At 38.6% G+C, this 54,692-nt stretch overlaps 1 protein-coding gene across 1 annotated transcript; it reads left to right on the plus strand.

The window, feature by feature from the left end:
* The first annotated feature begins 8,538 nt into the window (after positions 1 to 8,538).
* Positions 8,539 to 30,953, plus strand: LOC139734686 (sulfite oxidase, mitochondrial-like). The gene is made up of 11 exons (XM_071645480.1): positions 8,539 to 8,725; positions 13,726 to 13,822; positions 15,204 to 15,251; positions 17,141 to 17,230; positions 17,617 to 17,717; positions 18,807 to 18,840; positions 20,761 to 20,834; positions 23,478 to 23,568; positions 24,057 to 24,214; positions 25,855 to 26,024; positions 28,525 to 30,953. The coding sequence occupies exons 1-11, from the start codon at positions 8,550 to 8,552 to the stop codon at positions 28,635 to 28,637; spliced, it is 1,152 nt and encodes a 383-aa protein (XP_071501581.1). The 5' UTR covers positions 8,539 to 8,549; the 3' UTR covers positions 28,638 to 30,953.
* The last annotated feature ends 23,739 nt before the right edge of the window (positions 30,954 to 54,692 follow it).

Below are 54,692 nucleotides of genomic sequence, written 5' to 3' on the forward strand. Positions count from 1 at the left end.
TTAATAACAGGGTTAGGTATGTATGGGGTGGGGGGGGGGGGGGGGGGTAGGGAGGAGGTGGGGTGGTATTCTACTACTACTATTTATAATACTACAAGACTCCAAGGCCCGAATACACAAAGGTGGTACAAATGAAACCATGGTTTAAACCATGGACAAAAACCATTGAGCGCCAAGTGTCGCATGGAATATTTCGTTACGAAATCAGTCATTTCGTTGAAGAAATGATTATTTTGTAACTAAATGAACATTTCGTTAACGAAACGGTCATTTGGTCGACAAAATAACCAATTTTGTAAGGAAATATTTCGTGCGACACTTGGCGCACCATGATTTTTGTCCATGGTTTAAACCATGGTTTCATTTGTACCGTCTTGGTGAATTCGGGCCTAGATGTGTAGTAGACTGCTGACAAATCAAGCATCTCAATTCAGTAGAAGACGTAGCCTGACCAGACTCCATGCGGAGCACACGTTTTTACAGCGACCGTGACTGGGCTGTGTATGGTTATTTTCGACGGTTCTCCAACAAGACAGAAGCCTTGATAGACACCGCTGTGGGTCGACCGAAAGATCAGTCTGTAAATTTACCTTGTTGTCAGGGATATGTTTCGCATGGACTATGCCTAGCTTCACAGAATTCTATACAGACTGAAGGCTGTCCTGTTTTACTCATTACTGGCTCGATCCTGTGGAGCTGCTCTGCCTGCTGTTGCACACAAACCAAACGTTACTTTCACCCCAGTTTCATGCAACTTTTTTACACTCGAACAAGTTTGACATGACGTGACACAATATGCAACAATATTTGCGGTATCTTTCCCACTTTGTGCAATTGAAATACTCACAGCAACTAGGTTATATTACAGAATAGCAAATTCGTATCCACATCGGTAATATCACAACATCTCCGTTCACTACTTAAACTGTAAGTCGCCATTCTGCCCATTTACTTTAGCAATGCGTACATGCATAAGTTGTGCTCTAACTGGCCGAAGAGACCATTTCTGTTGCATGTACATTGCATTTGATCGGCTAACAGATTCATATATTGAAGAGCTGTTATGATCATATCGACGGGCTGGTACAGTAGTTGTGTATTTTCCCATGAAAATTTCACCCAAATCTTGTATATTTCAAACAGCTAGTGAGTGCATTATTTTATGAGATGTTGATTTTACTTTATGAGTGTAAATTTGCCAATCTAGGACTGTGAATGAGGTACAGTAGAGAAGGTAGCCCAACTTACAACTAGATGCCACGCCGTGCGAAGCACAACACTCATGTACAGCAACAGGGCTGTGTGTATGGTTGTTGAGAAGGGTGAGGTACACTGTACCTCACCCAATTCTCCATAGGGACAGTGGTTTTAGAGTCTCTTTACAGCGACATTTATACATTGTAACATGCTTCCATCTGTCTACGGAGGAGAGCCATATTACATAGCAAAGACTTTTTTTTTTTTTTTAAAACTCCGGAGGACAAACAGATTTTTTTTTTGTCTACGCTATGTGATGCTTTACCACTGTTCCTATGGATGTGCTGGGTGAGGAACCTTCCTTGATTACCTCTAAATCACAGCCCAATTCTTTTAGTTCGAATTAACATCTGATAAAGCACAGTGTGCTCACCAGCTGTTTGAAATATCAACCATTTGGCCTGGTTCTGGTGGAATTGTCATGGAAAAAGACACAGCTACCAGCTCGTCGCTGTGCTAATACTTATAGCGCGCTGATGACTGATCATCGGCGGATGCATGTGTTAGCCAATCACATTGATTTCCATGGATAGAGCATCCCCTACAGCATCTGGTGATGATATGAGAGGATGAGAACCTTCAGTCTGTACGTGAGAAGGATTCTGTGAAGCCAAACATTGTCTCTGCGGATCATATTCCCATTGATAAAAGACTCTAAATCTTTCAGTCTTGTCCTCTGGTTGCAGCGGTTGTGCCCATACCTGTACACCACTACAGTGTAGGTGATGTGAGACATTTTATCAGTTAAATCGTCATTGCCAAATCCATTGGAGGGGACTCAAAAGTCAAAGCTGTAACATACTCCAAAGATGTCTAAGATGACACCTTACATTTCTAGTGACACAGTCCTGTATTCCTCAAGATTAAGACTTGTGTCAAATGTATTTCCAACCAAAACACTGTCTTAGATTTAAGTGCTGATGTTCTGATTGATTAAACTGTCTTAAGTAATTTCATAGTGTGCTCAAGTTTTCATTGACATGTAGGTCTGACCTACTACTTTTAACTACTTTTAACAGCTTGATCGCTTTTTTTGTTGACTTTTACTGAGCTAAGAGTAACAATGTATAACAACAAGTTCATTGCCACTGAAATCTAGGGTTTTTAGTCATACCGTTTTTCCACATGACATTTTTGCATGAAAAGACTGATTTCAATGGCAAACCTTAGTAATGTTTGTGTGAGGAATCCTCTTTGTCGATTAAAAAGAAGAGATATGGAGTCTTCTATGTAGTAACATCATTTTCCTCATTTACAAGTGGCAGAGCAAGGAGAAGTGATGACAGTTCACACTCATATTGGTGAGGAGTATTACTCTCATGATGTTAGAGTCACATTAATGGCAGTCACACTGGCCAAAGATCGTGAAGTTTAAGATCGTGAAGTTTGCTTCTCAATTCTTGGTGTTGGGTCACTGGTGCGCTTGCTCAAGAAAGAAGGAAGAGCGCACCGTCTGACAGCTAGTGATTGTGATGTAACAATGCACACACATGCATTACAATTACAGCAAACAGATGATGGACTGGTCACGTGACAAACTTTATGAAGTATCAGTTGCTAGCGTTCACATTGCCCAAAGATTGAGAAGACTGGAGGGGGTACTGGAAATATCCCATTTGAGTGGGAAAGTACTGTATTTAAAAGTGGATATTTTTGAGCGACAAATTTTTCGCACTCGACTGGGTAAGGAGAGTTTTGCTCGTTTTTAATGTCGCGGAATCAAAACATCTACTACCAGAACATATAGCAAGCAAAAATATTCGCGTGCTTTTATTTTCGCTATAGTTTCTGGTTGCAGGAAGCGCGCGAAAATTTCAACACAGAGAAAATTTCTGCTTTTACAGTACGTGAGAAGATTCGCGATGTGTTTGCGGTCACACTGGCAAAACTTTGATATCTTTAATTCATGATCTTTTACTAGTGTGACAGCGGCTATAGTAACCACTGCTCCACATTATAGAAGTGCTGAGCTGATGTTGTGTCTCTGATATGATGCAGTGCAATTCAAACATCATTTTAATCTCTTTGTATGGCCATATTTTCATAGTATTTTTAAAAATCAGAGCACTTGGGGCTGAAGTCTGCCACGAGAACATTAGATGACTAATATTTCACATGCAAAAGTATTTACAGGAGTACATGAGTGATGTCACAGTCATGCACCCTAAATACATTGTACACCCCACTGCAGTGTATCAACTCGGCAGTATTCAATTACTGTACACGCCATATATTTCGCGTGTCTAAATTTTCGCGAATCGGGACTTCCCGGCAGTTTCGCAAGTGGTTAAATTCGCGATCGTGGAGTCCTGTACTGAACTGTCAAATGATACATACGTCACAATCATATCAGCATTAGAGTTAATATTTTCGCATGTTGTTAATTTCGCGAATAGCAGCTGACTCGCGAAATTCGCAAAAATAAAAACCTCGTGAAATATTCGGCATATACAGTACTACATAGCTTGTAATGTGTTTGCCTCATCCCTGCTCAGAATTGAACTGATCTGTTCTCTTTTGTTCCTGTTCGCATTTGCAGTGCATCAGCTTAATTAGTCAGATACACCTTAAATGACCATTTGATTTGGCTCAGATAATACCCAAGGTGTTTTTATTCAATTGATTTTTCCTTTGAAAGAGAAGATTAAGCAAGACAATGAGCGTGTTTCTACTGAGCGATGAAAATTCGAGGTGATACCAGGCGATGCGAGGTGATTCGTGGTGATACGTGGTGATGCGCGGTGATGCGTGGTGACACCTCAAATTTTTCCTCAGTAGAAAGAGATCGGGTAGTGGCCAATGCGCGGTGATGTGAGGTGCTCCGTCGTCCACCTTCTGAGGTGGTCGATGCGCGGTGATGCGAGGGACGATTCTCAGTAGAAACACACCAGGTAGCGATATTCTTGGTGTACCGGAAGTCTTGAATTATTGGGAGCTTTTGCCCGCGCTTTTCAAATCGGTTCATCGCACACTCCCGACACTTGTACGAAATCCTACTAAATACATGAGGTGGTGGTACATGTGTGCATTCATCATTTATTGTTTGCGTGCCCAACAGCGTACTGAAATACTCTGATTTTTACACTACGTTCATTTTCCCAAAATATCATGTCGTCTCGAAGTTGTAGATTCCCTAATTCGTTTTCGCTGGAATACTAACGTGAGTATGCCGGAGCCTCTAACATTAGACAGCATTAACTGGACCCTAGACCTGCGATGATTCCTAATAACCAAGTGGCAGGAAATCTTGGTGAGAGGTATTTTGAATGGAAAAACTAAACAAAATTCAGTGGTCTACCACAAAGTGGCAGTCGAGGCAGCGTTACCCGATCTGTGACCTGAAAATGCATGACTTCCGGATTCACCGCATTTTGCACGTCACCTTCGTCACCGCGTATTTTATCGCTCAGTAGAAACAGCTCGTGTGGTCGTAAAATACGACGTGACGCGGGAGACAAAATTCGCGGAGATGCGAAGTGATGCGAGGTGATGCGAGGTGCTCTTAGTAGAAACACGCTCAATGATAATGTCAGTGCCCGTGTTTTTGACTTGCTCTTCAAATATTGTCTCTCTCTCTCTCTCTCTCTGTTGAATGGCAGTTGTGTGTTTTCTGTCCTTGTCTTGTTTGCACAGGCTCCTTTTAAGTCAGACCAGATATTACTTCAAGGGGTGTAATCTCTGTTGTCTCTCAGATTAAGCCACATGTGTACCAATAAAGGTTGTCTAGAAGACACACTGCACATGAACTTCATACTTACTGTAGCACAGATGTGCTGGCTACCTACATGTACAAACTCATGTACTAGAAAAATGCACATCTGGGTATGATAGACTTTTAATACTGACATGTGTGCGCATTCACATGAATCAAGTGTTTACAGAGGAGATGCAATGCAATAGAAGATGTGAGCAGGTATCCAAACTGTGTTTCTCTGTTAAAACAGTCGTTCTTGGCATGAGATGTGATAAGTTTATTACATACGTCACAAAAGATAGTCACCACAGTTTTAGATTAAATGATTCATGATATGGAGAAACAAAATACTGAATAAAAACCAGTTTGTCAATAAAAATGAAGAGATCATATTCTTTGTCTGATTCATTAAACCATGCTACAAAGAGTGCAGCAAGGTCTATTGCACCATTGAAGCTACAAATGTAGATTCAAGTCTTTGCTGACTTCCACACCCCATCCCTTGCCCAAGAGCATTATAAATAGGAACATTACCATCTGTTTACTGCCAACCTTCAGGTTTAATGATGAATGGCCACCGTGTCGCATGAAGCCAATAACCTGTGAGGATCATGTGACAGTTGTTTGTAGACAATTTCTGTTCTTTTGCCAAAAGCGGAGCGGCAGTATCTGCAAAAGCAGTATATTATTGTCACTTTGTCCCAGAAAATCTCAATCCTTGGCAGAGCACCAAGATGACATTCTTGGGCTATTTGAGCGTCAAGTTTGTAGAAGCAAGTTCTGCGTTAAAGGGACTATTATACAGTACTGGCTGAGGTAGGGATTCATGTTCTGAACATTCCGAAGTGAGATAATGAAAAGTCTCATATGAAATATGAAAGAGCATGTAGTCTTAAGAAGGATTCAACGTTTATTTGATGAAAATTGGTTTTCAAATGTCTGAGATATCCAAAAAAGTACTACTAATAAAAGGTGATATGCCACAACTTTATTAGGATCTCTTTGTTTCACCTTGTTTTTGGATATCTCAGCCATTTCAAAACCGATTTCCATTGAATAAACTTTTGATACCCCTTAGAACTACATGCTCTTTAACATCTCATAGAGTGGTTTCTGAATATCTCGCAAAACGTTACAGGCTGAATCTTCGCCTCGACCAGAACTGTACACACCCTTTAAACGTTTAACTTACCACTTACAGGTTGTTCATTGCAGTATGGCTCTTTTTTTTTTTTTTTTTTATTGTAGTCAGTGGAATAGCAGTGCTGGATCTGAAATTAACTGTCATTTGCAATGTAAAGGCATTCCTATCTCGTGTAAAGTCACACAGGGGGGATTCAGACATCAGTTTAGGGTGGTTCTCTAACCGCAGTAAGCCATGTCCAATCTATGACGGAAACAGAACCAGGTATGAGTGCAGTATCAATGTGTTGTGAAAACAGCATAATTTACCATTTGCAGATGAAACAAAAACCCTGCATTAGTGCTTTAAAATAGTTCCAAAATTTGAGTTTCGGATAGAAACAACCACAGTAAAAGTTTGAATCCATACAATCAGTGTTAAATATTGTTAGATATATATACACATAACGTGAACAATAGTTATAATAAAACTGTTTCCAGACTAAACCGTCTACAGTTATGGTTTAATGAGAAAAATACTGATATCTCCTTATATTTTAGGCTTTATTGCAACAATTTTACATGGTAGAATGTTTTGTGATACAACAGACCTATCATAGATGCCAAGTTCAAAAAAATTTTTATGAGTGAGATTTCCATGACTCAGCATCTCTAGTGCGCGCATGTGTGTGAGTGGGGGAGCGAAGCGACTGAGCGAGGGGAGGGTGTGGGAGGGCGTGTCCACCCTCCCACGGTAGGGAGCTTTTTCAATTTTTTTTGCTCTTAATGGTGCAAGCTGGTGCATACTTACGTGACTATTTTTTACTTATTTTGAAAGACAAAAGGGAAATATGCCTTCAATTGCAACTCTCACTTTAATCCTTTAAGCCCTTCTTCCAATGCGTGAGAAAAGTGGGTGTCATGCGTGAGATCGTGAGACAGACCCTAAATGCTTGAGTCTCACTCACAATGCGTGAGACTTGGACCTTCACATATTCATCAAATGTGGTATCTTGAACATCTTTTAAATCACTTTCCCCAAAGGTAAACAGGGCACAGTAATGCGAAATCCGGTGAGTAGGCCCACCGTGAATATTCTCATGTGTATTTAGGTAGCCAGCACATCTGGCAAGTATGAAGTTCACATGCAGTGGGTTTAGACAATTCGACAACCTTGCATCCAAGCTGAAATGCAGTCAATAAAGTCACTGACTTGTATTGACTCAACATCGCTGTGAATCAAGAAGACGATGAGAAAATATGGGTTACAACTGCGTCTTTCACCCCTGGAAATGTGGCATACACAGTAATAATGCTAGCTAAGACTGGCATGTCCGTGCTTGTAGTACACTGTATAGAAGTAAGAAGAACAAGAATGACAGTCAGAAATTGCTTGTGCTGTCGCAAGAGGAAGCTGTAGAAGAAGATGCCTTTGGGTCTGATGTGACTAGTGAGGAAGAGGAGGGACTGACAATTCCTCTTTCCTCTTCTGGTTAATAGGAGTAGCAGATTCGTCTTTTTCATTCTGTGGTCAAGGTATAGATGTGTGGAGCATGAGTGGCTTTTGCACTGCTGGAAGTTTTGCTGCCCCTTCTCCCTCTCTTGGGCAACATTCCTATTGGTCTCAAGAGTGTTCAGCAGGCTGTACAGTGTTGTAGCAGGTTTCAAACATCCCAAATTGTCAACGTTTTGTATCAGTGTTACTCGCTCATTTGCCTTCATCACTTTTACTCTAGTATACACACAGCTCCAGCTCTCTATATGCATGCTTTTTAATCTGAAGCCAACTTTAGTTGCTACATTTTTTCTCCAAGGCTCAGTTTGATTGAATACAAATCTTCTTTATTAATATTTCATTTTTGGCCAACGTCATGGCCCACCAGTTGAGAAGCACTGCTCTGATACGTTCATGCTCTGCATCAACTGCAGTGCCACTGTGTCGCTCCGTGATGGGTCTGTAAGGAAACTCGATGGGTCTGTAAGGAAACTTCAGTACCTTGGTATGTGAGCGGTAGACAAGGGTAAACATTGTGAACAGCATTGCAAACATGAAGGAACACTATATTAAACTTCCAAGATCACCATGAAAAATTAAAGATTTAAAAAAAAAAAATCTTTTCACCTCAGTCCTTATGAATTGATGAGGATGAGTGGCAACTACCTTGGGATTGAATATGGTATTGATACTGTACATTCCCCTGTGGATTATGGGGGATTGCTGAACAGCCATGAACCGTCATCTGAACAGCCAGTGTGTGGAAGTGCTGTTCATCCTAAGCATTTGTTTAAACAGAATGCAGTTATCATAGTTCACATCAGCATTATGTGCAGCAGCACTGTACCAGGGTGTATTTTCTTTTCTTTGCAATGGCATGTTCTTAGAAAGATGGAGATTTCTGCATTCTTTTTTATTCCATTATTTCCGTATATTCTGCTTTAATATGTGCACTCAGCTAGCCTCTGACACTTGACAAGAATGGCCAGCTACAGCAACGAGCCTCTTCGGAATCCAAACTTAACCATCAACAGCAAGGAGCCCTTCAACGCAGAGCCACCAACGGATGTTTTGCGCGAGCATTTTGTGACTCCCAATGACCAGTTCTACGTGAGGAACCATGCCCCCGTGCCAAATCTCGATGGTAGAACACACAGGTGTGTACTCGTACATGTTCAACATAGACCCGTGTCATTTGATGTGTCCCTTTAAATTCTCAGACTACTCTCAACTACCATGGGTACTCGCCATTCCATCCCACTCTCTCCTTTCAGTAGCTAAAAATCTTTCCAAATTCTTGTAGCATGCCCCAGCAGAGATATTTCATGTTTAAACAATATGCTCTTCTCATGTTTCTTCTCTGCATGATGACCTGACCAATGCTCTTCTCAACCTTTGCCAAGGTGCTCTCCCTCTATTGACAAATCAATGAAGAGATTAACTATACTATTGGCTTGTACTTGTATGGAAAGGGATGAAAAAGGGGAAACAATTTACCATTCACATTTACCTAAATTACTGTGAATTTTAACATTTACCTAAATTACTGTGAATTTTCAGAGTGTTTGTCATGGTATTTTTCACATAAACACAAGCTCACAATTATCAAGTATTGTGAGTGTGAATCTGAAAGTATTGACATCTTGCAAGCGTTACGTTTTGTCGTCCGTTAGTTCCAGTTGGCTTGTGAGGGATACATGCTGCACATACACTGTACATGTGAGCACAGGAGTCCATTGTAATATGCCATCAGAGGAGTGAAATTTTGCTGTATGATAATGATATTGAGAAAAAAGAAGTCTCATGGGATGCTTAAACGGGGTGCTACATATTTTTTTTACCACTTGCCCAGTAGGGCAAGCAAATTTTCAAATTGTTACAGAACACTTGCCCAGACATGAATTTTATTTGCCCAAAAAGAAAGTCCAAAGATATAAGAAAATGATATAGAAAATCACTTAAAAAGTCAAAGGCTTGATAAAACAAAATTATTTGAAAAAAACAGGACATGTGCAAAGTAACAAACTTGGTTCAGCAGAGTGTTGGTGTTGGATTGCGTTGAGACTTCTTCCGGTATGTGTCAGGAAGTAAAGGTGGCTTCAAAACATTTTGCTTGCCCAGTTCGGGCAAGCATTCTTTCTCATTGTTCCAAAACACTTGCCCGACTTTGATTTTTAACTTGCCCCGAGCAATCGAGCAAGTGCTTATGTAGCAACCCTGTTAAAGACTTACAGTACCTACAGTGCATACTGTTGTAGTGACTTTAGTCATGAGAAGAAACAAGCTGTTAAGGTAGCAAGGAATAGAGGCGATGACTGTTTAATGATGACGACAGGAGCATGAACTTGGCACTGTACCATGTGATAGTAAATATGACCTTGGCACATTGACAGGGGCAAGCAAACGTGGCTATGGCCTCATTAAGGCTTAATTACCTCCATGTATTTGTACATTGTAAACTGCCCTCCTGACATGTTCTACATTGTGTTTAAACGTACAGGTACGAAACAAATATTAAGTGATCTTTGTCCTTGAAGTTGATTTTATGAATTTCTACAACTAATCTGGACTCATCTTCCAAACTTCCTTTACTGATGAACTCTGAGCTCTCAGATTTAGAGATGAAATGTTTAATGTGAGAAAATATTGACATAATTGATGTAAAATTTCTGTACAAAAACAAAGACAGGCACACCACTTATGGCATGAAAGTCACAAGATCAATGAAAGTCTTTCACAAGGCCGGCGGAATGGGTGGGGGGGGGGGGGGGGGGGGGCAGTGGGGCTCGGGCCCCCCCCCCCCCCCCCCCACCTTTTTTTAAACCCGGAAGTACATGTACATAAGTGGCACTAAAAAGAAATAGAGATCTTGAGGTGTGAGCGCGGTAAGGTTATGTTTTTTTTTTTTTTTTCACTGAAGAAAAGAAGAAAGATGAGCTGAAGACCTTTTTTTTTGTTTTTTGTTTTCTTGCTTTTTTTTTTTGGTTGCTTGTGAGCTGAAGAAACCCAGAAGTGGAAGGAGAAAGAGCTGAAGACCGTTTTTTTTTTTTTTGCTTGTCAGCTCATGAAACCCGGAAGTGCCCCCCCCCCCCCCCCCCCCCCCCACTTTTGAAAACTCTCCACTGGCCCTGGGTCATGCACTCAAAGGTGCCATGTCAGAGTAAATGCATTTGGTTTAGTTTTGTTGAAAGTCAGCTTTTGATTCGCTGCCCTTATTCTGAATAATTTTCTCTTGCAGAACATAATGACATTCATGACACAGATTGCCTTTGAGAGAAAATTGACCTTAGAATCAAGATTTAACACACATTTTGTAGCAACTTACAAAGTATGCGATGGATCACTCACACATAACACGTATGGTAATATTTTCTGCTTTCAGGATAACATTTCTTGTTTGGCTTATATTGAAAACATTCTGACTTTTTTCCTTCATTGTTAACTATTTTGAAACTTCTAGGAGCATCAAAGACATCTTACACTAACACTGGGCAAGTCCGAGATAATGTGCATTCGTATGTATGGGACACTACAGATGCTTATACGGCCTGAAAAAAAGTGTAAAGGGCGTTTGATTACTGTAAAAGTGGATATCTTTGTGGGACTAATTTTTCGCGCTTGGCCAGGTAAGAAGAGTTTTGCATGTTTTTAATTCCGCGGAATCAAGACATCAGCTACTGGAACATATGGCAAGGAAAAATATTAGCATGCTTTTATTCTCATCCTAGCTTCTGGTTGCATGAAATGCGCAAAAATTTCCACATCGCGAAAATTTCCACTTTTACAGTATGGCGATACTTATCTGGGAGAAGAATAATCATGTAAAAAATGGCGACAGATGGCCTTGATAATCCTATTTTAGTAGAGAAAATATGTGCTGTTACATATGGGACAACAACAAAAACACATTATATTTCGAACATTTTTGTTTTTGTGGAGCCCACCAGAGGTGACGGGAGACTAAGAGATCGCCTACGGCGTCTGTCCATCCGTCATGTATCCGTAACACTACAAAGACTTGAGTAACTCTCCACTGAGGACTTCAATTTCAATCAAACTTGGAGGGAAGAGTGGTTATTAGATAGTGTACACATTTTTGCCAAACATGAAGGTCACCTGCAAGTAAAAGGTCACAAGCAGTGGTCAATGAACTTTAGAGCCCAATGTTAAATTTTTACGGCGTGTTTTGATTATGGCTCAAAACTTTTGATCCCTATGTCTGTTTGTGACCAAACTTGGATGGTAGATGTCCCCTGGGCAGATGAAGGTCACCACAAGGTGAAAGGTCACAGACAGGGGTCAACAAACTTTTAGGGCCCAATGTTAAATTTTTATGCCTCGTTTCGTTATGGCTACTAACTTTTGATCCCTATGTCCGTTTGTGACCAAACGTGGATGGTAGATGTCCCTTGGTGAGTTGAAGTTCATCACAAGGTCAAAAGTAACAGATAGGGGTCAACAACCTTTCAAATATCCTCATTTCTCCTTGACCACTGAAGCAAATCAGACAGGGTTTTCTGTAAGATGTGTTTAATAAGTTATAGTTCATTGGAATTATATTTGGATTCATTCACTATTTTTAAAGTGCTTGTTTTTGGACATACCATCATCTGGAGCTATAGGTATCTTCCATGGTATCCTTGGTCCCTGTTGTATGGCAATTGTTGACAGTTTGTACGATAGCAGACCCAGAGAAAAGACGCCAATACGTTCCTCTATAGATGTTTGAACTGTAGCTGGCCTTGAAGAGGACTTTAGATAACCTGTGTATGATCAACAATGTGAGTGTGTTGCAGAAACACAATTGAAATCATTCAAAGCATGAAGAGTTCTCCAATCCTTTTGCCTAACTTCACATTATGCAATCATTGAAAGCAAATCCTCCCCCGCCCCCGTACACCTAGATAACTATCTAAACATGAAGTCACCCTACATTATATAAGTCAATTGTCTTTGTTAAAGGGATCATATGTTTTGGTTGAGATGGGAGATTCAGATTTTAACTGTTTGCTAAAAAATTAGACTCCAGTTATGAAATAATTTAATATCTTGCAATCTTAAGAGGGATTCAAAGTTTATTCAATGAAAAATAGTTTTTAGATGGCTTAGATATCCAAAACCAAAGTGAAACAAAGTGGTCCTAATAAAAGTTTGGTCCCACCTTTATTAGGGTCTCTTTCCTTTTGGATACTGTAAAACATGATATATTCGCGGCATGAAACTTTCGCGAATTGGAGCCGACAGCCCTTTTCATGGCATGAAATTTTCACGAATTGCCACTGGTGTCCAATGCATGTAGTGTAGACAAAAACTTTCGCGTGCATTTTAATTTCGCGAATTTTGGCGCTTGCGAAATTCGCGAAATTAAAATGCACGCGAAAATTTCTCGTTTTACAGTACCTCAGCCCTTTCAAAACCAATTTTCATCAAATAAACGTTGGATTCCTCATGAAATTGTATTTTTTTTCAAATCTCATTAGAGGTTTCTTGTTATCTCACAAAAAAGGTTGAAAGCTGAAACCCCACCTCAACCAATGCTATGCCATCTGAAATGTTTGTTAAAATAGTCATGATGTGTTTATAATCATGGAATGTAAGTAGAATTGAACTATAATAGCCATGGGCAAATCAAGTCAAACTCTCATGATTGGGCAAGTTTTGTGACAAGAAACTAGCTGTTAGACAAAACCGGTGTCATGTTTACATTCTAAAAAAGAAAAAAAAAAGCAAAGAGGAAAAACAGCAACAACACTAGACCTGTTTGTACTTAACTGTCTATCATGCACCTTCAGTGACACACACACACACACACTGAGGGAGGCACTTTGTAATTCATTTTATTTTGACCTTCAGACGTCTATTTCTTGGCCAGAAATTGTGTCATTTTGAAAGTCTGCCCATGGATGCAGTAGATACAAAGTAGCCTTTGAGCATGTAATAGTAATTGAGAAAATAACAGCTTTTACAGTATTCAAACAGTTGCAAACACACATGCATACACACACACATACACACAGAAACACAAATATTGCCAAATGTTTATTGTTCATAACTTTAATGATTAACTTATCACTATTTGCCTTTTTTCTTTGTTTGTTGGTCTCTCAGGCAATATTTACAATTGTATTTCTTGGCCATTAATGAATTTTATGTGCAGAGTGCAGGTGGCAGGGCTTGTGCCACACCCCCTTGAGTTGACTGCAGAGCAGCTGAGGTCTCAATATGAACAGGTCACTGTTATGGCAACTCTCATGGTAAGAAACATGGCCATCCTTTTTACGTCTGGCACACAAGGTGCTCATACAGTATCAGTGGCGGATCGGGGGGGGGGGGGGGCACATGGGCTTGCTCCCCCTTTTATTTTTTGTTAAAACAATGGAGATAAGAAAAAAATGGGGGACATGTGCACCCCCTTTTAATTTTGCAAAGGCACCCCCCCCCCTTTACCGAATTCCTGGATCCGCCCCTGAGTATGTATGTACAGTTTTTGAAGAACAATGCCCATTTACTTTGGGAAGAACAGAATGATATTGAACAAGGAATTAATTAGTGACAAGATGCATATCATATGCACACACAACCACAAAAGGATAAGTTTTGAGAATACAAATGTGTTGAGTGATTCTTTGATCTTATATCTCTGCAATACTGTATAAAAAGTAGAGATCCATCTTTTAATCTTGCTTCATATTTTAGATAAATTGTGCAAATAAGAAGACTGCAAGGATGTGTTCAGTGGCAGTCAAATTAACGAATTGAAATAAAGTTGAAGTGACCTTTTGATAACTTAGTCTTCCTGTTGATTCTCAAGTTTGCTTTAGAAATGAGCCCTTATTTCCATGAGGTTAACATTGTTAATATAAACAGGTATAATGATTCTCAATGATTCTCAATATACATGAGCCTGCCAGTATTTTTGATAGTTGATAAAAATTTTGACCTGTAGGCCCAAGAACGTTGCCAGAGAGATCATGGTAAATGTGTCTTTTAGTTTGAATTATATTCTGCTGTTTTCTAAGTTGAATAAATTGCGAGAGATTGTGCAATGATTATATGTTTTAAAGGGAAATGGAACCCAAATATCTATGTAGACTGAGAGAATGCACCAATATTTGTAAATTACATCACAGAAGTTTGAGAAAAATGGGACAACTGTTGAAAAGTTACGAACTTTGAAAATTCAGATGCTGCCATGACTGGATGAGAAGACTGCTACAGTTCTTGATGTCACTGCAGAACAATTATTTAAAGAAAATTCCAAAGAATTAATTCTTTACCAAAAAGTGTGCATTCCCTCGGCTTGTTACTGACATATGTCAAGGTATATAATAAACCTGCTTTTTGAAGAGGTAAGTCAAGGGTCATTACTTATGCAGAAAAAAAAAATGAAAATATGTTCCATTTTCTTGATAAAATATCTTCCTTATATCATTCATGTGTGATGTCACAAAATACTGTAGTCTTCTCATCCAGCGATTGCAACACAAATTCATAACTTTGAACAGATTGATTTTCTGCAAACTGTCCTGTAATGTGTATCAACAAAATTGCTGTTTTCCCTCAATCCACCTTATGTATTTGGGTTTCTCAGTGTTGTGTAACTATTTGAAAGTTTCATCTTCCTTTTCCATGCAGTGTGCTGGGAACCGGAGAACAGAAATGGCGAGCATCAAAAAAGTCAGGGTGAGTGATTGACACAGGAGCTGCTTTTAGCAAGATTGTCCTATCATGTCAACAAAAGTGATTGATTGATCATATTTGTATGGAGTCAACATCTGTGGGATGTTTTAGTCAATACACTGACATTGTATCATGTTACACTGTTGCATTTGTGACTTGTTCTTGTTCAAACTGTCTCTGGTGTGCTCTGCTGTCAGCTGAGAGTTGTGAGTCAAGACTAGTCTCGGCTCTGACATCGTACACCAAACCAATATCAACCTGACTGTTGGTTTTGTACCAGCAACAGTATGTGGTGTTTCTAGTGAAAAAACAAAAATAATAAACAAAAGATGCCAATTTTGGGCAATATAGGCCAGAAAAGTCTGTATATTTATTTTCCCACAGGTTACACTTCTCTCGAAATATTAACGCCAGGTGATTAGTAGTTTCTTTGTGTCATGTTATAATGAACTGGACTAAATCTTTTACTCTCCCTCTCTCTCTTTCTCTCTATGTGAGATCCTACATACAAAAGTTGTGCAACCACATTTACATTATTTGGTTTGTATTTTTTAATACAATGTCTGTGTTTCATACGAGGGAAGGAGAAAAAAAAAGGCTTTGCTATGAGGGAGAGAAAAAATGTTTTTCACCTGTGCCTTTTTTTTTCATATATGTTTATTTGTTATAGTTGGAGAATTTTCAAAAGTCTAAAAATTTACTAGATTTACAGCTGATTCTTGATTTTGTTGTTGTTGCAAATTTGTGATACCAATGTTATTTCTACAGCAAAATTTCCCCAGAAATTCATTGATAATGGGAGATAAATCACTCATAACTGGATTTCTGACTAAACTCAGCTATTAAACTTGCCGTATGCGCAGTAGATTGTGGCTGTGGTTGTGAAAGATAAAAAACGAAATAAAAAACATGGACCCTCCAACCATGACTTAATTTCTACTATTGCTACCACAGCATCAGCTAGTCACATGTTAGAGTTAATATCTCTTACCATGGCATTGACTTTCACTTAAATATGTGACCGTGCACCTCAAAACGAACATAAAGTCGCACACACTGATTTTGCGTGAGGACTGAAAATAAGTGAAATGGGTCAACTTAGCCGAACTCGACTTTCTCATATTTTCTGAAAGAACGGGTCTTCTTTTACATTATGCTAAAATTTGGTATCATAAAACGGCCAGGAAAGTGTGTTTTTTTAGTAGTTTATCTTGAACATTTTTGGTAGAACAGTGTCATTAGGTGTGTTTTTAGAATCCCTGTTTCATTTCTGAAAAACCCTGTCCACACTCTTTGCTTTCAACTCTAATATCTTTTGAAAAGATAGTGCTACTGCTTTGAAAGTTGGCATTGATTATGGACAGAATGTGTTAATGAGGCATGCTTAATTTCAGTTTAATCTAATAATCCCTTCATTGTTGTTACTCTGGTGGTTCACTTCCTGTTTTTCGTCCCATTCATCGCACAGCCAGCACGGTTTGGTAAGGATTAAGCGCTTGAATAGACATTGTACTTCAGAGCCTCTTTTCTCAGTTCACACTTTTCCTGAGTTTGTGCTTTCTTTCCAATATTTAGATAGGTTAGGAGAGTCCATTTGATTTGAGTTATACATCATTTTAAAGCTTAACGTCTGCTCTTTCAGAATATGGTCTTAACTAAAAATTCATGTCTGGCGACTTTGTGTTTGTTTTGAGGTGCACTGTCACATATGTTGTCAACACAAGCATCATCTTTACAGACCCTTTTTAGGTACAGTTTAAGACTGAGGTGTACTGCTACTTCAACAGAAAGAAGAAAAAAAAAAGATTAAAAAGAGATCAGATCTGGTTTGTACAAGAAGCATTTAGAAAGATTTTTATGAATGATTTTGTTGCATTTTTGCACATCTGCAGGGTGTGGGTTGGGGTCATGCAGCCATCAGCAATGCTATTTGGAGAGGACCCCGCCTGCGGGATGTTCTTCTCAATGCTGGCATTGAAAAGGTGAGTTTTCTGTCTGTCTCATCTTCCGCTAATTGTTAAACATTAACCATGTGGTCCATGCTTTTGTTGTACATGTCTCATAGTTTGATATGTTAGCTGTGTATGAGAGTTAAAGATTAATTTTTAGTGAGCGCCAATATTACGATAAATTGAGCTGGAATAGAGTACTATCAGTCAGGACATTGGTGTTGTTGTTGTTTTTCTTTCTTTATTGATTTAATGTCATATTTTCCAAGACACAAGCAGGGTTACAGTAATATTGTTTCATTTTATCCTAATATTCTGGTAATGATTTTAATCTTGTTAAATGAGATCATTGATGAAATATCAAATGTTTGACCCAAGAGACATGGATTTTGTAATATCCAATTTTGCTCCCACATCAGCTGGAATCACAGTGGGAAGATCTCCACGTTGACTTTGAAGGGGTGGACATCTGCAAGGAAAATCGTGGCTATGGGTCTTCCATACCACTCATGAAGGCAATGTGAGTCACCCATGTAGGGCACAAGCCAAGCAATTTTATTGCCACTGTTCAAACAGACACACAATATACATGTAGTCAGACAGACAGACAGACAGACAAACAGAGTACATTTTCCAGCAGGTGGCTGAGAAGCCAATGAAGTAGGCTGTTTGAGGACAATAAGCCAATTCACAACTTGCTCATGAGTAGAAAATTGTCAGATGTAGAATCAGGCATGTTGGTTTTTAAATTCATTGAGATAGCCATCCATTATGTACAGTAATCCTTTGATATAAATGGGGCATGGCACTGTCAGGTTAGCACATTCACCTCACAGCAAGTCCGGTACCAGTGGGTTTTTGGTAATATTGATAGAAAAAGGTTACAAATGCATTTAATACAAAATAATGAAGAGAAATGCCTGCCAAAGTGTAAATTGACAGACCATTCTGGTCAGTTGGTCTGTATGCAAATCCATTCTTTGTTTGAATATATGAATTCCATTACTGTTACTCCGGGCAAGCTTATGCATTATGTTGCTTTGAAAACAAGTGAAGTGGCTATTCAAACCAACTGAGAAAAATAAAGGTCATTTGTACCAATGTGCACATCAGCTAACTGTGAACTGGCTTATCCACAAGTTGTGCTGCTTGTGTTTAATTCTGTAGCATTGTAGCTGCAAGACAGTCATAAGTGTACCATTGTTGGGGGAAGATACCATGCCTTGTTGGGCAAGGAGCACAAACTTGTGTTTGCTTAGAATTGATGGATGAGTGTTTGATTTATGCCATTTACATGGGACTTAATGACACTGTCAAGTGCTTCAATTACATGTAAGGTGATAAACTCCAAGAACCAGTGGTAAAATTGTGTACGTGCAAAGCAAGCTATCGACTTCTCTACAGACATTTGTCACATACAATGTTACACGTACGCACAAAACACCCTTAAAAGAAACAAGAAGATAAGTGATACTGACTGATAACATGGAAATCATTAAACCAGAGGGATAAGTAGTGAAGCAAATAAGTGGCTATGTTGATATTGATTGTCGCTCCCCACAGTATTGTCAAAGTCCTCTTTCTTTTTGTTTGAATATTTGTTGTGCAGGGACCCAAGGGGTGATGTCATCATTGCATTGGAGGTGAGCATTAAGGAGACATTTTCATTTTTAGTATCATGCTGCCTTGTATGAAAAAAAACAGAAGAAAAATCAAAGTTGAGTAATGTAGTTAGACTTTTGGTCAAAAAATTGGACTCTGGAAAAATTGTGGATCGTAAGAGTTACAGAGAAAGACAAATCAGCAACTCTCATTCTTCTCAAATATTTGGCACAGATAGAACTTATCTGATGAGGAGGGTATCCTGCATACATCACAGGGAGTTGCCAATTTGCCACACTCTGTAGTTGAACATTTCATAACTTTGATTGTTTGTCTTACATTTTTCCCCCATGTTTTTTTTTTTCAGATGTACTTCTGTAATATTTTTTTTGATTTGTTTTCTTTTTTATTCATACAATGTAATACCAGGAAGGAAATTCTCTTTAAACTTTTGTCCACGTGGTATGCTGCATGTCAAACATTAACAGAAAGTTGTGTGTGTGTTTGTATGTGTGTGTGTCAAGATGCATTGTTTAGCACTGTGTTCACTTCAGATGAGGAGCCATTCAGGGTGTTAGTAGATGTAGGGATGATTTCAGAGATAGAGTGCTGACTTCTCCCTACTACACTCCACTGCACTATACTGTGAATATCGAAACTTCCAGTAGTAGCATTTACCATCATGGCTCCACGCTGTTTCAGGGCTGCCAACTCTCACGCAATTCAACCAATTTTGACTGTCTCACTCTGATAAACGAAATCTCACGCTAAACCCCCCAAATGGAATGTACATGACTACAAAAATAAATATATCTCTAAATTCTCTGATATTCCAAATATCGATATGCCCAAGCCCAAAATTTCGAGATTTTCCCGCGCGGGTGTAAAGCTTAACCAATAATAATCGTTTTCGGTTCGCGCGCAAAGACGAGCTATTGCAATGGATTACGATTGGTGTCCACCTATACCACGTGAGCGTAGCATGTACTTTTGGCAAATTACAGTACATGTATGGCTATGACGTGTGCTGTACATCGCTTTACATACACTGACTGTGTACGTAGTACGTACGTATGTACGTACGTACGGCCGCACAGCAGGCCGGCAGGCGCTAGCCAGGAGGTCGCTCCGCTCCCTCGCAGTGTCTCACGCCAAACTCTCACTCAAGGTTGGCAGCCCTGCTGTTTCATAGTTCAGGATGTTGTACTTTCTTTGTGTGTGTGTGGGGGGGGGGGGGGTATTTTAAAGTGGATATATGTATTTCCAAAGGAAATCTTGACTGGACATGTTTATCTTTTAAAGTGACTGTCATGCAATGTCTGATAAGAACACACATAGGCCAGCTATTTCTTCAAGCAATGCATAACATGGCAGCCATCTGCATTTTTAGTTGTTATATATAATGATATCCAATAGTTATGTTCTTCCATAATGCAATTAAATCATACATATCTTTGTTTTGAGATAATTATTGGTTGTCTATGTTCAATATTATTCTTTATTGCATTTGTCTCTTCCTGTCATTACTAATTTCATGACAATATTTTGTTGTAACAAAGCGAGCATCACGGTACTTGCAAAAAAGTACTTTCTTGAATAAAGTCCTTCCTTAGATACGGAAGCAAATAAACTGCTTTTCATGACAAAGATGAAAACAGAATTTCGTATTTACATGGGAAAGAAATTTTTAATTTTATGAAATAAGATCTGCTCATTGATATGAACTGTCAGGGCAGAAGATTTAGTTTGCTGTTATGGGTTGTTGTTTGTTTTTTCTCCCCAAAGTTGCCCAACAAATTGGATTTTGCACTTTGCAATCATATAAACCCAGGTTCGTGATTACAGTGTCCCATTAAGGGTTTATGCCAAGGACAAGCCAAACAGATGAGCTTCCCAGCGTGATGAGGTGTTCCAAACGTGAGGTCATAATGACCTAGTTTCCCCTGCTCTCTCTCTTACAGATGAATGGCTCTGAGCTGCCACGTGACCATGGATACCCAATGCGGATGGTGGTGCCAGGGATTGTGGGAGCCAGGTATGTGCTGGACGTTAAAGACCTTGTAAATTGGGGATCCATGGGTTGCCCTATTCATTTGCTACCCACCGTGGCTCTTAAGTTACGCACGACTTGAAAACGACTGGTGATCAGTTCTGATGTGCTATATCATAATTCCGCTCAAGAATTGATCATCGGTCGTTCTTAAGTCGTTCGTAATTCTAAGGACAGCTTTATGAAACAACCCCCCCTCCCCCCCAAAAAAAAACAAACAAAATAAAACAAACAAAACCCCCCAAAAAAAAAAAAAAAAAAAACACATACACACACACACACCATCATAGCTAAAGCCAAAACAGTGGGTCTATTAGTACCATTATTTGAATCAATAAGTATATAAGCGTAGCTGTCAGCAGTCTTTCGCTCTTTTGATGTGTTGCAAAAGCTTGTCATTAATGGCCTTGAACTCACATTAATAGCTAGAGCATTTGATCTATAAATCAATGTCGCTAGTGTTTGTGTGCGTGTTTTATCACTCCACTGCCAGTCTTCATAAATTATAGATCTCTACAAATGTTCATAATGCAATTTATGTACCAACACAAGCAATTACAGTAGAGTGTCATATCAGAAATCATTCATAAGATACATACAAACTAGCAGTAAATTTTTCATGAGGGTAAAATGAGTAGTAGTGTATGTGACAGAATTCCTTCAGTAGGTGATTTATAGGGGTTAGCCAGACATGATTTTGTGTTGGCCCATGTTGCCGTATGTTTTGAAAGTCACATAAAAAGTGGAACAGTTGCAGGAAATTTAGGAGGGAAGAAGCAAAGTAAACATGAATAAGTCAAGTGGGTGTCAGAGAAAGCAAATATTGACATAGTGTATGTTGTGCCAAGCATCCGGCAGAAAAAGTGCTGACTGCAAATTGTAGCATGGTTACTTTACTCTGCAAACACAGTAACTTTTGATGTTCAATCCTTGTATTGCAAGTAGGGAAGTTTAAAGATATCATCTGGGAGTAGTTTAGGAGTTTCTTTACTAGGGGTTCGTGTTCAAGCGCTCTCCTAAAACCTACCATATCACATTGTATCTGTGCCAGAGGAATACTCAAATGCTCCCAAAGTGTACCACACTGTTCCGTACCGTACCAGAAGTGGACCACTTCCAGATGAGCTCCAAAAGCATACTGCACTGTACCGTACTGTGCCACAGAGTGCTCAAACACACAAAGTGGTCCAAAAGTGTACCGTGCCAGCCGTTGACATGAGAAGAGTGCATGTATAAACACACACCAGTGTCCCTAACAAAGAGTTCATTCTCTTTGTTAGGGAAACCTGTATGTAGCATATAAAGTGAGCCAGATGCATGACCCTGATGCCACAAAACTTGTGATGGTTCTGACTCGAGTCCGAAAATAATTTGTGAGATATATTATCACCACAAAGAGCTTGAACGTCCCCATTCTAGCATCATACGGTGCCGTACGGTTCAGTTCGCTTTGGAGTGTGGCCCGAGTGCAAGCTTAGGCAGTGAGCTACAGATAGCTGATCTCCTGTCATGTATTGCTGTTGTTAAATGAGCATTACGTAAATCCCACAGTAAATAGATCCACAGCAAGTATGGTTTATAATTACCTCCGCCAAGGGAGGAGGTTATGTTTTCGTTATCGTTGGTTTGTGCGTTCGTTTGTTCATTTGTTAGTTTGTCCGTGTGCAAAATAACTCAAAAAGTAGTCAACGGATTCTGGTGAAACTTGCAGGAAAGGTTGAGAATGACACAAGTGACAAATGATTAACTTTTGGTAGTGATCCAAGAATTTTGGGGGAATTTATGGAGGATTTTTGATATTTTGGCAGGTAGGGTCAGTGAACTTGAGGGTTCAGGCGTCGCGTATTTGAGGTTTGCATGCGCACACCTAAGTGTGTGCTCTAGTTTCTGGTAGGGCGAGGCGCGCTGTGCAGCTGAGGGTTTATGACGTAACAAAGGCATCTATATTGGGACATCGGGTGATTTTTCAGCATGTATACTGTACCTATGGGTGGAAAGCACTGATCTCTATGGAAGAGGTCAAAGAGCTTTTCCCCAGTGGTGGAGAGGAGAAAAATCTCTTTGGGAAGATATCGTGGAAATTAGCTGCTTGGCGGAGGTCTGCGCTCTCAGAGTGCTTTTCTAGTTAGGGAATGCCACAGTGCGATTTACGTTATAGCAAATCTGTGTGAACAGTTGGATTGTTGAATAGTATTTTGTGATAATCATTCGAAATTTTAGGCTGAATTGCATTTAATTTTACGACATGATGCAGTACACTGTCATAGTAGCTGTGAATGAAGCTTAGAATACACATGCATAATGCACATGGACATAACTGGTTTATCTGCAAACTGACCATTAACTGGGAGGCACCAGAATAGGTTTTCTACACACATTGTCTGCTAGGTTAAATATCTGGTACACATATGTGTTGTGAGTGGGCCATTTTGTAGCCCATTTGTAGCCCTTTTTGAAGAAATAATTGACTGTGAGAAACATTAAGCGATAACACACTTGATAATCACATCAGAATGTCTTCTAACTTTTTGATCACAATGGGAGGTTTTTGTCATATATTTGAATGTATTTATTTATATTTTTCTAACAAGCTTTTCTTCTTTCTTTCTTTTTTTTTGATTGCTCCAGATCGGTGAAGTGGCTAAAGTCAATCTGCGTCATGGCCCAAGAATCTACAAACTACTACCAGAAGAGGGACTACAAGCTGTTCCCACCCCATGTAAGTCAGCTGATATATTGAGACCGTCTTCTCTGTGAGGCACACAGTAGCCATTATTGATGGTTTCCATGGTAACAATGATGATGGTGATGTTGATATTGAGGATGGCAGTGATGGTATTGGGTCATGGTGAGGATGATGTGCCTAATAGTGCTAATGATCAAGACTATTAAAAAAAATGTTTGGCCTAGTTCAGATTCTCAAAATTGACTTTGATGAAAAGGAGGGATGATTGAAAACAGTTATGATTGGTGATATTGATGACATACGTGATGTTGAAGATGATGGTGATGGTGGTGGTGGTGGTGATGATGATGATGAATATGATGGCGGTGGTGATGATTAGGAATGTGATAATAGCTATCATTAATGTGGTGATGAGGATACGCATGAGGAAACTAATGCTGACACGGATGTCTTTGTGATGGGACGTGTGAGAATCAGTGATAAACAGCACCCTATTTTGATCGGTGGATGTTTCTTCACAGGTTGACTGGGACACGGTTGACGACTGGTGGGACAAGGCCCCCGCCATTCAGGAGCTCCCAGTCCAAGGTGCCATCATCCAGCCCAAGCAAGGGGAAGCAATCACCACAGGCTCCCCCTACACCATCAAGGGCTATGCCATCTCTGGAGGTGGCAGAAGGTGAGGAACTGTAATACCAGCAGGTGCTTTGGCAAGTATCGTCAATGGGAGCTCAAGCCTCTCGTAGTTCTTGGAAAGATGCTCGTTGTGCCAGTAGGCATGCTACATTCTTTGACTGTTAGTGAAAGCGTGATACTTCCAAGAATTCAATTATTACCAAGTTTTCTTACAACAGTTAAAGTGTAAAATCTGATAGCAAAAGCAAAACAAAAAAAAAATAATAGAGATAATAAGAAGAAGCAAAGGATGATTTCCACATCTTAGTAGCTCTTTTTCGGTCCTAACCTTGATGGTGCCATGTTTGGTCATGTATTCTTTTGCTGTGCTTGAGCCCATGTGAAAATTTGATGCTTCCAGAAATAATTCTTCTATTCTTGAAGCAACTGGAAGATGTGTAAAGATTTTGATATGGCGGGGAAAAAGAGAGAAGAATCCAGGATTACTGTATATGCCAAATATTTTGCGAGGTCTTTATTTTTCGTGAATTTCGCGAGTCAGCTGGTATTCACGAAATCAAAGACACACGAAAATATTGACTCTAATGCCGGTATGAATGTGACGTACGCGTGTACATTTTCCCATTCAGTACAGGACTTAACGATCGCGAATTTAACCACTCGTGAAATTGTCAGGAAATCCCGAATGGCGAAAATTTAGATTCGCGAAATATATGGCGTATACAGTAGTTAGTTCTGAAAACAATGCTGTAACACCACTCACGCTTCCCTCGCTTGTTGGGACTTGTGATTACAACAAACATTAATGGGTCTGTCTCAAAGAACAGAAGTAGTCATAGGAAGTGATGTGTGTCATTCAAGGAAATCCCACTACCTTCTTATCACAGCAAAAGCAAGCACTGAGATGTTATTAAAGCCAGTTCATAATTCAACTTTATAGGCATGAGCAGAAAAAGGTTATTTGCACTCACAGGCACGTCTTGGCTTTTAGATTCACCGAGATAAACATCTGTGATGTAATGATTATACATGTATCCTTGTAATGGTGCTTACCAGTATGTCCACCCAACAGCAAAAAAAAAAAAGTTAAGAAAGCCTAGTATTTGGTAATATTGATGGAAAAAGTTTGTTCATGCCTTCAATCACTAAACAATGAAATAGAGGCATTCCAAAGTGTTAGATTGATGGACCATTCTTGTCACCTGTTCTACAAAAGTTAATTCTATGTGTGAACGTGAATTCCATGAATTGTTACATCGGGCAATCTTATGCATTATGTCACTTTGAAAATGAGTGAAGTGCTTGAACCAACTGAGAAAACAAAAGGGTCATTTGTGAAATGTGCATATGAGTTTACAGCTGTAATTACAAACTGACTTTATTTGACTCTCGGGAGCCTTCAATGAGCCGTACTAAGAAGCGAAACTTGCAGAAGCTCAGTGTCAAAGTCTGATGTTTTTTTATTCTATGATTTTTGTTTCTATACTAAACTAAAAGATACAAAAGAATCAACCAGGTTCTAATGGTTGAATCCTAAAGAGCATTACTGAGTTTATTATGGGATTTGCTTGTTTTGTTTTGTATTGTTTGTTTATTTATTTATTTGTCTTTTGCTGCCCTTGTTGTCTTCAACACAATGGCCACTGCTCCATTACAGTTAAAGGTCTGTTTCTGATCCAACAGAATTACTCGTGTGGACGTCTCGCTGGACGGTGGCAAGTCCTGGGAGATAGCGCGGCTGTTTTCCAAGGTGAATGAGTACCACGCCAAGAACAAGACCAAATGGAGCTGGGAGTTCTGGGAGTTTCCCGTCCTCGCCTTTCCGTCTCCGTGCGAAGTGGTCGTCAAGGCATGTAAGTTGCTCTCACGTTGTGATTCCACCATGGGTTTCCGGCATTCAGAAAATATACTTTTGCATATCTATGCTCCACTTGAGGAGAAAGAGAACATTGATTTATCTTGTTTGTTTTGTATTACTGGTATACTGTACAAGCTGTTATTTTTGCAAGGGTTTAATTTTTGCGAATTTCGCGAATCACTGTTGGACCGTGAATTTAAAGGCGTAATTTATCATTTGCAGATGAAACAAAAACCCAGCATCAGTGCTTTAAAATAGTTCTAAAATGTGAGTTAGGGATAGAAACAACCACTCTGAAAACTTGAATCGGTAAAATCAATGTTAAGTATTGTGAAATATACAAAATGTGAACAATAGTTTCTGAACAAAAAATTTCCAGATTAAACCATCGACAGTTATGGTTTAGTGAGAGAAAATACTGATATCTCCAGTCTTTATCAGGAAAATTTTATATGATAGGATGTTTTGTGGTACAACAGACCTACACATATGCAATGAATGTCAGATCTTGAAATTTTTTCAAATCACTGTTCCCAAAAGTAAACAGGACCTTTAACAACACACGAAAATGTCGCCATGTGCTATAGGCTACCAGTGCACTTGCAAACCTCGGTGTTAATTCGCTAAAACGACATCTCGCGAAAATGTCCGTGACCTGCTCATTTGCGAAAATTATCTATGCGCAAAAATAACAGTTTATACGGTATGTCTGATTGTGTGTGTAATCCTTTAGAGAACAAGTTTCAACAGAAATATAATTTGAATGTCTAGAGTGCAGAAAAAATGAAATATGTACATGCGGACCGGACTTATTTAAAAGTGAGTCTTTCATTGAATGAGCAGGACTTTCAGTCTTGCCATGTCTTTGGCTTTCACTCATAATATTGGGTGGGGGAAAAGAAATGGCCCTATCACAAACTGAACTAAGTGTTTCAATCAAAACATACGAAAATCATATCTTTGTTCTCATTCCTATTCTTTTTTTTTTTTTGGGGGGGGGGGGAGGGGGAGACAGGCACTGTATTGTAGTGGATAAGGCTCTTGACTTTCAAACGGAGACCTCAAGTTCCATTCCTGCCAGGTGCTTTAATTGACAAGACGAGCTGGTTTTACCTCCGATGTCTAAATATTGAATGCCTGAAAATGCTGGGGTTATGATGATGGCAGCACCCTGTGGAAAAACAGTGCTAACACTGAAGAGGATACCGTGGATGAATAAGGCTGTAGTTATCACTGTTGTTGTTATTATTGTTTGTCCCCGCCGAACGAGTTCGAGCAGGGGACTATGAAACGGGCTCCGTACGTGTGTGTGTCCGTCCGTCCGTGCGTCCGTCCGTGTGTCCGTCCGTGTGTCCGTGTGTGCGTCCGTGTGTGATCAAAATGTTCAAAATGCTACTCCTTCGCCATTTCTAACCCGATTTTGATTCTGTTTGCTTTATATGATAGCACTACATGGGAGCTTTGAAACTTCTATACAGAATTTCAGTTGTGACCTTTGACCTTGACCTTTGACCTATATTGTACATTTTGCTTCAAAATGCTACTCCTTCGCCATTTCTAACCCGATTTTGATTCCGTTTGCTTTATATGATGGCACTAGGTGAGGGCTTCAAAACTTCTACACAGAATTTTGACCTTTGACTTCTTTGACCTTTGACCTTGATTTTTGACCTATATTGTACATTGCCTACAAAATGCTACTCCTTCGCCATTTCTAACCCGATTTTGATTCCGTTTGCTTTATGTGATGGCACTAGGTGAGGGCTTCAAAACTTCTACACAGAATTTTGACCTTTGACTTCTTTGACCTTTGACCTTGATTTTTGACCTGTATTGTACATTTTGCTACAAAATGCTACTCCTTCGCCATTTCTAACCCGATTTCGATTCCGTTTGCTTTATGTGATGGCACTAGGTGAGGGCTTCAAAACTTCTACACAGAATTTTGACCTTTGACTTTTTTGACCTTTGACCTTGATTTTTTTTACCTATATTGTACATTGGCTACAAAATGCTACTCCTTCGCCATTTCTAACCCGATTTCGATTCCGTTTGCTTTATGTGATGGCACTAGGTGAGGGCTTCAAAACTTCTACATAGAATTTTGACCTTTGACTTCTTTGACCTTTGACCTTCATCAAAACTTCTACACAGAATTTTGACCTTTGACTTCTTTGACCTTTGACCTTGATTTTTTTACCTATATTGTACATTGACTACAAAATGCTACTCCTTCGCCATTTCTAACCCGATTTCGATTCCGTTTGCTTTATGTGATGGCACTAGGTGAGGGCTTCAAAACTTCTACATAGAATTTTGACCTTTGACTTCTTTGACCTTTGACCTTCATCTTTTTACCTATATTGTACATTTTGCTACTAAATGCTACTTCCGGCGGGGACATATATTACGCACCGCGTAATTTCTACTTTTCCTTGTTTTCATTGTTGTTCTTGTCACCGTCACCATCATTATTTTTATTATTTTTCTGGCAGGGGACGAGGCCAGCAACACCATGCCACAAGACTTGGCCCAGATCTGGAACCTGAGGGGGGTCATGAACAACTCTTGGATCCGTGTCAAGGTCAACTCGAAGTCACGTTTTTAGACATGGGACAGCCAGGCTGACTGAGAGTGAGAGATGGATGGAGCACATTAATGGAAGTTTTCTTGCGAATGATTCAAGTATTTGGGCAAATCATTCAAATCAAACTTCTCTCATCTACATTATAAATGAGGAATATATTCTCAAAAGAGAGGGAGAGAGAGAGAAAAAAAAAAGAAGGAATATATTCTTTAAAGGGAGGAAGAGAAATAGAGAGAGAATAAAATCATATATTTCAGGCTTATGAGCCTCAACATAGAAAGATATGTTCATTGGTGATTTATATGCTTGAGCATAATGCATTGAGAATGCATGAATAAAGTTGTATCATGATGCTGTTGATACAGCAGGTAGCCACTATTTAGCATCACCTTGGGATGGATGATGCCATCCGGCTAAAGCTTTCTTCCGTGTGAGTTGCTTCCCAGGAGGATGTTGCCATGACAACAATGAACAAGAGTTGGTCCAAAGCCTCTTCACCTAGAGAATCTACCCTATTCCTGGAAAATCTTGGCAATAAACTTGATTTTACTTGGTGATTTTACTAGCCATGAAATCTAGCAATTGTAGTTTTTAAATGTCAAAGCAGCATCAAACCCGAGAGGTGCTTTTAATGAATAGGCAGTGATTCTCTGTAAATCCCGTAGAGAGATTTTGCTCCTTCCTACATGTGCTTTACGTGGATTGAGTAGCACTCTTGTGTCACTATATGTTTTAACTCTTCTTTTGACTCGTACACAGAGCATTCATGCGTGTAGTGTTTGTTTTAATCACAATTATGTGTGTTTAGTGACACCCAGAGGAGCTGCTTTCTTATACCTCCTGTTTTTTTTTTTCTGTCTTTTCAGCATGCACAAAGCATGACAATCATTAGGCCATCAAATCAATGTGGCAGAAGCATGGCTTTCAGATTGTGAATAAGCTTAGAATTATTCTGTGCACGATGTTAAAAACATTGTATCTAGCCATATTTTTCATCATCTATTAAAGAGATGTGAAATCAGGTAAAAGTACTGGTACTGCTGATTTGAAGCAGATGTCGCACAATGTGAAGTGATATCATTACTCAGAGAAACAAACAAAAGCTTGCAAATAAGCCCCTGGCTCTCAACTGTTTGTATGCTTAATTATTCTCCATAATCAGTAGTTAGAATATGTACTTGCTGTATCAATGTACTATGCTGTTCCAATCTTGAAGAGTCACGAATAGACTCTTGAGCCTCGGGTACATATACCATGTGGCATAATATATTACAAGGAACCATGAAATGGTCATGTTTGTATTATCTGTTATGTACTCGTTTTGCTGCACATTCATCATATACACTTTACTCCATTATTATTTTGCGTCTTGATGTTTAATCACCTCGCCAAACCAAAAAGTATCTGGGCATGTCTGTGGGAAATTTAACCTCATTCCTTATCACTTGTCTATATCTTAACACTGACTAGCTTTTATTCTACTAACAAGATTGCCTATATGTCTAGTAGGTTATGTATGCTCACATGAGAGGTGGTCTCTAACCTATTGATGTTTAACATCTTGGGTACAGCTCTCATGAAACTTGTCTGTAACAGCCAGAAAATATCACTATCAGTTGTGACTCCTCATGTCTTGGTCCCTGTCAGCACCTACATGATATTTCCTTCATTCAGTCAACCCACCACAGTCCATGTCTGAGTGAAGGGAGTGCTGGTTTGCGTTCAAACTTGGAACGAGATCCCCACATATAGGCCTCAGAAACACGACGCACTCTGAAATCCTGCACACTTGATTTGTAGACTATGTGATAGCTGTCGCGAGTCTCTCCGCCTACTGACGTTCAATTTTAGCAATGTGAGTCACTCCATAAACCAATGTTGGTATCCGCACACATTGCACAGCATCTCATGTCCGTTTGTCTGATCATGCATGATCCAGTTTATCCCATGCCAGTTGTGTGCTGTGATTCATGCAATTTATACTCTATAACGCTATTTGACAAGGGGAAGTGACAGCGAACAAATGTTAATCGATATCCTGATGATTATGGAAATTAAATTACAGTGTATGTCATTTTGCATCAACCATTTTTTTTTTCTCATGTGCGTGAAAATCTTACGTTTTTAAAATGATGGCCATGTCATTTTCATTTCTACTCTTATGGAAAGTAGAGTAAAATCTTGTAAAGAGAACAGTGAAATAGTTCATGAAAATTTGACATGGAAGATGTTTAATTGTAATATAAGATAACTTTCTTATTTTTATGACTGATTGTGCATAAACGTGTATTAATTTTATTGGTTAGTTGTACCGTACAATCAAAAGCAAAAAGTGAATCATCCACCACTAAAGTCCACAACTTGCTGAATTTTCTTCCAATTTCATGGAAACATGCGCTGTTCAGTATGTGTGTGATGTGACTTCGGTACAAGAGTGGCATTCCACTGATACGTAAATGGAATTACGTAGAGGATTCAAAGAGTATAATTAAACAGAATTTCTCTTGATATGCTGCTAGAATATATATTTTTCAAGTTCAAACAAGTTTTGTGTGGAGGTTTTGTTCATTAATGTCTTTACTATTAAGGTAGTTATCCTTGGTTGATGCTCTCTCTTTCTCATTCTTTGATGAATGGTCATATTGCTTGAGGGAATATTTCGTTGTCATAGGTACATCCAGGCTAGGGCAAATATCTTGCTTCCTGTTCCAAAAGATTGTGAAAATTTATAATAGTTGAAAACCCTTCAGTGTATCCATGGTATGCAGGAGCTCATGCATTGAATAGAATTTGACTTTTCCAGTATTATCCAAGGCATTGGACATTCATGTTTTTTGTTCTTTTCCACTGACTTCTTTTTTTTTTCCATGTGTTTTTTTTTTCACCTAATGTCGCTTTTGTAGTTTACAGAAAAAAAAAGAACAACGACTCTGCTGTATTCAACGTATGAAGTCATGTATTTGATCCAAGTCCAATTGATGAATTGACATCTCTCAGGCATGATGCTGTATTCATGCAATTGTTTGGTTTTTGTGTTACACTATAGATAGAGAGAGAGAGACAGATAAAAACAACAACAACAATATGATTAGATAGATAGTCGTTGTTTAGGGTCAAATGATGCAATGTCAGAACAGTATGATTTCAATGATATGAAGGATTCAAGAGTTTATTACTGCCATTCTTACTACTTGGATGTATTTCCAGAAAGTAGCACACCATTAACATGTATCAGTACAGGATTGGTTTTTATAATAATGTGCTTTTCCTGTATGTTTCCATACCTGATCAGCTCTCTCTGATTTCAAAATACCAAAGAAAAGCATGCGTGTGAAATATCAGAAGTGTATGGAATATCTTCATACCAGATTTTTACCTCCGCCAAGGAAGTAGGAGGTTAAGTGATCATCGGCGTTGGTTTGTCTGTCTGCAAAATAACTCAAAATCAGTGGCGAATCCAGAGAGGGGCGCAACCGGCTCACGCCCCCCCCCCCCTTTATTTTTCGTGAAAAACAAAAGAAATAAAAAGAAAAAATATGAAATGAAACCCGGAAGTGCCACCAGAAATATTAGTCACCCCCCCCCCCCCCTTTTACAGAATTCCTGGATCCGCCCCTGCAAAATGTTGTGAATGGATTTGAATGAAACTTGCAGGAAAAGTCGACAATGACACAAGGAACAGATTCAATTTTGGAAGTGATCAGGGAATTTGTATGGATTTTTGAAGGATTTTTTATCTTCAGGCATATTAGTTAATGAACTGGGAGTTCTAGCTGCGCGTACTGGATGTTTACAAATGAGCGCTAAAGCACATGCTCTGCTTGGGCAAGGCGGCATGGCGCAGCTGGAAGTTGATGACGTTTCAAATAGCTTGCTATATAGGGAAATTTCATGCGTGTATGGGTGGAAATGAGTTGTTGGCTTGGCGGAGGTCTGCCCTGTCCGAGTGCTATTCTAGTGTTTCTTTCTTTTTGTTTTTTTAAAACAAGCTGTATCCAGTTGGTAGGCTTTATTCGCACGCTGGCGTGGGCTGCTCAGGTGTGGGTTGAATTATTAAATGGTTAGCATGTTTTCTTCAGTCAGCTGAACATCCTTAGGAAGTACACTGTCTTTGGTGGTGTGTTGAAGTGATGAACTTACAAACTTTTTTTCTTGTTGTTTTTCTTTCCTTTTTCTTTCCTTTTCTTTTCCTTGTTTTTCTTCTTTTTTTAAGACTGCCACTAACTATCAAGCACCTACCTGAGGTGGCGTATTCCTGCAGTTTTCTTTCTCTCAAATTTGAATTCATTGTATTGTTGACTTCCTTCATTTCAGTGTGATTTGTCCATGTATCTTGAAAATTGTCTCCAATTGGCTTATACATATTGCATTTATTTTGTAGATATTTGATCAGTTATATGAATCATTACCTCCACCAGCTGAGGTTACATTTTGATTCCATGTGTTTGTCTATCTGTCTGTCTGTCTGAAAGAAAGAAAGAAAGAAAGAAAAAGTGATTTAATTTGGGGGGTCATGATGTCAAAGGTCAATGGTTCTAGGGTTATGAAGGACATAAAATAAGCTTGAAATCTAGCAATAACTCAAGAACGGATTATCAGATTTTTACCAAATGTATTATATAGATGTCCCTGTACCTCTATGTATGTGTTTGAAGATATTGCATACAAAATGGCGATAGCCTAATCATGCATGGTTACTTGGAGGTCTGCTCTCTCAGAGTGCTTCTCAAATTTTATGCTACTAGTAGTTTTCCATGGAAAATGTAGAGATTTAATCAAAGTGAATTAAAAGAACCAGCATTATATGTATGAAAACTGGATTACTAATGAGAACATGATAAACCTTCAAAGCACCACTACCTGAAAATGCCACTGACTACTGCAAGTGAACAGGTTTCTCTTGATACTGACAAAGAGAGGAAATCCCCATCACTCTCAGGAATTTGAATAAGAACCGAGAGGCTTGTTTAGTAGCAGCATGCCCCATACAATGTATTCCATTCACCATTCAATGAAACTGATAAATGTGATACTGGTGCATTTATCAACTGCAATAGGCATTTTTACATCAGCCTGATAAAAATCCAAGCTCGAGATATTTTTCGCGATTGCAAATTAGCGTGCTATTTCATTTCCTATTCACATCAGCCTGAAGAGAATTAGCCCGAAATTTTTTCGAGCTAATTCGACAGCTGAGCATGCGCAAACAGTGCTGGGCTTACCAGTAGTGCCTGCGCACGCTTTCAGGTCACACACGCTAGGCATGATGGGATGCATTGCGCTAGTTTCTTGAGGCGATTTCACATTATTGAATAGCGCACCAGTTCGCTATGTTATCCCGCTATTTCTGAAATTTCCCGAGTTGGACTCGAGAAATTTTCTCGATCAGAGCAATACAATTAGCACGCTAATTTGTGTTCACATTATCAAATAGCGCGCTATTTCGTGATCGGGTTAATTTCCCAAGTCAGAAAATAGCGCGCTATTTCGAAACATCGGGCTGATGTGAAAATGCCTAATGTCACATACCCTTACCTCCTTTTCATTCCTCTGGTGTGAACATGAGGAGCCTTGATAACACGTTTGCTGACTCAACTTGTCAGCTACACATTGTAGTATACTGTATTATTATGCTTTCCCACCATACATCCCTTCACCTATAACCTTAAAAACAAAACAAAATATAGAGGTGTGTGTTTGCCTGTTCCATTGTATCCTCACATGTGTTTGTTTGTTTTTCTTTTCCACTTTCATTGTTATCTCTATTACACAGATACATTTATCTTGTTTGCTTTCATGTATAATCTAATAGACTTCACTGCAGAATCTGCTCTGTGTGGGTGGAAACTCTTATGTTACTAATGCATTGCAGGAAGATGTGTTAATTTCATGTAAAATGCCATGAAGATTGTACCCCCCCCCCCCCCCCCCAAAAAAAAAAAAAAAAAAAAATCAGAAAATGGCATAGCCATTCAGATTTTAGACATTTGTCTTTAAATAAACATAAAAAATCAATACACGAGAACATTGTCATTGTGCGTTCATTTCATTGAGTTGTTTATTTCTTCATGTGAGCTTTACCCACACAACTTTATAAAGTCACTTAATGGACACACCTGTGATTGACAATTGGTATCCTTTCCACAACTAAAGGTCTGTAGTACCTCTCAATTACAAATCCACTTTGAAATTAGATATTTAGAAGAAGACGGGTGCAGATGCCAAGGTGAGATTTTACGGGAATAATAGTGTAAAGATACTACAGTAATATGGTTACACTGGAGGGCAAAAAAAAAAAAAAAAAAAATGATTGGTTGAAGCTGTACACCAAAGCCTTGTTTACTCCTGTCACTGCTGAGGAGAGAAAAGGAAAATCAAACTACATTTAGTTCTGAATATCTCATCGGCCTTATGCCAAAATGGCTCTAACATTGTACAAAGTCTATGGTGTTAAGGACCTTTTACTATAAGGCGTAAGGCCGACGCTAGGTAGACATGGTAAAGAAGTTGCCTGTGATGTCTTCTGTTTAATTTTTCACATATTTTATGTGTGTTTACAGGTCTCTGGCCTCATGGCCCGAGGCCACTAAATTTGACTTTTTAAGATTTTTCAGGTCAAGCACTGGTGTGTGTGTGTATGTATATATATATATATCCCTAGTTGGCACCTTAGGGAGACATATTGGGGGGAAGTGTCTTCATTAGGGAGACAACTGGTCATTAAGGAGACAATTTTCGTGTCTCCATTGCGTAAATTGCCATTGAACATGTATTTTAAAATTTGCATATAAAACAAATGGAAATGTCTTCCAAATGACCCATCTAGGAGTATATATATATATATATATATATATATATATATATATACTCCTAGATGGGTCATTTGGAAGACATTTCCATTTGTTTTATATGCAAATTTTAAAATACATGTTCAATGGCAATTTACGCAATGGAGACACGAAAATTGTCTCCTTAATGACCAGTTGTCTCCCTAATGAAGACACTTCCCCCCAATATGTCTCCCTAAGGTGCCAACTAGGGATATATATATATATATTTAAAATATAGATATATATGTTTATATATCAAACCAGTTTCTTCTGCCAATCTTTGATATGGGAGGCATAACTACTGGAAGCATGACTGTATACATACACTACATACACCAGAAAGCATGTACACCTTCACCACAAAAAGGCAGTTTAGGTGAGCTATTGAGGAGTATATGTTAAGTTTCCTTAACATGTCTTAATAAATATGAATGCTGCTCCTACTAGTAAACTTTTCTATCATTTTGGATATCTCTTTGACAAATTCGGTAACACCAGAGGTACCTTGGTCGGGTTGATAAGTGTGTGTGTGTCTGTGTTATATCTGTGAATAGACAAGCTGTTGTGTCATTATCACGACTTATTCAAATATTGATTTGCACTTAATTATCTTTTAGTTGAAGGCTCTTGATGTATAAAGAGATAAAACAGAAGCGAAGGGAGCTAGGAAGGGAGAGGGAAAAGAGGGAGTGAAATGCGAGGTAAATAGCACGTTCTAAGTTTATGTCACATCTTTAAAAAGAAATATAGTATAAACCAAAAAAAAAGTACAACATGCAGATCACATATCGAAGTTTTAACCAAAAGGTATGGTAATAAGGTCAGATCTGACACGGGACGGGAAAAAAAATCATAGCAGATGTGGAGGATTATTAAAAGCCATTGACATATCAAGGCTACTCCCCCTTTTTACTGCTCTTGTTACATTTTGTTTCAAACATAAACAAATACAAACAAACTAAGTTACCACGACAACGACAAACAATACACGAACGAACAACAGGCATTCAGTAAACATTATAATCTTACAGTATATATTGCATATTATTATTTCTGTTGATTAAAGCATAACAGATCAAAACAGATAGGCAGCAGAAAGGGAAAGAAAAGGGGACTGGGTGTTATTTTCATGGTTTTTAGAGCTCAGAAAAATACTCCTTGTGATAATTATTATTTCGGATGATTACCGTTTCCATTACCACAGCAGCAACGCTAAAGCTCTCGCCGTGGCATACAGGTGATTATTAACAAGGGTTTTTGTTTTTCTCTCCCTCTCGCTCCGACCCGCTCGTCCGTGGAAGCATTATTACATTGTATATTGAGCCAAGTAAAGACGTTTCCGGTTTGTGCGAGTTTGAGAAACTTTTATGCAGCACGTGTTGTATACTTGATAATGGTTTGAAATGCGGTACGTCTTTCGTTCTCGACTTTACTGAGTAAATCTCTTTTAAAGGCAACTCTGGTAAAGCTTGACTACAGAGATGATATCAGATAGATAGATAGATAGATATATAGATAGATAGATAGGAGCCCGTTGTTATTAAAAAGAGTTGTATGCAATCATCACAATCATTGACAATGACGAGATTTCTGTCTCTAAGTATAAGAGTGTCAATCTTAGAGCAGAGATTGCCCTAGGCAGAAAATGGCATAGATCACTCTCGAGTCTTACTGTAGTGACGCTGTGATAATCGAAGATTTTAGAATTGTAATCATCCAAACACGAATTGCTTGGCAGATAGCCCTCAACTTCTTGCGAAGTTCACTGACCATTTTCGGATGCCTTTCCAGCCTATCGAGATTTCACAAATCGGGAGATCTCCGGTCCTTCTCTTCATTCCCTGATTATAATACGTTACATACGCTCTCATGATAATCCGGACCACCGACGTAGAGATGTGTTTGTGTATTACTTTCATCCAGTTCCAGGGACTAACCAACCTGCTACCGTCACGAGGGCATAATCCAATCAGACGTGTTTCCTCTCGTATCAACAGCCAATCGCAACTCGCAGGACAGTGTCTGAAAGAAAAACACAAGCGTGTCGCCCAAAGTGTCGCCCAATCAGCACGCGTGCATGTTATGCCATCAAAGCCAAATATTTACATTTCGCGGGGAAACTGGAGATGTTATTTATGCCGAGTTTTTGGCTAGTAACCCACAGATTGGCAAGTGTGTAACATTGTGACCTACACCCAAACTACACTGACCCCGATCAGAGCAACGGCGTAATTTCAGTGGCAAGTTCCTATACAACCACAATAAACCGATAATAACCATATAAGCAGGTAAGAGGCTAATTCTGGAACAAAACTTCAAAGAAGCCTGTTGGAGGAGAGGTGTGAAAACAGATTTGTGTGTCAGAGGTAAGGCAACAGTCGCAACTATATGTTTGATTACGACTTTATTTTTACGTATAGCCTATGTGCCTTTAAAGTAAAATCACATTGAATTGATTTGCAATACAAACTTTTGATTTAAAAAAGCCGGTCAATTCATTTCCAGTTTGATATTTGTTTTCATCCATTCGTGTGGTATTCTGATAGGTAAAGCTTGCTTTACTGAACGCAGGTAAGCAGTCATTGTCTATAAAAAGTCTCAAAAATATGTCTCCGCTCAGATGGTTTATTTCTGTTACTTTGTTTACTTTTCTAAAGAAGTTTTTCGTCATTATCTATTGCTGTGTCTCAGTGACAAGATATAATTGCCATTTCACTTCTTCTGAAGCTAACTTTCTCTTTCCGGGATCCTTAAAAGGTCTTGAAAAAAAAAAAACAACAGAAAGGATTGTTCATTTGGGAGCCGTAATAAGGTCAGCTACTCTTCACCAAACTCAAACAATGTCAAATATGAATGCATCGTGGACATATTACAGTAAAGACTCGGATCGGATTAACTTGTTTCGGCATTATGCGTGAAGTATATCATCGCCTCTGCTCACGATTGACATTCAGTTAATATTGGCGTTCAGTTTCTAATCATTGTTGTTGATTTCGACATTGTATTCACAGTATATTTGAGGGTAGTACACATCTGAAACTCTTTAATGTGACAACGGCAGAAATGATCGACAAGAAGCGCGTTGACAACTAGAGGACGGAATTTTGCATAATAAGTATATTAATTTGATGTATGTATTTGTCTATGTGTATGTGTATACATGTGAAAGCGTATACACTGTACTTCATGTAACCATCCGATTTGATTGAATGAAAACTGTATACTTTCAATGATTAGCTTGTACGGTACATGTATCGTTGTATTGTGTTATAAAGTCATATATAATTAATGTATTGTAGTAATGTAACGTAAGTGAGGGGACTGCAATCTACAAGTTCGCTTTTTAGCAGCCCCTCAATTTCCATTTCCATGAAGTTCTTTTAAGAACCAATATGTATTATTATGTTCCAATATATGTAATCATGTCAAAGTGTATCACCTGTGTTTGATTGGAAATGAAAATAAAAAAACATGCATGTGAACATGCATGTTTGAAATGAAATGACACCACTCTGCGACTGATGGACACAAGCGCAGTCCTTTATTGAGGAAAGGTGCTCAGACCATTTGAACCACCATCTCATAATGCCATCGAAATTGAGCATCGACAGGTTGTCAATGATAATGAAGTGGTTTAACAAACGAAAACTTGTTACGCAAGCTTTGTTATACGGGTCTATGTGCCAATATTCCCCCGAAATGACCTTCCCCATTTCTCGTTCCTCACATTACTGCTGTTGTACATGACCTTGTCAGGTCGATCGTCTGGTCTGACAAGCACGATCAAGTCAAACGATCCTGGCCCTGTGCCTCAAACACACTCCTTCTGTCTTCCTTCGTCCTACCAACAGGTCGTATTTTGTATGGATGCCCCCTTCCCTTCCTACCAACAGGTGTAAGGGTTTCTGACTTGGGTATCGATCTGAGCGTGGCGGTACGAGAATGCATGCGCACATCATCGCGCGCTCCCCGCTCTGGCGATTCGGCCACGTCCAGCGCGGCATTCAGCCCGACCCATCGCCAGCCCGACTTCGAGCCATGGAGGACAGATTCGTGCTCGACTGCATCTCCGTGGAGAAACTGCGATACAAGTGGTCATCCGACATCATCCCGAGGTACGATGCCCTCGACGATCCTTACGCCCGACACTATTTTCAGTCGCCCATGGTTAGAGGCGTCATCACCAAGACGTTAGGAAGAGAGGTGAGTTCATCCCCCCCCCCCCCCCCCCCCACACACACACCTTCTCCTCTGTTCTCTCTTGTTCTCGATGATGTCGGTCTCGGAAAGGTATATGAATGCTTTCCTCGTGTTGACCTGAAAAAGAAAAGAAATAAAAGATTAAAACGAGAGTAGCTGAACATCTTTATTTTCTAACGCGTGCTCAACGCTGGTTCTTCAGGTGCGCTTCATTGCTCTATAAAGGAACAATGAAAGATGAAAACGTTTACTTTTAACATTCAAGTAATCAGCATGATTGCATGAAAATAACACCTGTGACATTTATGGCTTTTTTTTTTTCTCGAAAGGGGTATCTTGCACCTTATACATTACGCTTTGATCGGCGCATATTATGTCTTCTTTTCGAGTTTGCAAATAATCATCATATTCTGCTTTTACGTGTCCTCTTTATTTCCGTGTCAAACTCACAATATCAACTGATTTTTATACAGGGTACGACTAGAATGAGGATAGGAATATCTCGCGATTTTACAACAGTGGTCTTTGAATTTCCGGGTTTTTTTTTTTTAATCCACGGGACGTTCCACAGTAACAATGGAACGACGAGATAATCATGCTTAGTCCTCTAAATGTAATATTTTTAACTATTTCACTGATTGTCTATTTCTCACTCTCAGCATCACTGTCAACTACAAAGAACATGGCGTACGTTTTTGTCCAATCATGAAAGATAATACTTCAGTCAAAGAAAAAGCATATTTTGATAAGCTTTACCATATCCAAAGGCAGAATGTATAGCATGTCTTTTATGTATTTAGAAAGATAGATTGACAGACAGATATACAATAGATAGATAGATAGATAGATAGATAGATAGATAGATAAATCGATAGATAGACAGATAGATAAATAAATAAATAAATAAGTAGGTATAGGTAGAAAGCTATGTAGCTATGGAGAGTTTGTGTAAGGATAGTTTTTGAAGTGTTTTACGGCTTTATGGTACAATGTGCAGAAAACAAAAAGGTTATACCTTAATGTAAGAAATTACTGACAAAAATGGACTGAATCTGTCTTGCAACAGGTTGAATTTCCATTGAATGGCGTTACAAGATGAAGCAGAAATTTTTGGCTGTAAAAAAGGCAAATTCAAATTTAAATCCATTCATTTACTCTTTACTGTAAGTCTGAGTTGGCTGTTGTCGTAATTATGTCATTTTATTCCGCATTTCTCTTTGGGATCCCATCCCAGCAATATATATAAACTGAGGTTGATGATTTTATCCTTGTTCTTATGGGGAATGTGAGATACATCACTTGGACACGTTTACTGTCACATATGGGAAAGACATGAGCCATTATCTTTTTCCTTCCTAAGTTAATTTCATGTCAGTTGACATTGGTTTCTTTGACTTTGTGTACGTATTTTCCGAGGGTCCCATACCCTACAAGCTTTGCTTTTTAGTGGGACCCTCCATTTCCATTCTAATCTTTGTATCATGTATATGTATATACCTTAGAAAGGAAATTCTGTTGTTACTCGTGACCACTTGTACGTTTTCTTTGAAATTGTTACAAATATGTTCTGTATATGTATCGTATATAATTTTTCCCTGTTTATTCAATGGAAATGGAAATAAAATTGAAAATTGAAAAATTGAAAAATTATCGAATTGGAGAGTGAAAAAAGTAAGAGAAAGCAACAAATCCATTTAAGATGCTTATCAGTATTTAAACTGTTAAATCATTAAAGACACAATAGACATTTGTCATTTTCTCTCTCTCTCATGCTCAAACAAACAAACAAACAAACAAACAAACAAACAAACAAACTGAAGTTTAAAGAAGATGACAGATGAATTTGAATAAACATATTATGAATACAAGTTTCTGAACTTTGTCATCCTTATATGATTTGTAGGATCCGTCCAACACCATTTCATACAAAATCATTTTAAAACAAAATAAAAACCCTTCTTCTCCATGCATGTGTATACATACCTGATTATACATGTTATATGTTTATAAAGAGAAAATTTGTGTCAATATCCGAACTTCAAATCTCAGGAGTGCACGGAGTTGCTGACAGCACTTTAAACGTAATAAATTTCACTTAATTCAATCTTCAATCTTGTTATTGTTGAAAGTTGGTGTTAAAAGTAAAGTCACTCGACGTAATTTGTTAGGCATGAGAAATACCATAGCAGGTGATGGTTAAACAAAAAATCACTCCACTTTTTCTCTGACTTCATGAAAATATCAAACAATGAATATATGAAAAAAGACAAATGACTTACAAATAAAAGGAAATAAAGAAGGAATGTTATTATCATCAGGTTCGCATGTTACACGCATCTGCGAACACAATCATGATGTGCATGTACTAATTATGGCAACTGTTCTTGACAACGGCAACCACTCGAAGTAATGTTTGGTGCCTGACAGTATTGTAAACCCTAACAAATTTAGCCCGATGAGTGCAAGTGCAACTGATGAATCGTGATGAAGGTTATTATAGGCATCCTATAGTATTATAGGGTCATTATTGATAATGACTCTTTGGTGGCACGGTGCAACTAAAAATCGACTCATGTTTCGCTTTGCTATCTCAAAAGAAGTCGAATGTATGAATTTAATAAGAGTAACTGCTGACACGAGCATGTCGCGAGAGAGAGAGCGATCGAGCAAGTCAGAAACTCAAGGTTATCGCCTATTCTCTTGTCTGTCCACGACAGACACAAAATGAAGGGGAAGAAATTGATCCGCTTTCATTCATTGTGCTCGGCACAATGGAGCGATCGATGACGAACATTGTTACCCCTTCCATGTTGTGTTTTTATGTTATCCGCTGGCTGTCGCCCCGCGCGTGAAGAATCAATGTACCAGAACCCCTTTTCCGTATAAACAGAAGGCAGGTCGCGCATTCAAATAATGTGACAGATCTTCATGATCTTACGGCATGAACAGACTTCCTATATAAAAGTTATAGATAGAGTATCTCTCTACCATGTTCGGTCCACAAAAGAGTTCGCACTCATGTTAAGGACTTTGTTCAAGATGTTTTATCACCTCCTCCCTATCTCCTAGAGGATTAACAATGCAAACATATTTACCCTCTTCTTATTTGCCAATGCATTAAGGAGACAATGGGATTGGGCCTGAGACATGTTACCAAGTGAAAGTTCTAAAGGGGGTATGAATGGTTACTACAGTGGGTTCTGTAAGAGGAGAAACACTGAAGTTAATCCCTCAGTTAACACTCAGAGGGCCTTAATGACGGCTTTTTCGAGTGATATTTACCGAGCCACTTCAATAATTCCTTTCTCTCAACCAAGCAGAGTTTCAGTGGTGCTCAGAGGAAAAATTTCTGCTTATGAGACTTATGAGACAATATTGAAATATGGTGTAGTGTTGACAACTACAACAGTTTTTTTAGATATAATTACATTAAATCATAGTTCCTTTAGTATAGGCCTATACTCATTTTTTTTTTTTTTTTTTTTTACATTGAAGGCCATTCGAGACTCCCCCTGTCCCTGCACTCGCACTTGTCCATCCCTCCTTTTTTGTGAGTAATATACCTGAGAATAGTTTTTTGGTCGTTTTGTCAGAAAAGGCCTGTCCCCTCGTTAAATATAATTACGTATGCAGATTGTCTATTGCGACTGCCCCTGTAACGTGGGGATGTAATGAAAGTGAAATACAATAAATGAACATTTGTTTTCTTCCTCGAAAATTTTATTCTAAATCGGTGTTATTGTAATTTCTTTTGTACATTTTATTTAAAAAAAGAGACATCGCAGAAATAATTTGAATTTGAAAAAAAAAATGACGTCAATTCAAGTCTGTTTTCTCAAATCAATATCTCCTCTATTCGTATTTATCTTTCTCTTTCTATCTTTCTTCTTTTTTTTTCTTCTTCTTCGAATTCAACTTATAGCATGCTCACTATACTCATTTTCTTCTCTCTCTCTCCTACACTGTTTCTTCTTCAGTACATTATCTCTCAAAGGCCTACATAGTTTTAATGTCTGTAACTATAACTAGTATGATACGATAAGAATTTTATACGTCATTACGGTATAATGAATTTTATGGAATGATTACATTTTTGGATGCGCCAGCATTTTGAAGTAATGAACAATATGTAAATGACTGAACTAATGTATCTTAATTGATGATGTTTATGGTTGTTTTTTCTTACGAGGACTCCCGCTTTCCCTTTCTTTGTCTCTCTCGATCTCCCACCCTCATTTCTGCCCCTCTAACCCCCTATTAGTACCTCTGTCTATCTTCTCCTGTCTCCCTTCGCTGGGGCTTCCTCTCGAGTCCATATCCTGATTAAATATGATGTGTTTATGATGGAAAATGCTTTTTGTAGTTTTATCATTCTTTTATCCGTATTGTTTTCTATTATATTTTATTGTAACATCGTGCAATTCAGTCACTGACTGCAATACAATTGAAATAAAACCATTATTGAATTGAATTGAATTGAATTGAATTGACAACACTGATTTTCATATCTATCATACCATATTCGAGTTGACTAGAATATATACAAGTATATAGTATATTCAGTATCGTCCCTATAGATTCTATAAAACCATGTTAATCATGTTGCCTTTAGCAAGAGATCACTGACCTTTTAGTCTATTTATCAAAACAATGACGATATCGCTCTCCCCGACTCAGAATCTACCCGAGCCGTGGAGGATCGACCCGCTACGTCCGGTCCTAACGGCCACGCATCGACGTAACAGTCGATCACCGAACCGATGCTCCCTCTCGGCCCGACAACGACTGCCGCGGAGTTCGTCGCTAGACACCCTGAGAAGGCGGCGAAACGACTTCAAGGTCGACAGCGTGTATGCTACAAATCAGGTATAGTGCATTACCAGTGAATAAAAAGATGATAGCATATGGTAATGTAGTATTTTATCATAATTCTATCCGATCATGTTATGTAATAGCCAAGTATCAGTCAGCGATTGGATAATGATGTTCACGTAATGTTACAGACCATTATAGGTACCTTCTACCATGAACATTACATTGTTTTACTCTCTGTGGACCACAAATCTATGCAAATTTGATTTATTGGCACAGAAAGGAATTATACCAACAAAAAAAAAACAATTCGACACCAATGAAATAGCAATTATAGATACAAACGAAAAACTTGTGACATTTGTCACAGTATCGACAGAGTAGTTTTTTTTTTTCCGATTTGTCACAATGCCTAAAATAAAGATGAGCGACCAATAGCTGAGGGATGGGCGGTAAGCGGCTTTAGTAACATAGCCCCTCCATGGGCTCAATATTCGTACTGCTGTGGAAAGTGGCTACAACGGAAAATCAAAGAGATCTCCTGTTGGTACAAACCAATATACATTGATCACTGTTTTGGGCAGAAGTATATACGAAATATTTTGACCGCGTTTGTTTAAATGTTACTTCGGCATGCACTTGGAGGATTACACGTCCTTACAGACCATGTAGACTAATGTCTCGGGACTTCTAACATTCCACAAAGTATAGAAACACAAAGAAACATTATACCATCCCACATGTCTGCATATACTTGTGTGTATTTAAACTGGCCCAAATCGAGACTCACCACGTGCAAAGATGGGTAAAATATAGAAGTGCTTGTGCATCTGAGAAAACAACTATTAGAAATTAGTACTATTAGTATAGTACTAATTTAGACTGACATCAAATGGCTTTAATCGACAATAGACTGATGGATTGATAACCCGTTAATCAGATAATGGATTAGTTCATATCTTTACATTATAATCACCTATCTTTCCCCCTCTCCCTCCCTCTTTGTCTGTGTATCCGTCTGTCTGTCTGTTTGTTTGTCTCTCTCTTCATCGCGAAAGGTGACAGAGAGGAAACCGATGTTTAAACCGTACGATGCCCTCCACGACAAGCATGCGGCGGACTATTTTGAGAGGAAAGGAGTTAAAGAGACGCTAGGCGTGACGATGACGTCACCAAGGTACCATAGAGCTAGATCACCACCAGTACCTACCAAAAGGTTCGTGCTTTTGCCCTGCTGTAACTCACATTATATTTCTTCAAAAGGAGTCCATTCATATCTACGCAAAGTACTTGTAGGGCCTACCCTATGATAGACCTGCTCGGTTTGGAGTACTGGTTTTTTTTTTTTTCATGTTAATGTCTATTTCAGTCATATGGAGGGGGGGGGGGGGGGCTTCAGTATATGTTTGTTTGTTTGTTTGTTTGTTTGTTCATTTTTCATCTGAGAAGATGGCTGGATAGGCCCATATTCAGCTACGTTAAGCTGGTCTTCCATGGGGTTCAGTTGGATGTGAGGTGGGAACACTTCACCGGGTTAAACACCCTGCTCTTTGCGATGAATGAATGAAGCGGGATCTTTTACGTGCATGAGTTGTTACTCTCTCATACACGGAACCTCCATTTTATGTCCTATCCGAGTATATGACCAATAATTGTAGGTAATTTATGCACTGACATAACGATGCACCTAACTCATTGCACAACCAACTGAATCGTCTTTTCTTCTTATTTTGGAAGATCCCCAGTATTATGGCCGACATAAGTTAGTGTTTTACATCCTATAACTATAGCTTCGCTCTGGTATAGGGGGCGTGCTTCGATCTCTTTTCGATTTCGAAAGCGTGTAGATGATGTATTTTGCAGATTACTGTGCAGTTCCGTATTTTACTCAACTCTTGTCAGGGAGAAAATTAGGAAAGTATAAAATCGACAAAAATCCATCGATGAATGCCCCCCCCCCCTCCTCTTTCTTATACAATTTCTGCGTTCTTACAGGTCTTGCCATTTGATAAATCAATTCGAAAGTTATCAACTGCCGAGGATAACGTGAGCCTGTAACTGCCGACAAACCTAGGGAAGTTATTTTGAAGGATTTTATTTGACTTTTTTTTTTCACAAGTCATCCACGATCGTTACGACGCAAATAGATTTGGTGAAAATACGTGCACGGCAGAGAAAGCTACATTACAATGGCAATGAGAAGATGGAATCCTATTACAGGTTATAAGAACAATAGCGATCGTGATTGTAATGGCAGTGGTATTGAAAATGACAATTATGATAATAATACTAGTAGTAATAAGAATATTAGCAACAATATTAATTGTAATCGTAATAGTAGTAGGGGTAATGATGGTGAATATGATAATAATGATAATGTACAGTGAAATGGTTTTGATAATGAAAATAAGATAGTAGTAATATTGATAACAACTTTTGGTGTAGTATTGTCACAACAACAACAACAACTACTACTACTACTGCTTCTACTTCTACTACTACAAATACTACTATAACTATAATGTACTACAACTAGTAGCAGCAGTGATGTAGTATTGCTATTTTCATGTGACAAATTCAAAAATATCATTAAAACACTATGAATTATACCAAACGGCATACATCACACTTCACTTCCGACACTCTCAGGCGCGTCGCCCTTCTACGAAGTATTTCAATGAGGCTGTCGCTTTTTGATGCACATTCTTATGTAAGTTCTTTTTTATTTTTATTTGATTTGGAATCGATTTTTTTTTCTGCATTCCTTTTCCATACGAGAATATAACACAAAGTCAATTGATCGAAGTTATTGAGTAATAGAAATTTGAATCTAACAGTGATTGACTTAAATGTAGGCCCTATACAAAATTGTTTTTCCTGAGAATATAAAATGAAAACTAGCAGGTGTCATTTTATGCATATTGAAACTTTTTAACATATTAAGATTTTCATGCATATGAAAACAGTATTGTGATTTAAAAATACCGCTTAATTTTTTCAACTATACACCCCTGGAATACTATTTCATCTCAACGAATCAGTCAGTTTCTACAACGAAATTTCATAGATCAGTATACAAATGAAAATAATTATCTTTTCTCAGCTTGGTTTGATTACAGTGCAAATTCTTGTCAAGGCATAAGCGTGCTACTTTATTACATTCTGATTATACAAATTCATGAAATTCTTTCGTCGAGATGTTTTCATCGCAACTGATTGACAAATTGCCCTACATCGACGTAAATAAGCACTGAATTGATCAGTGTTTTAGTAGTAGCCATGAAAAAAAAAGATTTTTATCATGGCTATATACTACTAAAACACTGATCAATTCAGTACTTATTATACGTCGATGTAGGGCAATTTGTCAATCAGTTGCAATTCTGATTATATTTATCTATTTTATATATCTATTGGTTTTATTCAAACAAGGTAGCGATTGTGACTAGAGCGATAATAATATACAACACGAGAACATTAATATTTCTATAATTATTATCTTTGAAGGCTTCCGTGGTTGTAGAACGTTGGGTGCTAGGCTCAATTAACGGCGCGCCACATATTCTTTCGTGGTCATGTATGTGGCCCTGAAAAGGGCCTACCCAGTCAAGACGTTTCGGCAAGCATGTTCTCGCTCGTTTATTCTGTTTTATATGAAATTTTTGTACTTCAGCAAATAATATTATTCCCTTGAGAACGGCGAGAATATGCTTGCCAAAACGTCGGGACAGGGTAGGCCCTTTTCAGGGCCACATACATGACCAAGAAAGAATATGTGGCCCACCGTTAAGTCTTCTAAAACCCAATATTTCTATACCTCAACAACCAAATATGAATAAACAGACCACAACAACGACAAATAACCACACAAGCAAAGTTGTTCATGTCAGAACATGTACACCAGAGTGATGTGTCAGTGCACATTAAAAATGAAAAAAAAGTTTCTATCTCGTGTATTTTGTTTGTTTTTTTTAACATGCAAACTATATTTTCTTCACAACCGTAAAACGCTGAATGGAAATGAAGAGTCACTACATTCACCGTTGAAGCTGACAAAATATTTTATTTACAGACAGTAGGCCTACACGTGTTTCACGAAAAACTGTAAATTTTGAACTGCAACGCAGCCTACAAGTATACCAACCAAACGAAAACGTATAGAATATCTTCCTGTTGTTTCTATCAATACAGGGTGATAGATAGATAAAAAGATAGATGGGCAGATGTAATAGAGAGAATATACATAGGTAAATATAGACAGATGGATAGATAGATAGATAGATAGATAGATAGATAGATAGATAGATAGATAGATAGATAGATAGATAGATAGATAGATAGATAGATAGATAGATAGATAGATAGATAGATAGATCAGTTCCATGCACACGGGTGAGAAAGCGATTAACAGCATGCAGCAACAAAGCCATATAGCCGCCGAGCCCACGCCGCGCCGAGCGAGCAGCAGACAGCAAGGCCGAGCGATTCATTTACCCGTTGCTAGGCAACTCCAGTCGGCTTTCCCAGCCGCTTGGTAGCGCGTGTGCGGTCGATACGAGAATAACTTCCGCGTTGCGATCGTAAACATACCTCGTAACAAGCGTGTTCACGGAGAGCCGAACAAGGGGTTAGTGGTGCGGTTGAAATAGATAATTCATTTTTGTGGGATATTGCAATCATCAAATTGTGAAAAATGCCTGACAGTGCTGCTAAGAAATCCAAGAAGGTACCAAGGGGACCACCGACGCCTTCCGTAGAAGAGCTGGAAACTCTAGAGAAGGATTTCTTGCTAGATTGCATAGCGATAGACTGCATAGCGAAGGACTACTCGATGGCTCAGCCGAAGCTCGGCCCAGCGATTCCAGGCTACAACGCACAAAAGGATAAGCATGTCAGAATGTACTTTGGACGTGAGGGTGTAACAACTACGCTTAGAAAGACTGGACAGGTAAAAGATATCGTCGAGCTTGCGCAAATAGCGGAAATATTTGCTTGCAAAAAGCAAATAGTAGTTACAAATGCTGTTAAGTAAAGTAATAGTGTGACAATTATATGACTTTTTTTTCATAGTAGTATAGATTAGAAACTATTAAGTGTAATTTTGTTCAACCCCTTTGATCTACATTAATTCAACAAAATGACTTTTGAAACTTGTGCAAATCCAAACCATTATCGATAGGCAAGCACAAGGATGTAATCACGCAAGTGTTGATGTCATGCCAACCATTGATTCTACCATTTAATTAACACACACCGCATCATGTACAATGTAAGATAGAGATTGTTACAGTACATGTGTACAGTCTACGAGAGACAGATGAGATATATAGCAACCTGAGGAATCAATCAACTGATGCTATATCTTGCAACCAATTGCTACAATGACTGCCATCTTGTGAAAATTGTGGCTCAGTTGGCCGGAGAAAGGGATGAACACATCCTGCTAACTAGTCAAACTCTTCTTTCATTGCCATGGCAACATATATACCATATATTCATATAGTTTTAAGTGTGGAAGGTCCAGATGTTCAACTATTTGTGGTTTTTTTTTTTTTCCCCCCGCTATGCAGGACAAGGGTGGTACCTCAATCGACGGACCTGTCATTGACCGTTTCATCGAATCCGGGGCGGGGTACAAATACCTCCACGCACGCAATCAAGCACCAGGCGCTGCCAAGGGTGAGTTTGGCATTTCAGTCCATCATAAGCTGTGATGAGAATGTTTGGATCCTAGTGTAGGGCATACAACAACTTGTATGATTTATCATTGTTGGTGCAGATCATTAACCGTACACTCATTTCTGAATAGTTGAAATTATCATAACATGACTAGATAAGGAACTTGGATCCAGGGTGTTTTCTGGATGAGGTGAAAATTTTTGCAAACTCTTGTATAGTTGAGCAGAAAAATGTTATATGTATGACAATAGGATATGGCAGATGGCCCTCACTTTTAAGTGTTCAAATATATGCGTGCATATGAATATAGAGAGATAAAATTATTATCTATGTACAGATTTGTATATCTACAATCTATCAAACTGCTCAATATCTGAGTGGAACTGTGTTTGTACAGTGTAACATGTTTTGCCCGCAGATCATGTCTACATGTGTTCATTTAATTAAATTGTGTTTTAATATTGCCTATCCAGCTGGACACTGCAAAGATCAAGTAAATGGACATGCCCAGTTCATGCAGGATGTCAAACCAATCTTCGGTTACCATGGCCACTTCGGCTACCGCAGGAACAGCCCCTGGTTACGGAAGATGCCTTCTCCCTTTGGCGTAGATGTCCGATCTCCAACACACTGAGAAACACACCCACCTTGCCTCCTCCAACTACTGGTATAAGAGCAAACTCTAGGGCTTTGAGAAAGTGGACTTTACACATTCAAAGATTGATATTTATCGCAATTAAGATTTCTCATGCTGCCATTGATGATATGCCTAACTTCATACCGTATACCACCTGTGCAGCTAAGATGCTTTCTAGCTCTGAGTTCTCTTGAGAGTACTTGGTTGTATGTAGTGCAGATAATGTACTTACAGGTGTAATTTCCTCAGTGTCAACATAGAGAAATAGGATGTTCATATTGTCCATGGAGTTGTTTTGGTCTTAATGCTCTTTTTGCTCATTTGTGAAGACTTTGCCATTACCTTAAGCCCCATCAGAGTATGTCTCCATCTTGTTTGAACAGATTTTATCTTGTGAGGTTCAGAAGGTTGGCAGTGCAGCTACATGTACATGCATGCATGTCATTGTTGAATGTGAGATTTTATGCGTACACACATTTCTCTCATCTTTCAAGATGTAAATCGTAAGTCATCATCAACTTTCTCGTTCCTACAAAACTTACGATACCCTAAACCTGATCTGATTCCATCCATTTGTTGCGTAAAGCATCTTCAACAAGTTACCATACATGTTGTACTTTATACAAAGAGGTAATATTCACAAAAGTGCCATATCATATGTTTAGTCTCAGCAAAGAGCTAGCAATAAGATTAATTTATTTTCAAAGTTAGTCTTATACATGCATATCAGCGGTGACTACAGCTTTTAGTTATATCTGTCCTGCAACCCATGGTACATATTAATTTTATGTGTGTTTCTTGGTGTGCTCCCATTCATTTGTAGATGTGATTGATATTGGAGAAATTAAGCAGGTCTTAATTTTGAAAGAAAATGTTATATGTAATTACAGCTAGTGATTACATAGATGAGGTGTATTCAACTTGCTTTCTCTTGTTTTATCCTTAAAATGACTGGGTCATTCTTTTTCCATGTAATTTTCAGTAGCACTTTTTTTTTTCTCAACTATTTTATCTATTTCAAACAGAAATACATGATGAAATCCGTCCACTGAAAAAAATGAAACACAGATTCTCTTCCATTTTTATCGCGCATCTTATATTTCACAATCACAAAGTGATGTGATTGAAATGACGTGTCAATAATGTCTTGAAAGCAATAATTTGATGACAAGTGTATACAGTGTATTTATGCTCCAATTGCGTGCAGTGTAAATACATAAGTCTCCGTGTACATCATTTTTAAGCATGGAAATTAACTGTGAAGGTTTTATTAGTTCATTCCTGATACATTCTTTTGCCAGTAAATATTCACATAAATCTGCTCTTTCATCTGACAGCTGACCTACAACTGTACATGTGTATGACTGGAAGTTATTGTATCTCATGTCTGATTATGATAGTGTTACATACAAAACTAGAAAAGCACTCTGAGAGCGCAGACCTCCGCCAAGCAGTTACTTTCCTCTGATGATCTTGCTCTTCCATAGAGATCAATGATTTCCACCCACTAAAAAATCGCCCGCTTTCCCAATATAGAATCCTTTGTTACGTCATACAAATCTGTAAACCCTCAGATGCGCGGCACGCCTCGCCCCAGCAGAAACTAGAGCACGCACTTTAGTGCGCACATGAAAACTTCAAAAATGCGCAGCTTGAACTCCCAAGTTCATTGACCCTACATGGCAAAATATCCAAAATCCTTCATAAAACCCATAAAAATTTCCAGATCACTACCAAAATTTAATCATCTGTTCCTTGTGTCATTCTCAAGCTTTGCTGCATGTTCCATCAAAATCCATGCACCACATTTTGAGATATTTTACACGTGGACAAACAAACTAACTAACAAACAAACCAACGGTAACGAAAACATAACCTCCTCCCTTGGCGGAGGTAATAAAGTACTCTAATGGCTGTAAAATGGAAATTTAAGTCGGGAACGCTAAAATGATGAATTATCAAGACTTTTTTTTGGGGGGGGGGGGAGGGGCAACTTCACATGAGAAATGAGTGCTATTCTACAGATTCATTGTATGTGTACACTTGAGAAGTCATTTTTAAACTTGTATTTCTTCCACTCTCGCACATTAAGCAATAATGAATCGTGTCGGCATGGCTGAATAAGAAATTCTCCTCAAGACAATTTGTCTTCCCACATTCATCTACTTTCTGTTGTGTCATCTTTTGAGAGGCGATTTACATGTAACTTTGTGTCGGGTAGTGAAGGTAGGATGAAGAATGTCAAAGCCTTTTCTTGGATTGTCTGCCAAAGGCCATAGATCAAAGCACCTTCCTCATATCACTGCAGTAAATCTGCTGCTCTTTGAAGCATAATGATAAACTGCAGTGTACTAGTATCAGAAGTGAAAATAAATGTAACCTTTTTTTGGTGTTTTGCTTTTTGAGGAGTACTACATATGTACTTTGAATCCTTTCTTTGACATTTTGCTGCTCTGCATACAGGCCTTATAGAGATTCACTGTGCAATTTGAGACATCAGTGTTTATTCTTGTATGTACAATCCACAAGCTTTCATACGTTTTATGTCAAGTCATTTGTATCATGATTGACTGTGTCAGGTTTGTAAAGTGTACCAGTAGGTGTAGCATTGTGATATGTACATTTCAGCTCACATATCTTCTGTTCCCCCTTACATTTTTGGTGTATTTTTCATATTTTGTCAGAGCATCAGCATGAATTTGTGCAGAGAAAAGCTGCTTTAGTAAAAATTCTTGAATCTTGCAGTGTGCAAGTCTTGTTACTGGACTGTTTAATTCTTGTTTAGCTAGCAGTTATAGTGTGACATGCACTACATGTGCAAAGCAATGTGATGATATGACACCAACATTACATATGTATGTCCACTTGAGGGGGGAAAAACAGATGCACAGAATTTGGGGAAAAGAGAAGCTTGTTGCTTGGCATATGCAGAGTCTTGTCACATACACAGTGGGATAAAATAAATATCAAGACTAAAGGTTATTTTATCACAGAATGAAGCAGGAGTAATTTTAACATGCAATGGAATTCTGTATAAAATATACATTTGATACTAGGAAAGCTGTTCACCATAATTATAATCATATGTGTCACTTAGTATAATAAACATGTAGTATATTTACATTTCTCCAAAATACATATCTTGGATGGACATTCATAAGATAATTTTGACAGTCTTGTGATGTCTTTGAAAAGATCACTTCAGATTTGCATAGGGGCAGTATAGTTTTGATAATAATTCTTTTTTTTTTAAGACTGTCCCTTCGACGTTATACAAGTCAGAGACTCCAACTCTCCCGTTTTCGACGGGAGATCTCCCGCCGAAAGTCCATTTTTGCAAAATCTCCCGTTCTCCCGCTTGAGATTTGATTTCTCCCGCCCTGGCTCTGTGTCTCCCGGTGGAAAGGATTTCTTACTTATTGTTATCGTATGTTGAAAAAATAAGCCTTACTTGTAGATAGCACCAGAGAACATCAAGAACCCTAGGAATTTTGCGCTTTGCACACATCAACTTGGAGCCTCCCGTTTGCTAGGGGTTTCGGGCGGGAGAATCTCCAGATCAGAAGGTGATTGAGGTTGGAGTCTCTGACAAGTCATTAAGAGGCCATGTTAATATTGTTGAGTGTCATTTGTTTTATGAGACTCTAACACATAATCATTTCATGCTGACAAGATTATAAAAGGTCAGAAGAAGATTGAAGTGTGTAAGAGTCTTGAAGCTTGCTTTGGATCTTAAATTTCCTTGCAGAACTCTATGCAGATAACTTCCTATTTACTCTACAATGTTTTGCAATAAAGTTGTTTGTGATAAGTACAATGTGGCCTAGTATAAATGATTGATGTCTGTATGTGCAAAACTATTCACATATGTGTAAGAAAAGTCAATAACTCCATTTACTCCTTTGGCTCGCCACTATT

The sequence above is a fragment of the Diadema antillarum genome, unplaced genomic scaffold (genome assembly GCF_040938485.1).
Source record: "Diadema antillarum isolate AM-2024a unplaced genomic scaffold, OU_Dant_1.0 seq00000541_RagTag, whole genome shotgun sequence".
In the NCBI taxonomy this organism is placed as follows: Eukaryota; Metazoa; Echinodermata; class Echinoidea; order Diadematoida; family Diadematidae; genus Diadema; species Diadema antillarum.

What these genes read in the sequence shown, in the direction of transcription:
- LOC139734686 (XM_071645480.1), top strand. Translation starts at nt 8,550, where the DNA reads ATGGCCAGCTACAGCAACGAGCCTCTTCGGAATCCAAACTTAACCATC. An exon ending in CGAGCATCAAAAAAGTCAGG is followed by an intron (nt 15,252 to 17,140) that starts GTGAGTGATTGA and finishes GCACATCTGCAG; the next exon opens with GGTGTGGGTTGGGGTCATGC. An exon ending in ATCTCTGGAGGTGGCAGAAG is followed by an intron (nt 24,215 to 25,854) that starts GTGAGGAACTGT and finishes CTGATCCAACAG; the next exon opens with AATTACTCGTGTGGACGTCT.